This window comes from Arachis ipaensis, chromosome B5, assembly GCF_059453495.1.
Source record: "Arachis ipaensis isolate K30076 ecotype BB chromosome B5, ASM5945349v1, whole genome shotgun sequence".
NCBI lineage: Eukaryota > Viridiplantae > Streptophyta > Magnoliopsida > Fabales > Fabaceae > Arachis > Arachis ipaensis.
The window spans coordinates 116,581,871-116,653,959 of NC_142440.1; the positions used below are offsets into that span (position 1 = coordinate 116,581,871).

Genomic DNA, 72,089 nt, shown 5'->3' on the forward strand with positions numbered 1-72,089 from the left:
GTGACTTAGGAAGGGAAACCTCGCCACACTTAGACAATGCAAGGTCTACTCCCTTGTGCTCTTTCTTGACTACCTCCACCTCTTGGCAAGCTTCTTCAACTTCAACCTCTTCCTCTTGACAAAGTTCTTCATATTCAACCACCTCTTCACCAACTTCTTTTAGCTCTTCCCCACTCTTCATGTCACAACATAGAGGTAATGTGGAAGTTATCTCAACGTTTACCTCAATATCAATAGGGGAAGATTCCTCAAATACCAAAGGATCATGTGTTAGTGTGGGCTCATCTCCAAGAGGAAGATTTGTTATTTGCTCACCTTCTTCCAATTCTTCATCATTCATTATATGCTTAGGAGGTTGCGCATTATCCTCCTCAACACCAAATTCAAGCTCATTGGAAGAAGGTTCAACAACTTCCATAAAATCATCAACAATGTCACTTGGTGTGGAAGTGCTTTCAAGTTTGAAATCCACCTCTTGTTTAACTTTGCCTAGGCTTTCAACCACTTCTTCTTCATTAACAATCTCTTCACTCTCCACTTTTTGCAAGACATACCCCATCTCCTTGTCCTCATGTTGAGATTCTAAAATCTCCTTCATGCTCCTTTCTTCGGTTGATTTCTCACATTCATCCATGGAGATGCTTTGCTTGTTGCATGAGTCCCATGAGTCCAAGTTGGCTTTAATTTTGGCAAGATTGGCCTTGATAGCTTCATAATTCTTTTGGGCTCTCTCCTCTTGCTCCTTTTGATGGATTATTGCTTGAAGCCGATCCATTGCTTCCTTGAGACGATCCATTGGCTCTTGGATGGATGGGTATGGGTGTTCTTCCATAGAGGGTTGTGGTGGAGAGGGAAATTCATTATGTGGTTGAAAGTCATCATACATGGGAGGTGATTCATCTTGGTAATAGTATGGAGGTGGTGGTTCTTGAGGGTATTGGTGGTGGAATTGGGGTGGTTCTTCATATGGTTCATATGGTTCACAAGGTGGTTGGTATGGTGGATATGGGTTGGGGTCATATGGAGGTGTTTGGTGAAAAGGGGCTTGTGAGTAAGGTGGTTCAAAATTATGTTGAGGAGGTGGTTCATAGGCATATGGTGGTGGTTGTTGACAATCACAATAAGGATCACCACATCCATTAGATTGATATACATTAGGATTAGGATTATACCCATAAGAATCCGGAGGTTGTTGTTGCCAAGAAGGTTGATCAATCCCTTGAGGCTCCTTCCATCTTTGATTGTTCCATCCTTGATGCACATCCTCATTGTAGATTCCATTCTCTACAACATAATTTGAGCCAAACTCATAGCCAAAGGGGTGAGAATTCATAATAGCAAACAAAAATAAAAGCTACAAAAATAAGCAACAAGTCCTAAGCCTAACAAAATCTAACAAACAAGCAAAAGATAAACATATTCACATATTCACAATAGCCAATAATATAACACCATTGCAACTCCCCGGCAACGGCGCCATTTTGATGAACGGATTTTTGACGGTTTAGAATTCCACAAATGAAGTCTCGTTGCAATATAGTTTCTAAACCAACATTAATCCTTTCATACAAAAATTTGTTTATCATAAGTAACAAACCCCTAAAATCTATAAACCAAAGTGTTGAACCTCGGGTCATTCTCCCTTGGAATTGTAATGAAGTGTCTTGCTATTGGTCGTGAGGTATGTTTGGGGTTTTTTTTGAGATTTTAGACAAGAAAAGTAAATGGCAATGAAAGTAAACTAATAACTATGAAAGCTCTTGGTAAGGTTATGAGAATTAGAAGTCCTATCCTAGTTATCCTCCTCAATTGTGACCACAAATTGTTCATTGCTACCACTTAATTAACCTCTAACCAATAAGGAAAGTCAAGTGGGTGAATCAACTTGATTCCACAAGTCCTAGCCAACTCCCAAGGGAAAGACTAGCGTTAGTGGTATCCAAATTAATTAGCAACTTCTAATTATCGATCAACAAAGGAATTAGATAACTCAAGCATCACTAATTACTCCACCTAGGCCAAGAGGAATAAAAATCTATACTAAAATCCAACCAAGCATTTCATCAAACACTTGGGAGGCACAAAAGAAAAGCATAGTAAATTGATAACAAGAATAGAATCTAGCAACAATTGAATGTAGAAAATTAACAACAACAATCAAAGAAAACAAGATCTACATGAATTACCTCAAATTGCATTAAAAGAAAATAGAGTGAATAAGAGTAGATCTACAAACAAAGTAGAAGAAAGTAATAACAACAATGGAAGAATGATGAATGTAACAACAAGGAATTAAGAAGAAGAGGTAGAAGAGAGCATGAATTAAAACCTAGATCTAAGAACTAAACCTAATCCTAATCCTAATTCTAGAGAGAAGTGAGAGCTTCTCTCTCTAAAACTAAAACTAAAAACTATCCTAATGTGTGTTATGATAGATGATTTCCCTCAATTCAATCCTTGGTCCTTTTGAGTGTTTTGGCGCCAAAGTTGGCTTGAATTGGGCCCCATAGGCCTTGAGAATTCGCTGGCCACGTTTTTATTAAAAAATTATATATCAGCACCGACGCGTACATGCACAGCACGCGTACGCGTCCATGGGCGACTTCACAAGGTGCGCGTAAGCGCCTGGTGCGCGCGCGCGTCCATGGCTGAGTTCAACTCTTTGGCTTTTCATGATCTTCTCCACTTGCATGCTTCCTTCCTTGCTCCCTTGATTCATTCCTAGCCTTTTTCAACCTGAGATTACTAGCAAACACATCAAGGCATCTAATAGAATCAAGGTGAATTAAATTTAGCTATTCTAAGTCCTAAAAAGCATGTGTTCACTCGTAAGCACAATTAAAGGAGAATTTACAAAACCATGCTATTTCAGTGAATAAATGTGGGTAAAAGGTGATAAAATCCCTTAAATGAAGCATAAGATAAACCATACAAATGAGGTTTATCACGTATAGTGCGCGTCCGCGCGGGTAAGCTGGGCCAGAGGCATAAAAGGGGCCCAGAGTTGGCACAACTCTCGGGTCCTTTGGCCTGGGTGATGCTAAAACGCATCGACGCGCACGTGTACTGTGCGCGTTCGCGTGGATGGCTTGAGCTTATGAAATGGGCGCGGAGGCGCCAGGTGCGCCTACGCGTGGGTAAGGAAGCAGGAAGTGGCGCGGACGCGTACAGCTTGCATCCGCGTGGGTTGAGGCACAGAGTTGGCCCAAAATTGGCACAACTATCTGGTCCTTGGCCCAGAGAACTTAAATGCGCAGCTGACGCGCACGCGCACCATGCGCTTGCACGTGGCTTGGCTTTCTCCTTTTTTTTTATAAGAGCCTTATAACCTTCCCATCCTTCTCTAAGATTCGAAAACTAGCTAAGATGCAAAATTAAACACACTTTTGAAATATTGGGGATTTTTCAAACAAATTGAGAAAACTTGCAATCCAGGCAAAAACTCAAATTTAAAGAATCATCCCTAATTAAAGCATAGAATGTATAAACACCTTAGCAAGCAAAGCAAAATGTACTAAGAAGTAAAGAAATTATATACAATGGAACTCAATTCATTCATTCATTATATCTACAAGAGAATGGAAAGAGTTTACCATTGGTGGGGTGTCTCCCACCAAGCACTTTTAGTTTAAGTCCTTAAGTTGGATATTTGGGAGGCTTCTTGTCAAGGTGGCTTATGCTTGTATCCATCCTTGAACCTCCAAGAGTGCTTATCCTTCAATCGGTTTTCAGAAGTTCCAACCATCTTCGCCAAGCTTTGGTGAGGTTCTTTCCAAAATATGAGCTCCCAAAATCGATTGCTATGATGTGATCCAGGATCCCATATTTTGTCCTTGCACCCATCTTCTAATTAATCGCCTTGATTCCGGCTGGGTGACAAGAAAGCAAAATTCTCATGAAAGCACCAAACTACCCTCCTAGACCCATTTAATTGAGCATTACACCAATTCATGCTCTTCAATTTTGATCTTCCGACCATAATGAGTCTAGATTTAGAACGCCAACCACTAAATATCCTCCTCTTTCGCTTAATTCCACAAAGCACCCTAAGTTAGCCATCCGTCTCATGCAAACCATACTCAAGTGGGATAATAAAGCTGAGAGTTAGAAGTTTTATCCACTCAAGCGAAGGATTGGATGGCGAACTAGGTGGAGGAGTTCCCAAAGATCTTGATAAAGCATGCTCTACTCCCGTCCATCCTCTTCTAGAGGTTTCCACCACTTGGCGAGGTTTTTCAAGTTTCTCCTCTTGCCAAGCTTCCTCAAGTTCACATTCTCCTTCATCAATTTCTTCTATCTCCTCCCCATCATTCTCATCATAGATAGGAGGTCTAGTGAAGTCTACCTCATCATCAAGTTTAATCATTGTGGGAAAGGATTCTTCAAACTCGAAAGGATCATAAGTTGATGCAGAATCATCATAGATAGGAGGGCTTGTTGCTTGGAACACTTCTTCCAGTTCTTCACTCACAATAGGTCTTGAACGTTGCACATCTTCCTCAACCTTGCCTTCTAGTCCACTAGGAGAAGGTTCAACAAGATCGTCAAGGAAATTGATCAATATGGGCAAAAAATCACTAGTGATGGAATCCACGTCCTGATCAATTTCCTTCAACTCTCCGTTTACTTTCGTAACTTTACTCTCCTCTTTAACATCTCTTCCATACTCTGTGGAGGAGGGCTCTTCAACTTGAGGTTCCCTTATGTGCTCAACATATCCTAAACATCCGCCCACTACTTCCTTTTGTTTGCTAATCTCTACCTTCTCCTCTTGTTGTACTTCTTGCTTCAACCCTTCTTCTCCACCATGGAGCTTCAAGTTCACTCCCTCACTAGGCTCCTTGATTATTTCTCCACATTCATCAATGGGGGTACTTACGGTACATGAGCTTAGGTGGGATGTTAGGTGACTCACGGCTTCTACTATGCCGGCCATCCTTGCTTTTAGCTCCTTAAACTTAGTTTCATCCTCCTCTTGTCGCCTTAAGATACGAAATTCAAGGTCTCTCAATTCTAACATGAAGGCTTCATCGGGAGGTGGTGGTGGAAGATATGGTTCATTGTTTGAGGGAAGATTGTTGATGTTAGAAGGTGGTTCATATTGGTGGAATTCTTGAGGTGGTGTATGTGGAATTTGTGATTCTTGAAAGTATTGGCATTGGGATGGTAGTTGTTCTAGATGTGGTTCATATGGTGGTTGGTATGGTGTGTATGAGTTATGGTCATATGGAGTTGAATGGTGGTGTGAGGCATGTGAGTATGGTGTATGGCTATATTGAGGAATGGGATCATATGCATATGATGATTGTGGTTGACAACCACAATGAGGATCATCACACACATTGGATTGATACACATTAGGATCAGGATTATACCCATAAGAGTCCGGAGGAGGTTGTTGCCATGAAGGTTGTTCATAAGCTTGAGGTTCCTCCCATCCTTGATGTATATCCTCATTGGAGCTTTCATTTCCTACAACATAGTTTGAACTATATTCATAGCCAAAAGGATGAGAATTCATAGCGAAAGAGAAAATAAAAAACTAAGATTAATAAGAAACAAAGAAAATAAAATCCTAAACTAGCAAAAACTGGCAAAGAAACCAAAATTCAAGCTATTCACAATATATACAATAGCCAATAACATAGCACCATTGTGTCCCCGGAAACAGTGCCATTTTGATGTGTTAACTTTTGTTGATATAGAATTTCTCAATTGAATTCTCGTTGCAAGTATAGTTCTACACCAACAAAGAGTCCTCACATACAAAAATTTAGGTTGTCACAAGTACAAACCCTAAATAAAAATTTACCGAAGTATTTGGACTCCGGGTCGTCTCCCTAGGAAATAATAGAATGCTCAATTATTGGCTATAAAGGGGTAAGGGGGTTTTTTGGTTCATAAGAGGGCAAGAAAAGTAAAGTAGGCAAGTAATTAAAGAAAACAAGATAAAGAACTATTGGCTAAGACTTAGGTAATTAAGATCACCATCCTTGTCAACAAACCAAATATTGATAATCATGAGAGGCCAACCTATTAGGTCTACTTCCCAAAGCTTTAAGTACGTAACATCTACTCCTAAGCTTCGAAGTACGTCAAATAGGTTTGATCACATCAACCCGTAAGTCCCAACCTACCTACTAATTAACTTAGTAGTGGGTTAGCGTCAATGGGTATCAAATTGATCACCAAGGGTTCTCAAATCACCAAATCCATTATACCCAATAACTCAAATTTACCCAATTCTCTTAGCTTAGACCAAGAGTTGATAAAATTACTCAAAAACTAAAGAGAACATTTCATCAAACACATAGAGTGCAATAAAAGTAAGCATCATAAATTGCAAGAATAATAAAATCTACCAACTACTAATTACGAGAAAAGTAAGATCACAACTCAATTCATCAATAAAAGAAACATCAACATCAAATTGCATTAAATGTAAATCAAATCCAACATGAGTTCATCCTCACAAAAGAGAGCAAAATGAGAAATTAACATCACAAATAAGAGAATCAAGATGTAGAAATGAGAAGTTATAAAAGAAACAAGATAAGATCAAGTAATTAAACATGGATCTAAGATAATCTAACATAATCCTAACCTAATTCTAGATAAAAGAGGGAGCTTCTCTCTCTAGAAAACTAACTAAAGGCTCATGTTGGCTAAACTAATTGCTCCCACTTTGCTTGGATTTCAATTATGCATGAAATACACTCAGAAACAAGTTGAATTTGGGCCTGGGCAGCTCAGAAATTGCCCCAGCGTTTTGCCTTTAAGTGGGCCATGTTAGAGTATCGGTGCGTGCGCGCCATGTGCGCGTGCACGTCGATTGGCAAATTCTTCATCCGCGCGGACGCGTCATGTACGCGTGCGCGTCTCTATGTAAAACCACTTTTGTGCGTGCGCGCCTTGTACGAGTGCGCTTCCATTGGTGCATTTCCAATCTTTATTTCTTCATGCATTCTCCTCTTTGCATGCTTTTCTCCTCATTCCTTCCATCCAATACTTGCCTTATGGACCTGAAATCACTCAATAAACACATCAAGGCATCGAATGAAATTAAAGTGAATCAAAATCACCAATTTAAGGGCCTAAAAAGCATATTTTTATACTTAAGTATAATTCAAGGGAGAATTACAAAACCATGCTATTTCATTGAATAAATGTGGGAAAAGGTGGTAAAATCCCCTAAAATAAGCACAAGATAAATCACGAAATCGGGGTTTATCAGTGAGGTCTGCCAATTGCTTGTTAATCAACTTGTTTTGATCCAGCAATGCATCCATGGGATTCAACTCCATCACTCCTCTATTTAGGTTTCTATTAGAGGCATAGAAGTATTCATTGTTGGCCACAGTTTCCATGATGTCTATGGCCTCATCAATTATCTTCTTCTTGTTGAGAGAGCCTCCTGAAGAGTGATCTAAGGCCTTCTTTGATTCTTGTGACAATCCCTCATAGAAAATGTGCAGATGTACCTGATGACAAGTCATCTTAGCCTATTTTAACTAGCCTTTTTCTTTTGTTTTCAATAGGTTTTATGCACTTTCTTGATCCATAAGCAAGCCAATTGGGTAGATTTTCATGTTTCCTTTGATTTAATCAACCATGTATGAATTCATGCTATTTCATGAGGTTTTATGCTAAAATTGTCACATATTATGAAAGAATGAATATCTCATGATTTTGAGCATAGCTTTGATGTGTTTGGTTGATTAATGATAGGTGAAGAAGGCTTGGAGAAAGATTGAAGCAAAGAGGAATGGCTAGGAGTGAAGAGAGGACAATGGAACAAGTGAAATTGAACCAGGAAGCATGAAGTTAGCCCCAACGTTAGCCCCCTAACTTGGAGGCTAACGTTGGCACATGTATATTCAAGGAAGAGGAGCAAAAGTTAGCCCCAACATTAGCCCCCTAACTTGGAGGCTAACGTTGGAACTTGAGAAGATCTCCCCTTGGCACCAACGTTTGCGCCAACGTTAGCCCCCTAACTTGGAGGCTAACGTTGGCACATGAATTACAAAGGGAGACGGGCCAACGTTTGCGCCAACGTTAGCCCCCTAACTTGGAGGCTAACGTTGGCGCCACACACCACAAGGCATACAAGGGGTATACTTCCAACAAGAATAACTTGAGCTACAGAGCTCCAAATGAGGTGATTCAAGAAGCATTGGAAAGTAGGAATCAAGAGCTTTCCAAGCATATATGGCACTGCATGGTGGACACTAAAATTGAGGGAGAAAACTGCCCCGCAATGTGCATAAACGAACATGGTGGCAACCTGCAGTGAGGCCAACTGACCTCTGTACCTTCAAAGGAGTATAACTCGAGCTGTAGAGCTCCAAATAATGTGCTCCCAACGGCATTGGAAAGTAGACATCCAGGGCTTTCCAACAATGTATAATAGTATGGGGTGGACAATACATTTGAGCCTCCAGAACTGGCGTTTTCGCCAACGTTTGAGGGCTAACGTTACCTCAAACGCTGCACACCAAAGCCAGCGACCATGCTCTCTTCAAATGATCATAACTTGAGTTGTAGATGTCCAATTGAAGTAATTCCAAATGGGTTAGAAAGCTGACATTCAGAGCTTTCCAACCATATATGATAGTCTATATTGGGCATAAAATTGGCAACATGACAAGAGGACAAAGTTGGCGCCATAAATGTGCATAAGGGAGGCCAACGTTAGGGTCAAAGTTAGACCCCTAACGTTGGCACCAACGTGCATACCAGTAAATTTTGCTTGCTGCTATGAAAAGTTGGAGGCTCAAACTTTAGGTCCAACTTTGGCTAACCTCAAACCCGGTTCAATTGGTTCACTTTGGTTCTTCCTCAAACTTCAAGAGCAATCAACCAAGGCCTCTTTCAACCCAATTCCATCAAGAGCAAGGGCCCAAATGATCATCACTCAAAGGCACAAGAAATAGATAAAATAGGAATTTTATTTAATTGTAATTTGTTTTGAATTTCATTTTCATTTTGTAAAAATGCCTATAAATAGGCATCTGTTTCATATTTGTAAGGAGGCTGGCTCCACTAGGGAGCATTAGGATAAGAGAGCTCTTTCTTAGTTTTCAATTTCGTTTTAAATCTTGGGTTGAGAATTGAAGAAATTCTGTTTCAATCTCACCTTGAGAATTTTCTTGTTTACTTTCTCTGCACAATTGAATTTCCATTCCTATTTACTACTTCACCTTCTCTTGGCTTCTGCAATTTACTCTTCTCTATTTTCTTCGGCAATTATTCTCTGTTGGATCAAGGAAGGAATTGAGATCTAGACTTGGTCTCTAGTCTCATCCAACCCCTGAGATCTTCAACCTCTCATTTAGATTTTGCAATTGAGCCAAGTTGCTCTCTGTTTTGATTTTAAAGTGATTTTCCAAATCTGTTGAACCTGCTACATCTTTTACTTCTCTGTTTGATTGCTATTTACACTTCCTTGTTTGCTTTCTTTAATTTCTCTGCACCCAATTCCCTTTACATTTAATGAATTTTATCTTTCTTGCAATTTAAGTTTCTGCAATTTACTTTTCTTGCACTTTAAGTTTCTGTACATTTATTTTCTGCAACTTTAAATTCTCTGCATTTTACATTCTGCTCTCAAAATTTCACCCAACCACTCAATGTTAGCTTGACTAAACTAATCACCCACTAAAATTGCTTGATCCATCAATCCCTGTGGGATCGACCTCACCCCCGTGAGTTTTTATTACTTGATGCGACCCGGTGCACTTGCCGGTTAGATTTGTGTGTTTTGGGAGAAATTTATTTTTCCTCCAAAATAACTCATCAAGTTTTTGGCGTCGTTGCCGGGGATTGATTTAGATCAACAATGATTATGTGGGTGAGAAGTCTAGATCAAGCATTTTCTTTATTTTTGTTTTCTGTTTCAAAGTGAAACCAAGGTGTTTGAGTTTTTGCCTCACTAAGAAATTCTCATCTCTGATATGAGTAATTTCAATTTTCCTTGGTTGTGTGTTTTACAAAACTCAAATGGAGTTCAACTCATCTTATGATCAAACAAATTCTATGGGATATCACCCACCATCACCAATCTCTAATGATGGATGGGAATATCACCAAGAAACTTCAAATTCTGGGCTCTCCAATTCATGGAGCCATGCTTCAGAACCACAAGATGAGAAAGAAAATCATATGGGATACCAACCACCACCACAAAATGATTCATATCATTATCCTCATGGAAGATGGAAGCATCGCCAAAGAATGGAAAAGCATCCACCCTCACGTCCCAGTTTCTCATTTGAAAGTTCTTCATCACTTAATTATGCCTCAACACAAAGTTTCCTCCAAAGTCCATACCAGTCATCCCATCAATCACATAACTCATTCCACACCCCTCAACACAACTTCACCACAACACATTCACGTCACCAGAATTACTCTCAACCTTCATCCCTTGGATTTACAGATGAGGAATACCTTGAAGCCATTGAAATACAGAGAAAACTAGTGGAAATACACACAAAATCTCCATCTTGGGAAGAATTCGTATTCAAGAAGATGAATGAGTCCTCAGAGCAATCAAGGGGGGACTTAGAACCATCAAACAGTGAAGATGAAGACCAATTTGTGAGTGAGGAAGTGGAAGAGCAAAATAAGGAGGCCACTGCATCAAGTGAACTTTCAATGAAGAATGAGGTGGTTGAACCTGAAACTTCACTTGAGATGACAAGAGAATATGAAAACTCACAACTCTCACAAACCTCCCTGGACCAAAATTCCTCAACATCTGAATCCATGATTGAAAGGTATGACGAGGAGATGAAGAAATGTTGGGAAGATCGACAAACCTCCCCCATGATAGAGCGATTGAAACAAATGTTGGGTGTAAAAGAGGAAGTGGAGGAGCAAGAAAGTGAAGAAGTCATTCCACACTCAAGTGAAGCAGAAAATCACATGAAGGAAGGGCTCGTGGAACCACCAATACAAGAGGCCCTGAATGAAGAAATCACTCCAATAATCACACAGCAACCATGTCTTGACATCCAAGAAGTGAAGGAAATTAACAAAAGCACCAAGAAGAGGATTGTGACCAAGACACCAAGGACAACATTCATGAGAAGGTCAACTGCAAACAATCCTCCCCCTGATCCAGCAAGCAAGATCAATCAAGCCAATTTCACAAGGAAGCTTGCTGAGGAGAGACCAAGACAGGGGGCACTAGCTGAAACTTCTCCTCCTTTGAAGTCATTTCTCTTAACAAATTGGAAGAAAAGGAAGAAAGTAAAGAACAGGTAGACAGTAGGTACAATTCTTCTCCTTGCTTTGTTTAAATTTCAATAAATTGGCATATGATTACATTCTAAGTTTGGTGTTGCCCTGCAACAAACTGTTTTCCATTTTCATGGATGATTGCATCAATTTTACATGAAAGTGACACACCAAGATTCTAAGTTTGGTGTGCCACCTATTTTTCTATGCAATTCAATCCAGCAACATCACTTGTCTGCATAATCATATTGCCTTTTACAGTGTTATTTTTCTTCTTAGTTGGATAATTTTTGTTTTCTCTTTGTTTCATTTATTTACTTGTTTTTAATGCTTTCCTTCATTAACTGTTATTGTTAATACATCACCAAGACATCCTTATTCATAACAGACTCTTCATTTGGTGATTGTATTTAACATATAACAGTTTCTTTTGTTTAGTTTTAGTTCAAATAAATTGACATAGGATTGCATTCTAAGTTTGGTGTTGCTATGCAACAAAACTTGGTTCCAATTCTTACAAGATACTTGCATTAATTCCAAGTGAAAGTGTCACACTAAGTTTGGTGTGCCACTTATCTTCTATGCAAAGTATTATGCTCACCTTCTTAAGTATGCAATCACAATGTCTCTGTCTCTTGTGCCTTGATTATTATCTTTAATTTTGCTTGCTTGAAACACATGTACTACTAACATTCCTTGTGTAAGACATTCATGATCCATCTTAGCCCAATAGCCACGGTTCTAATAGTTGCTTGAGGATGAGCAAGCATTCTGAGTTTGGTATGGGAAGGAAGAGAATGGGAGGAAAATGACAACAATAGAGAAGATGAACTACAAGGTTGTAAAGTTCCTTTTCCTCTCATTTGCTTCAAGCACTATAAACTGCATGATTGTCTTTACCTTCTCTGTATGCATGTGTGTATGAAAAGGCATAGTTGATTTTTAATTTGCAACATGGTGCTATGTCATTATGATTACCAACTTGAGTTTTGTGAATTCAAAAGAAACAAAGTATCATGATCATAAACAAACAAGGCATTAAAGAAGATTTTAGCATGTGCATAAAAGTATTGGAAAGCTAATATGATTAATTGTTACTCAATTGCATTGGATTTTATTTAATTGAAGTTTTCATCTAGTACATTTTGTGAAATCTTTTGAAAATCATGAAAACTTTGAAAGAAAAAGCAAAATAGAGCAAGAAAAGAAAAAGGGAAAGAGTGAGAAAGCTGAAGGCTCTGAGTACCAATGGCAATTTATTTGCTAAGTACTTGTGGTGTTTATGTATCAAGCCAAATGCTTGAAAACAAAACACTTAGAAGTCAAGGCTAGGCTCAAAGTGCAAAAGCACTCCCTCAAAGCTCAAGGCTCTGAGCATCAATGATTAGAGAGTTAAGAAAAGAAAAGAAAAATGAGCTTAATGAAGTCCTCTAATCAAATGCTTGTGGTGCTTATGTATCAAGTGGTAATACTTGAAAACAAAGCATTTAGAAGTCGTAGCTTTGTTATCAACTCATGGGGCAAAGCACCCAAAAGGAGAAGCTAAATAAGAAAATCAAAAGCTTGTTTCAAGGAAGAAATATAAAAGAAAGATTTCATAAATTGAGCTAGATGGAAGCATCAATCATTTACATTTCTTTTGTGATTGTAGCATGCTTAGAAAACTAGCTTACCATGAACATTGAGTTGCTATTCTTCTTACCTTGGATTGTCAATCTTTATTGCATGATTCTTTTCTTGCTTGGGGACAAGCAAGCTTTAAGTTTGGTGTTGTGATGACAAGTCATCTTAGCCTATTTTAACTAGCCTTTTTCTTTTGTTTTCAATAGGTTTTATGCACTTTCTTGATCCATAAGCAAGCCAATTGGGTAGATTTTCATGTTTCCTTTGATTTAATCAACCATGTATGAATTCATGCTATTTCATGAGGTTTTATGCTAAAATTGTCACATATTATGAAAGAATGAATATCTCATGATTTTGAGCATAGCTTTGATGTGTTTGGTTGATTAATGATAGGTGAAGAAGGCTTGGAGAAAGGTTGAAGCAAAGAGGAATGGCTAGGAGTGAAGAGAGGACAATGGAACAAGTGAAATTGAACCAGGAAGCATGAAGTTAGCCCCAACGTTAGCCCCCTAACTTGGAGGCTAACGTTGGCACATGTATATTCAAGGAAGAGGAGCAAAAGTTAGCCCCAACGTTAGCCCCCTAACTTGGAGGCTAACGTTGGAACTTGAGAAGATCTCCCCTTGGCACCAACGTTTGCGCCAACGTTAGCCCCCTAACTTGGAGGCTAACGTTGGCACATGAATTACAAAGGGAGAAGGGCCAACGTTTGCGCCAACGTTAGCCCCCTAACTTGGAGGCTAACGTTGGCGCCACACACCACAAGGCATACAAGGGGTATACTTCCAACAAGAATAACTTGAGCTACAGAGCTCCAAATGAGGTGATTCAAGAAGCATTGGAAAGTAGGAATCAAGAGCTTTCCAAGCATATATGGCACTGCATGGTGGACACTAAAATTGAGGGAGAAAACTGCCCCGCAATGTGCATAAACGAACATGGTGGCAACCTGCAGTGAGGCCAACTGACCTCTGCACCTTCAAAGGAGTATAACTCGAGCTGTAGAGCTCCAAATAATGTGCTCCCAACGGCATTGGAAAATAGACATCCAGGGCTTTCCAACAATGTATAATAGTATGGGGTGGACAATACATTTGAGCCTCCAGAACTGGCGTTTTCGCCAACGTTTGAGGGCTAACGTTACCTCAAACGCTGCACACCAAAGCCAGCGACCATGCCCTCTTCAAATGATCATAACTTGAGTTGTAGATGTCCAATTGAAGTGATTCCAAATGGGTTAGAAAGCTGACATTCAGAGCTTTCCAACCATATATGATAGTTTATATTGGGCATAAAATTGGCAACATGACAAGAGGACAAAGTTGGCGCCATAAATGTGCATAAGGGAGGCCAACGTTAGGGTCAAAGTTAGACCCCTAACGTTGGCACCAACGTGCATACCAGTAAATTTTGCTTGCTGCTATGAAAAGTTGGAGCCAAAGTTAGACCCCTAACTTTGGCTCAAACTTTAGGTCCAACTTTGGCTAACCTCAAACCCGGTTCAATTGGTTCACTTTGGTTCTTCCTCAAACTTCAAGAGCAATCAACCAAGGCCTCTTTCAACCCAATTCCATCAAGAGCAAGGGCCCAAATGATCATCACTCAAAGGCACAAGAAATAGATAAAATAGGAATTTCATTTAATTGTAATTTGTTTTGAATTTTATTTTCATTTTGTAAAAATGCCTATAAATAGGCATCTGTTTCATATTTGTAAGGAGGCTGGCTCCACTAGGGAGCATTAGGATAAGAGAGCTCTTTCTTAGTTTTCAATTTCGTTTTAAATCTTGGGTTGAGAATTGAAGAAATTCTGTTTCAATCTCACCTTGAGAATTTTCTTGTTTACTTTCTCTGCACAATTGAATTTCCATTCCTGTTTACTACTTCACCTTCTCTTGGCTTCTGCAATTTACTCTTCTCTATTTTCTTCGGCAATTATTCTCTGTTGGATCAAGGAAGGAATTGAGATCTAGACTTGGTCTCTAGTCTCATCCAACCCCTGAGATCTTCAACCTCTCATTTAGATTTTGCAATTGAGCCAAGTTGCTCTCTGTTTTGATTTTAAAGTGATTTTCCAAATCTGTTGAACCTGCTACATCTTTTACTTCTCTGTTTGATTGCTATTTACACTTCCTTGTTTGCTTTCTTTAATTTCTCTACACCCAATTCCCTTTACATTTAATGAATTTTATCTTTCTTGCAATTTAAGTTTCTGCAATTTACTTTTCTTGCACTTTAAGTTTCTGTACATTTATTTTCTGCAACTTTAAATTCTCTGCATTTTACATTCTGCTCTCAAAATTTCACCCAACCACTCAATGTTAGCTTGACTAAACTAATCACCCACTAAAATTGCTTGATCCATCAATCCCTGTGGGATCGACCTCACCCCCGTGAGTTTTTATTACTTGATGCGACCCGGTGGACTTGCCGGTTAGATTTGTGTGTTTTGGGAGAAATTTATTTTTCCTCCAAAATAACTCATCAGTACCCATTCATTGAACATGTCCAGAGGGCACTTTCTTGTCAACTCCTTGTATCTCTCCCACGCTTCATAGAGAGTTTCTCCATCTTCTTGTCTAAACATTTGTACCTCAGTCCTCAACCTGTTAACTCCTTGTGGAGGGTAAAATCTTGCCAAGAACTTATTCATCACCTCTTCCTAAGTTGTCAAACTCTCCCTTGGAAAGGACTCTAACCACTTTGCTGCTTTATCCTTGAGAGAAAAGGGAAACAAAAGCAGTTTGTAGGTGTCAGGGTGAACACCATTAGCCTTCACTGTGTCACAAATTCTCAAGAATGTGGTTAGATGTTGGTTTGGATCTTCTTGATCATTTCCTCTAAATGAACAATTATTCTGAACAAGATTGATTAGCTGTGGTTTGATCTCAAAATTATTGGCATGTATGATAGGTTTCAAGATGCTGCTTCCACAATTCCCAGGATTGGGATTGATGTAAGAGCCTAGCACTCTTCTCTTCTGCCCAACATGATTATGTGCTTCTTCCTCCATAGAAATGTCTAGATCTTCTTCCAACTCTTCTTCACCAACTATACCTTTACCTCTTGCTTCCCTCCTTAGCCTAAGGAAGGTCCTTTCAGGTTCACTATCAAAAGAAGTTGAGACTCCTCTTCTTCTACCTGTCATACACTTAGCAGACAAACAAGCAAATGCAAGTGAAGGATTCACTCTTGTTGAGAATTATGGTTAGAGTGGTTAGGGCAATTGATCAAACAGTTAGTGGATTAGTGTGCTGGAAACTAAATAAACAATGGAAAAACCAATCAAATTGCTAAAAATGAAAGTGAATAAGCTGAAATGAAACAAATCAACAAGGAAAAGAAAATGTTCAATCTAGTTATCCTCCAATTTAATTATCGTCAATGCAAAATCAATCCCCGGCAAAGGCACCATAAACTTGATGCACGAAAATCTGTCTCTCAACAAATTTCCTTCGAAAAGTATGCCTAATGTCGTCAAGTAAAAACTCACAGTAGAGTGAGGTCGAATCCCACAGGGATTGATTAGTTGAGCAACTTTAATTAGAGGAGTGTTCTAGTTGAACTGAGTAGATTTGAATTGGGATTTGCAAAAATTAAAATGGAGGAAAACGTAAATTGCAAGAAAAGTAAATGACTGAAGGTAAAAGAGCTAAATGTAAATCGCATAAAGTAATTGCAGGAAATTAAACTTGCAGGGATTTAAATGGGACTGGGAGTGATGAGCATAAATGTAAATAGCAGAATATAAAGAATGGGAAGATCAGAAATGGGGAGTTCATTAGGCTTAGGAGATATTGTATTTACCCTGATCAAGTTCATTCTCATCTCTTCCTCAATCCATGCAACTCATTGATCCCTTGGCAATCTTAGGTGATTGAATCCCAATTTCTTGGCAATTCAATCTCTCTAAGCTTGAAAAATTGTCCAATTTCTTGATCTAATTGCTCATGGGAAGAGATGAAGTAAGGTCACTGATTATACCACATGTATTCCTAGATCAAAGTATTGGTAGGATTATATCTCACTATATCCATCCAACTCCCAATCCAGTCCAACATGAGAAAGCATTTCAAGCATGATTTCCTCATTCCTCTTCCAAGGTTCAGAGGAAATCCAAGTATGAATAACTTCTCTTCTGAGACAGTTACCCAATTGGATGAAGATCGAAATCTTTCAAGTAAATCAAAGAGAATGGAAAGAAGAAGAAGAATAAGAACTATAATCGATCCATTGAATTACAACAGAGCTCCCTAACCCAATGGAGAATTGAATTGAAAATTTCATTCTAAAATAAACCTCAATTGCAGTAAATACAAAGTGTTTGCAGTCCTGGATCCCCAGGTGCCAATTCCTTTCTAAATTAAATTCTATGCTATGTATACACTTCCGTCATTCAGTCTTGAAGTCTTGGATGTGGGCTTTGGCCCATGTTGAAGCTAGTTGAAAGTGGCTCTTAGTGATGCTGACGTGGGCTTAAGCTAACTAATGTTCATGACCTTGCATGGGTGCCACTGGAATTGAGCTTAGCATGGACGTTAGTAACTAACATTGGTGGCCACTAACGTTGGCCAATGTTCCCCTTAAGTCATTGAGGAACGTTTGAGGCAACGTTTGTGCACCAACGTTACTACCAATGTTGGCCTGGTCACACGTACACGTCACCCACGCGTACGCGTCAAACTGGTTTTTTGCCATTTTGCGCATACGCGTCGCCCATGCGTACACGAGACTTGCTGCTTTTCCATTTTCACGCGTATGCGTTATCGACGCGTATGCGTCATATCAAAATTTTCCAATCTCAAAACTGAAATTTGATCGCAGACGTTGGGGATAACGTTGGTTCACCAACGTTCCCTCTAACGTTGCACACTTGTGTGTACGCACACTGCCTTGTGCGTGCGCACACTTGCAATTTTTTTTCTTCTTGTGCGTACACACACAACACTGTGCGTACGCACACAAGGCAATTCTTCCAGCTCCAGTTTTGAGATTAGTCGAGGACGTTGGGGGTAACGTCGGTTCACCAACGTTTCCTCCAACATTGGCACCCAGTTTTGCATAACGTTAGTGAGCCAACTTTGGCCACCAACGTTGCCTTCTCTGCTTCTTTCTCACCCTTCCTCTGCTTCTCTTCACCTATCATCAAGCAAACAAATGCATCAAAGCTTTGCCATAATCACAAGATTTTTGCACCATTCATAGCATAAAGTAATTTCTTGCATAGATCTCGTGAAAATGCACATAATTAACTACTTTTTATTGAATCAAGGTATGCATGAAATTCTCATCTAAATACTTACTTATTTCTCAAGAATGTGCATGAAACCATATTAAGACAAATGAAAAAGGCTTGTGAAACTAGCCTAAGATGTCTAGGCATCAGGTGGTAAGCTATCAAATCACTTCATGAAACCATATTAAATCACTTCAAAAAAAGGAAATCATCAAGAACAACTTGAAGATCATGAAGAACATATGATGAATTTTCGAACATTAAAGAAAATTATAAAAGCATGCAATTGACACCAAACTTAAAAACTGACACAAGACTCAAACAAGAAACATCAAATTTTTGGGTTTTTTATGATTTTATTAATTTTTTTGGATTTTTCAAAAATTATTTTGAAAAAAAAATTAAGGATTTCAAAATTTTTAATAGGAATTCCAGGAATCTTGCAATGTTAGTCTAAAGCTCCGGTCCAGGAATTAGACATGGCTTACTAGCCAGCCAAGCTTTCAGTGAAAGCTTCGGTCCAAAACACTAGACATGGTCAATGGCCAGCCAAGCTTCAGCATACATAGTTCAAGCATGTGAAGAAGAAGCCTCAGTCCAAAAGAATTTAGACATGGCTTTACAGCCAGCCAGGCTTCAACATATCTCATGAAACTCTAGAATTCATTCTTAAAAATTCTGAAGCCATAGAATAATTTATTTATTTTATAGAAATGTTTTTTTTTTGAAAATTTTTTCAAAAATAGAAATAAAAATAAAAAAAGCTTAAAATTAAAATAAAATTACCTAATCTGAGCAACAAGATGAACTGTCAGTTGTCCAAACTCGAACAATCCCGGCAACGGCGCCAAAAACTTGGTGCACGAAATCGTGATCGTTCATTCCTTGGTAACGGCGCTGAAAACTTAATACGCACATTCATAATCTTAGTTCTTCTTCACAACTTCGCATAACTAACTAGCAAGTGCACTGGGTCGTCCAAGTAATAAACCTTACGTGAGAAAGGGTCGATCCCACGGAGATTGTCGGCTTGAAGCAAGCTATGGTCACCTTATAAATCTCAGTCAGGCGGATTCAAATGGTTATAGAGTTTTCATAATTAAAAGGTAAATAAAACGTAAAATAAAGATAGAGATACTTATGTAATTCATTGGTGAGAATTTCAGATAAGCGTATAGAGATGCTTAGTTCCTTCTGAATCTCCGCTTTCCTACTGCTTTCATCCAATCCTTCATACTCCTTTCCATGGCAAGTTGTATGTTGGGCATCACTGTTGTCAATGGCTACTTCCCGTCCTCTCAGTGAAAATGGTCCAAATACGCTGTCACCGCACGGCTAATCATCTGTCGTTTCTCGATCATATTGGAATAGGATTCAGTAATCCTTTTGCGTCTGTCACTACGCCCAGCACTCGCGAGTTTGAAGCTCATCACAGCCATCCCTTCCCAGATCCTACTCGGAATACCACAGACAAGGTTTAGACTTTCCGGATCTCAAGAATGGCCGCCAATAATTCTAGCATATACCACGAAGACTCTGATCGTAGATCAGGAGGCTAAGAGATATGCATTCAAGCTTGTTTGCATGTAGAATGGAAGTATTTGTCAAGCACGCGTTCATAAGTGAGAATGATGATGAGCGTCACATAATCATCACATTCATCATGTTCTTGTGTGCGAATGAATATCTTAGAGAAGAAATAGGCTTGAATTTAATAGAAAAACAATATTACTTTGCATTAATTCATGAGGAACAGCAGAGCTCCACACCTTAATCTATGGTGTGTAGAAACTCCACCGTTGAAAATACATAAGAACAAGGTCCAGGCATGGCCGAATGGCCAGCCCCCTAAACGTGATCAAGAGATCAAAAGTGATACAAGGATAGTCTCAAAAATGATCAAAAGATCCCAAGATGTCTAACACAATAGTAAAAAGTTCTATTTATACTAAACTAGTTACTAGGGTTGCAGAAATAAGTAAATGATACAGAAATCCACTTCCGGGCCCACTTGGTGTGTGCTTGGGCTGAGCATTGAAGCTTTCATGTGTAGAGGTCTTCCTTGGAGTTAAACGCCTGTTTGTAACCTGTTTCTGGCGTTTAACTCTGCTTTGCAACCTGTTTTTGGCGTTTAACTCCAGAATAGGGAAGAAAGCTGGCATTGAACGCCAGTTTGCATCGTCTAAACTCGAGCAAAATATGGACTATTATATATTACTGGAAAGCCCTGGATGTCTACTTTCCAACGCAATTAAGAGCGTGCCATTTGGACTTCTGTAGCTCCAGAAAATTCACTTTTAGTGCAGGGAGGTCAGAATCCAACAGCATCTGCAGTCCTTCTTCAGCCTCTGAATCTGATTTTTGCTCAAGAACCTCAATTTCAGCCAGAAATTACCTGAAATCATAGAAAAACACATAAACTCATAGTAAAGTCCAGAAATGTTATTTTTATTTAAAAACTAATAAAAATATACTAAAAACTAATTAAATCATACTAAAAACTATGTAAAAACAATGCCAAAAAGCGTATAAATTATCAACTCATCACAACACTAAACTTAAATTGTTGCTTGTCCACAAGCAACTGAAAATCAAATAGGATAAAAAGAAGAGAATATACTATAAATCCCAAAGTATCAATGAAACTTAGCTCTAATTAGATGACCGGGACTAGTAGCTTTTTGCCTCTGAACAGTTTTGGCATCTCACTTTATCCTTTGAAGTTCAGAATGATTGGCATCTATAGGAACTCAGAATTCAGATAGTGTTATTAATTCTCCTAGTTCAGTATGTTGATTCTTGAACACAGCTACTTTATGAGTCTTGGCCGTGACCCTAAGCACTTTGTTTTCCAGTATTACCACCGGATACATAAATGCCACAGACACATAACTGGCTGAACATTTTCAAATTGTGACTCAGCTTTGCTAGAGTCCCCAGTTAGAGGTGTCCAGGGTTCTTAAGCACACTCTTATTTTTTTTGCTTTGGACCTTGACTTTAACCGCTCAGTCTCAAGTTTTCACTTGACACCTTCACGCCACAAGCACATGGTTAGGGACAGCTTGGTTTAGCCGCTTAGGCCCGGATTTTATTCCTTTGGGCCCTCCTATCCATTGATGCTCAAAGCCTTGGATCCCTTTTACCCTTGTCTTTTAATTTTAAGGGCTATTGGCTTTTTGCTCTTGCCTTTTGGTTTAAAGAGCTCTTGGCTTTTTCTGCTTGCTTTTTCTTTTTCTTTCTTTTTCTTTTGCCAATTTTCTTTTCTTCTTCTTTTTTTCTTTTTTTTTTCACAAGCTTTTGTATTCACTGCTTTTTCTTGCTTCAAGAATCAATTTTATGATTTTTCAGATTATCAAATAACATTTCTCCTTTTTCATCATTCTTCAAGAGCCAACAATTCTAACATTCATAAACAACAAATTCAAAAGATATATGCACTGTTCAAGCATTCATTCAGAAAGCAAAAAGTATTGTCGCCACATCAAAATAATTAAACTAATTTCAAGGATGAATTCGAAATCATGTACTTCTTGTTCTTATGTAATTAAAACATTTTTCATTTAAGAGAGGTGATGGATTCATAGGACATTCATAGCCATAGGACATAGACACTTAAATACTAATGATCATGTAATAAGACACAAACATAGACATGAAGCACAGTAAACGAAAATCAGAGAAAAATAAATAGACAAAGAGATTAAGGAATGGGTCCACCTTAGTGAGGGTGGCGTCTTCCTCTTCTTGAAGAACCAATGGTGCTCTTGAGCTCCTCTATGTCTCTTCCTTGTCTTTGTTGCTCCTCCCTCATAGCTCTTTAATCTTCTCTAATCTCATGAAGAATGATGGAGTGCTCTTGGTGTTCCATCCTTAGTTGTCCCATGTTGGAACTTAATTCTCCTAGGGAGGTGTTGATTTGCTCCCAATAGTTTTGTGGAGGGAAGTGCATCCCTTGAGGCATCTCAGGGATCTCATGGTGAGGAATTTTCTCATGCTCTTGTTGAGGTCCATGATCTCTTGTTTGCTCCATCCTTTTCTTAGTGATGGGCTTGTCCTCATCAATGAGGACATCTCCCTCTATGTCAATTCCATCCGAATTGCAGAGGTGGCAAATGAGGTGAGGAAAGGCTAACCTTGCCAAAGTCGAGGACTTGTCAGCCACCTTATAGAGTTCTTGAGGTATAATCTCATGAACTTCCACTTCCTCCCCAATCATGATACTATGGATCATGATGGCTCGGTCTACAGTAACTTCAGACCGGTTGCTAGTAGGAATAATTGAGCGTTGAATGAACTCCAACCATCCTCTAGCTACAGGCTTAAGGTCCAGTCTTCTCAATTGAACCGGCTTGCCTCTTGAGTCAACTTTCCATTGAGCTCCTTCCACACATATGTCCATGAGGACTTGGTCCAACCTTTGATCAAAGTTGACCCTTTTAGTGTAGGGGCATGCGTTTTCTTACATCATTGGCAAGTTGAACACCAACCTTACATTTTCCAGACTAAAATCTAAGTATTTCCCCCGAACCATTGTAAGCCAATTCTTTGGATTCAGGTTCCTACTTTGATCATGGTTCCTAGTGATCCATGCATTTGCAAAGAACTCTTGAACCATTAAGATCCCGACTTGTTGAATAGGATTAGAGAGAACTTCCCATCCTCTTCTTCTAATCTCTTGTCGGATCTCTGGATATTCACTCTTTTTGAGCTTAAAAGGGACCTCAGAGATCACCTTTTTCTTGGCCACAACTTCATAGAAGTGGTCTTGATGGACCTTTGAGATGAATCTCTCCATCTCCCATGACTCAGAGGTGGAAGCAATTGCCTTCCCTTTCCTCTTTCTTGATGTTTATCTGGCCTTAGGTGCCATTAGTGGTTATGGAAAAACAAAAAGTAATGCTTTTACCACACCAAACTTAAAAGGTTTGCTCATCTCCGAGCAAAAGAAGAGAGAAAATAGTAGAAGAAGAAGAAAATGGAGGAGATGGAGGGAGAGAGTGTATTCGGCCAATGGGGAGAAGTGGTGGTTGTAATGTGTGAAAATGGAGTAGTGTTGAGGGGTTTATATAGGGTGGGGAGAAGGGTAGGTTTCGGCCATTAGGGTTGGGTTTGGGAGGGAAAAGAATTTGAAATTTTGGAGGTAGGAGGGGTTTATGGGGAAGAGTGGATGGATGTGAGTGGTTAAGGGTATTTGGGGAAGAGGTATGGAGGTGATTGGTGAAGGGTATTTGGGGAAGAGAGTTAAGAAAAGGTGTGAAGAGGAGAGAAGAAGAGGTGGGGTAGGTGGGGATCCTGTGGGGTCCACAGATCCAGTGGGGTCAAGGACTTAGCATCCCTGCTCCAATTAGGCGTGCAAAATGCCCTTAGAGTGCATGTCTGGCATTAAACATCAGTCTGCTGCTTGTTTCTGGCGTTTAACGCCACTTCCATGCTCTGTTCTGGCGTTAAACGCCAGTCTGGTGCATGTTTCTGGCGTTTAACGCCAGCTTGATGCTTCTTTCTGGCGTTAAACGCCATTTTGATGCTTCTTACTGGCGTTTAAACGCCAATAAGTTCTTCCTCCAGGGTGAGCTGTTTTTAATGCTGTTTTTTATTCTGTTTTTGATTTTTCAGTAGTTTTTGTGACTTCACATGATCATCAACCTAAAGAAAACATAAAATAGCAATGGAAAATAAATAGATATAATTAAATAACATTGGGTTGCCTCCCAACAAGCGCTTCTTTAATGTCAATAGCTTGACAGTGAGCTCTCATGGAGCCTCACAGATGTTCAGAGCATTGTTGGAACCTTCCAACACCAAACTTAGAGTTTGAATGTGGGGGTTCAACACCAAACTAAGAGTTTGGTTGTGGCCTCCCAACACCAAACTTAGAGTTTGACTATGGGGGCTTTGGTTGACTCTGTAGTGAGAGAAGCTTTTCATGCTTCCTCTCCATGGTTCCAGAAGGAGAACCTTGAGTCTTAAATAAAAGGTAGTCCTCATTCAGTTGAAGGACCAACTCTCCTCTGTCCACATCAATCACAGCTTTTGCTGTGGCTAGGAAGGGTCTTCCAAGGATGATGGATTCATCCTCATCCTTCCCAGTGTCTAGGATTATGAAATCAGCAAGGATGTAAAGGCCTTCAACCTTTACTAATACGTCCTATACTAGTCCATAAGCCTGTTTCATTGATTTGTCTGTCATCTCTAGTGAGATTCTTGCAGCTTGTACCTCATAGATTCCCAATTTCTCTATTACAGAGAGTGGCATGAGGTTTATCCCAGACCCAAGGTCACACAGAGCCTTCTCAATGGTCATGGTGCCTATGGTACAAGGTTTGAAAAACTTTCTGGGATCCGGTTTCTTCTGAGGCAATGTCTGCCTTATCAATGCACTGAGTTCATTGGAGAACAAGGGGGGTTCATCCTCCCTAGTATCATTACCAAATAAACTGGCATTCAACTTCATGATGGCTCCTAGATATTTATCAACCTACTCTTCACTGATGTCTTCATCCTCTTCAGAGGAAGAATAGTCATCAGAGCTCATGAATGGTAAAAGGAGGTTCAATGGAATCTCTATGGTCTCTAGTTGAGCCTCAGATTCCTTTGGTTCCTCAAAGGAAAACTCCTTATTGGTCCGTGAACGTCCTAGGAGGTCTTCCTCACAAGGATTCACGTCCTTCTCCTCCTCTCTGGGTTCGGCCACACCAAGTAAGGTAATGGCCTTGCACTCTCTTTTTGGATTCTCTTCTGTATTGCTTGGGAGAGTACTAGGAGGAGTTTCAGTGACTCTTTTACTCAGCTAGCCCACTTGTGCCTCCAAATTTCTAATGGAGGACCTTGTTTCATTCATCAAACTTAGAGTGGCCTTAGATAGATCAGAGACTATATTTGCTAAGCTAGATGGATTCTGCTCAGATTTCTCTGTCTGTTGCTGAGTGGATGATGGAAAAGGCTTGCTATTGCTAAACCTGTTTCTTCCACCATTATTAAAGCCTGGTTGAGGCTTTTGTTGATCCTTCCATGAGAAATTTGGATGATTTCTCCATGAGGTATTATAGGTGTTTCCATAGGGTTCACCCATGTAATTCACCTCTGCTATTGCAGGGTTCTCAGGATCATAAGCTTCTTCTTCAGAAGATGCCTCTTTAGTACTGTTGGATGCAGCTTGCAATCCATTCAGACTCTGAGAAATCATATTGACTTGCTGAGTCAATATTTTGTTCTGAGCCAATATGGCATTCAGAGTATCAATTTCAAGAACTCCCTTCCTCGGAGGCGTTCCATTACTCACAGGATTCCTTTCAGAAGTGTACATGAACTGGTTATTTGCAACCATGTCAATGAGTTCCTGAGTTTCTGCAGGAATTTTCTTTAGGTGAATGGATCCACCTACAGAATGGTCCAATGATATCTTTGATAATTCAGACAGACCATCATAGAATATATCCAGGATGGTCCATTCTGAAAGCATGTCAGAATGACACTTTTTGGTCAGTTGATTGTATCTCTCCCAAGCTTCATAGAGGGATTCACCTTCTTTCTGTTTGAAGGTTTGAACATCCACTCTAAGCTTGCTAAGCTTTTGAGGAGGAAAGAACTTGGCTAAGAAAGTCGTGACCAGCTTATCCCAAGAGTTCAGGCTATCTTTAGGTTGAGAGTCCAACCATATTCTAGCTCTGTCTCTTACAGCAAACGGGAAAAGCATAAGCCTGTAGACCTCGGGATCAACCCCATTAGTCTTAACAGTATCACAGATCTGCAAGAATTCAGTTAAGAACTGAAAAAGATCTTCTGATGGAAGTCCATAAGACTTGCAATTCTGTTGCATCAGAGAAACTAATTGAGGCTTTAGCTCAAAATTATTTGCTCCAATGGCAGGGATTGAGATGCTTCTTCCATGTAAGTTGCAATTTGGTGCAGTAAAGTCACCAAGCATCTTCCTTGCATCTCCACCATTGTCATTATTTTCAGCCATGTTTCCTTCTTTTTCGAAAATTTTTGTTAGATTTTCTCCAGAGAGTTGTGCTTTAGCTTCCCTTAGCTTCCTCTTCAAAGTCTTTTCAGGTTTAGGATCAGCTTCAACAAGAATGTTCTTATCCTTGTTCCTGCTCATATGAAAAAGAAGAGAACAGAAAAAAAAGTATGGAATCCTCTATGTCACAGTATAGAGATTCCTTATATGAGTAGAAGAGAAGAATGAAAGAAAGAAAAGATAAGAATTCGAAATTTAAGATGGGAAATAAAATTAAATTAAAATTTAAGACAATTAGTTAATTAAAACAAGTTTTGAAAAAGGGGTTAGTATTTTTCGAAAATAAGAGAGAGAAAAGTAGTTAGGTGGTTTTGAAAAAGATATGATTGAAATAGTAAACTTTTAAAATCAAACAAAAAGTTAAGTGGTTAATTGAAAAAGATTTGAAAATCAAATTTTGAAAAGATTTTGAAATTAAATTTTGAAAAAGATATGATTGAAAGATATGATTGAAAATTTAATTTGAAAAAGATTTGAAAATGAAATTAAAAAGATTTGATTTTGAAAATTAAAGTTGATTACTTGACTAACAAGAAACAAAAAGATATGATTTTAAAATTTAAAGATTGAACCTTTCTTAATAGGCAAGAAACAAACTTTAAAATTTTTGAATTTAAATGCTAGTAATGAATTCGAAAATAAGAAACAAAAATAAGAAAAATATTTTGAAAATCAATTTGAAATTTTTGAAAATATAAAAGAAAAAATGAAAAAGATTTTATTTTTTGAAAAAGATTTGAAAAAGATAGAATTTTTAAATTGAAAATTTGACTTGACTCATAAGAAACAATTAACTTTAAAAACTTTTGACTAAATCAAATCAAATTTTCGAAAATTATGAGTGAAATAAGGGAAAGATATTTTTTTATTTTTGAATTTTTAATGAGGAGAGATAAAAAGACTAAAAAAAGACACAAGACATAAAAATTATGAATCAAAACAAGAAAAAAATGCAAGAACACTTTGAATATGAAGATGAACACTAAGAACACTTTGAATGTCAAGATGGACATCAAGAACATGTTTTTGAAAATTTTTTTAAGAAAAGAAAAGCATGCAATACACCAAACTTAAAAAATTTTTAATGTTGAGACACTAACAACTCAAAAATGCATATGAAAAACAAGAAAAGACACCAAACATGAAAATGCAAAGATCAAACAAAGGAAATCATCAAGAACAACTTGAAGATCATGAAGAACATATGATGAATTTTCGAAAATTAAAGAAAATTATAAAAGCATGCAATTGACACCAAACTTAAAAACTAACACAAGATTCAAACAAGAAACATCAAAATTTTGGGTTTTTTATGATTTTATTAATTTTTTTTGAATTTTTTTAAAATTATTTTGAAAAAGAAAATTAAGGATTTTAAAATTTTTAAAAGGAATTCCAGGAATCTTGCAATGTTAGTCTAAAACTCCGATCCAAGAATTAGACATGGCTTACTAGCCAGCCAAGCTTTCAGTGAAAGCTTCGGTCCAAAACACTAGACATGGTCAATGGTCAGCCAAGCTTCAGCATACATAGCTCAAGCATGTGAAGAAGAAGCCTCAGTCCAAAAGAATTTAGACATGGCTTTACAGCCAGCCAGGCTTCAACATATCTCATAAAACTCTAGAATTCATTCTTAAAAATTCTGAAGCCATAGAATAATTTATTTATTTTATAGAAATAATTTTTTTTTTTGAAAATTTTTTCAAAAATAGAAATAAAAATAATAAAAATAAAAAAATCTTAAGATTAAAATAAAGTTACCTAATCTGAGCAAAAAGATGAACTGTCAGTTGTCCAAACTCGAACAATCCCCGGCAACGGCGCCAAAAACTTGGTGCACGAAATCGTGATCGTTCATTCCTTAGTAACGGCGCTGAAAACTTAAAACGCACGTTTATAATCTTAGTTCTTCTTCACAACTTTGCACAACTAACCAGCAAGTGCACTGGGTCGTCCAAGTAATAAACCTTACCTGAGTAGGGGTCGATCTCACGGAGATTGTCAGCTTGAAGCAAGCTATGGTCACCTTATAAATCTCAGTCAGGCAGATTCAAATGGTTATAGAGTTTTCATAATTAAAAGGTAAATAAAACGTAAAATAAAGATAGAGATACTTATGTAATTCATTGGTGAGAATTTCAGATAAGCGTATAGAGATGCTTAGTTCCTTCTGAATCTCCGCTTTCCTACTGCTTTCATCCAATCCTTCATACTCCTTTCCATGGCAAGCTGTATGTTGGGCATCACTGTTGTCAATGGCTACTTCCCGTCCTCTCAGTAAAAATGGTCCAAATGCGCTGTCACCGCACGGCTAATCATCTGTCGGTTCTCGATCATAATGGAATAGGATTCAGTAATCCTTTTGCGTCTGTCACTACGCCCAGCACTCGCGAGTTTGAAGCTCGTCACAGCTATCCCTTCCCAGATCCTACTCGGAATACCACAAACAAGGTTTAGACTTTCCAGATCTCAAGAATGGCCACCAATGATTCTAGCCTATACCACGAAGACTCTGATCGTAGATCAGAAGGCTAAGAGATATGCATTCAAGCTTGTTTCCATGTAGAACGGAAGTGTTTGTCAGGCACGCGTTCATAATTGAGAATGATGATGAGCGTCACATAATCATCACATTCATCATGTTCTTGTGTGCGAATGAATATCTTAGAAAAGAAATAGGCTTGAATTGAATAGAAAAACAATAGTACTTTGCATTAATTCATGAGGAACAGCAGAGCTCCACACCTTAATCTATGGTGTGTAGAAACTCTACCGTTGAAAATACATAAGAACAAGGTCCAAGCATGGCCGAATGGCCAGCCCCCTAAACGTGATCAAGAGATCAAAAGTGATACAAGGATAGTCTCAAAAATGATCAAAAGATCTCAAGATGTCTAACACAATAGTAAAAAGTTCTATTTATACTAAACTAGTTACTAGGGTTGCAGAAATAAGTAAATGATGCAAAAATTCACTTCCGGGCCCACTTGGTGTGTGCTTGGGCTGAGCATTGAAGCTTTCACATGTAGACGTCTTCCTTGGAGTTAAACGCCAGTTTGTAACCTATTTCTGGTATTTAACTCTGCTTTGCAATCTATTTCTGGCGTTTAACTCCAGAATAGGGCAGAAAGCTGGCGTTGAATGCCAGTTTGTGTCATTTAAACTCGAGCAAAGTATGGACTATTATATATTGCTGGAAAGCCCTGAGTGTCTAGTTTCCAACGCAATTGAGAGCGTGCCATTTGGACTCCTGAAGCTCCAGAAATTCCACTTTGAGTGCAGGGAGGTCAGAATCCAACAGCATCTGTAGTCCTTCTTCAGCCTCTGAATCTGATTTTTGCTCAAGTCCCTCAATTTCAGCCAGAAATTTCCTGAAATCACAAAAAAACATACAAACTCATAGTAAAGTCTAGAAATGTGATTTTTATTTAAAAACTAATAAAAATATACTAAAAATAAATTAAATCATACTAAAAACTATGTAAAAATAATGCCAAAAAGCGTATAAATTATCCGCTCATCAGAAGGTCTGCTCTAGTTTCGAGAGTTTTTCTTCTAGCACTCTTCGTCGGCATACCTCCTTTCGCAAATTTCTTTCAGCTTCTCTTTGTCGCTCGATCTCCTGTTCAAGTTACTCTAATCAAATATTGTGCCCTATCGTCCGATGATCTCGGTTGGATACGGTGGCTCTTCATTCTCTAGTGGATGTATTTCTGAATGGCTTCTCCTAGGTGGAGGGTTTCCCGATGTTCCCTCCCCGTTAGGACCACTTGTTCTATCATGCCGTGGTGGTATCATGAGTGCTCAGTCAACGTTATGAGGTTCTAACTCAGACGTCGTGTGTCCGTCTTCCAACTGATTGTCTGCCATGATTGGGTGTAGATTTTCTGGTTCCCGGCAACGGCGCCAATGTTCTGAAGGTTACCTGAAACTGGGTTATTTTTGGATCTGAACATGAGGTCCAAGCTACTTTGGGGCAGCGTACGATGTCTCCCGGTACTGAGATGCCGTTGTCCAAGTTCATCATGAGGAGGTGGGGGGTGGTACCTACAAGGGACTCTGATGCTTAAGTTAGCAAGGGTTTTAGGCAGGTTTTTAGTAGATTGTGTTCTGAATGTACCTGAAGGAGTCAGTGTATTTATAGTAGAATAGATAACTACCTTTTAGAGTAGTTCCACCTTTGTTGATGGATGATCATTTTCTTTTTCAAGGAATGTTGTTGAGATCTCTCTTCTAGGTGAGTGAAAAATACCTTAGGAGTTGGTTACTTATTTAGATAAGTATGGTTGTACTGTTGTTGCCGTATCCGACCTCTATGAGGTCGGGTAGGAGTAAATGAGGTCTAACCTCTTAAGTGGGTTGTTATTTATTTTGGTCCTTGCTATGTTTCTGGGCCAGCGTATGAACAGGTACTATATAAAATTTTTAAAATTTTATTATGTTTCTTATTCCTTTTTAGTACTGATTTAAATGTGTTGGTTTCTAGGAAAATAATGTTCTAATTTTAAATGGGCAGTTTCAAATTACGTAATACGCCCAATCGCCCACTAATCAATGAGTTAAAAATCGCTCATCTCCCCTATTATTTTGAAACTGCCAATCTTCTTTATTATTTGAAACCGCCCATCTTTTCTATTATTTGAAACATTCTATTTTTAAGAGTTCAGTAGAAACAAGGTTATTAATTTAAAATTTAAAATATAGATGAGATATAAATTAATTAAAGTCGATCTAAATAGTAACAAAATATATCGATTTTTATTTTTTACATTGGTCCAAATTAAATTATTAATATTTTTTAATATTTTCAAAAATATATTTTTATATTTACAAATATACATATCTCGTTTACAGTGCAAACGAGATATGTGTATCTTTCAAATTCCATATATCTCGTTTGTAAATGATATAAAGTCAATAAAATCATGTATTATCTCGTTTACACTGTAAACGAAATATGTAAAAAGATAGAAGTTGGTAAATATGCTACGAATTACCTATACCTATAAATAAAATATTTAAATTATTTATTTAAAATATCCCAACAATCTCTTCTATGTACAGTATGAAATTAGAATCACATGCCAAAAATATTCAGACCCTTCATCGACCTAATCTCAATGGGAACAATATCTAAATGAATCTCGAAAGCTTACATCCACACCATGATTTTTTTCAAGGTTCTGAAAACCAGTTCGAACCATCCAGTTGAACCATGAATCGGTGAGGATTCCAATTCAGACAGAAGCCATAACCGCTCTTTTTGAAAACTATTATCAGACTGCCGAATCGGCCGGGAACCGTCCGGTCGAATCGAATTGGAACCCGGCCGATTTTCAGATTTTGCATCAAAAGTCCAAAACCCTAATCCCCTTCCCAGTTTCCCCTTTCTTGAGCCCTCACTCCCTCTCTCCCTCTTCCCTCTCTAAAAAAGAAAAGAAGCCCTAGCTTCCACCGTCGCCACCATTTTTCTCTCCACCATTGTCCCTCCTGCTCCGGTCGTCACTCCACTGTCCAACAGATCGCCTCCAACCCCTCTTATATTCATGAATCGTAAGCTGTTCTGCATCGTTCATCGCATGTCGTAGGATGTCCTGTTTGTCGCCTGGTCGCCCGTCATCTATCGCACGTCGTGGGTCGTCGTGCTCCTTGTCTAGTTGCCCGTCGTCCATCGCGTTCTCATCGCCGGCATTCTTGCTCCCTCTACCTGATACCCTACTCATTGCTCACTACTCAAAGTCTCATACTCTGCTTAGAGTCTCATTTGTTATTCAGATTCAAAGACGTCCCTTCCCTCCTTTACTTGGTTAGATCAGTATGATTCAGTTTATTCATTCAAGATATTGCTTAATTTTTTTATGCATAATCACTTAGTTGGGAATTTGGTTAAATTGAGGATAATTGTGCAAAGCAATGATTGGATGGAGGTTGCAGATATTGCTTTAGTTGGTGATTGTTTTATTTAGTAGGTTGCAGTTCTAGTTCTTATTTCGTTGTTGGATTGTTGTATTAACTTGTTTTCTTAACTTATTTGTTATGTTCTTGATCTTTTTAACCTGTTACTTGGATAAATTGTTGTTCCGAGACTGTTCTTGATCTTGTAAATTGTGATTATTAGGTTGTTGTGTTATTTTTGACATTTTAATAACTTGTTACTTTGATCAATTATATTTATTGTGGTTTGTTGTTTTTATCTTGATCTTATTATTGTTATTTTGATCTTAGTTTATGTTGTTGTTCTTAATTCAGTTTTTGTGATTGGGCTACTGTTAACTAAATTTTGTTATTGGCTAGATGATAGTATCAATTTGGTTAAATTAGGGATAATTGTGCAAAAAAATTACTGGACAGAGATTGCATATCTTGTTTTAGTTGGTGGTTATTTTAATTAGTATGTTGCAGTTCTAGTTCTTATTTCATTGTTGTATTGCTGTATTAACTTATTTTGTTAACTTGTTTTGTTTTATTCTTGATCTTTCTAACTTGTTACTTTGATAAGTTAATGTTCTGGGACTGTTCTTGATCTTGTAAATTGTTATTGTTAGGTTGTTGTGTTGTTTTTGACATTTTAAAAGCTTGTTAATTTGATAAATTGTACTTGTTATGGTTTGTTTTTTATCTTGATCTTTTCATTGTTATTTTAATCTTAGTTTATGTTGTTGATCTTAATTCATTGTTTTTGTCATTGGGTTGCTGTTAACTAAATTTTGTTATTGGCTAGATGATAGTATCAATCAATTTAATTCGTTGTTCTTTTTATTGGGTTATATTTGATCTTAGTTTATGTTTTTGTGGATTTTGATTACTAATGACAAAATTTGATATTGGCATTTCATGTTTAATTGTTTATTTTGTTATTTGACTTCTAAGTTTGTATTTGGATGATATTATAACATTGTGATTGATGTGACACTTTTGATTTAGATGACATTTTAAAGTTTAAATTAGATTATAATTATGTTTTAGTGTGTTCATTTATGTTTTATGTATTATTTTATTATAAACTGGTTATTCTAGTTGAACTACAGTTGAACCAGTTAAATTTGTAAACCAATAAACTAATAGCTAGAACAGTTTGATGATCGGTTCGATTTTCAAAACTTTGATTTTTTTTTCTTTTTCCAATTAAACCGTCATCACATCCTATCTCAAAAAAACACAACTAACTTGACAAAAAATGATGAGTCCCATTATGGAAGTACGAATCTCCGAATAAAATTTTTTTTTCTATATTCGGACTCAAACCCAAGATCTCTGTTTAAGAGATTAAAAAAACTCAAGCTTGACCCAACCCACATTGACATTAGTAGCACATGAATAGAAATCCAAAAAGAAAAGAAAAATAAAAAATGAAAAAAGAAACTGCAAAATTATACAAGATTATACTTATTTGGCGTAGAAGTTCTTAGGAAAGCTGTGGTCTTTTGCTTGCATATTATTGACCGGCCACCCTTCTGATGAGAGGAGGCTTCACGAGAGGAGGGGCCTCGCGATCCCATGAGCCAAGAGAAGGAAAAAATAGAAAAGGAAAGAAAGTGAAGCAGACTAGGGAAGGTGGAGAGTTCTCTGGAGACTTAGCCATTCCGCTGAGGGTTGAGGAATGGATGATTGAAGATGAAGTAGTGATGGATACAGGAGTTGAAGGAGTCAACATAGAAGCAGTGGTAAGTATGGGAACAGACAGCCAAGAGAAAGAATGCGGAAGGAGAACTTTTGCAAGCATTGTAAAAACTGGCAGAAATGATCAAGCTAACCCTGCTCCAAAAAGAAGGGATGTTGAGGTGGAATACGCTCCAGACCAAGAAGAAAGTGAAGATGATGAGGAAATAGTCATAAAAAGCTACCAAATGGTATCTGCAGCTTGGTTATTGGTGAAAGCATTAAAAGAGAAATTAGTAAGGAATTGTAGGATTTCCTCATTGTCAAGCTTATGGGAAGAAGAATCTCTTTGCAAGCCATGAAGAGAAGGCTTGAAACAATGGGGGGGAAAAGAGGAAGTTTATAAATTATTGATCCGGGCTCTGATTTTTTTCTGGTAAGGTTTTTTAACTCTGAAGACCTGGAATTCGCACTCACAGAAGGTCCTTGGAAAATTTTTTATCACTATCTTACAATAAGACTATGGAAACCAGATTCTGATCCAACGAATGCTATGATAAATAGAATAGCAGCCTGGGTTCGTCTTTCAGGATTCGCTATTGAATATTAGTATGCGAAATTGTTGTTCGTTCATTCGTTCAATCCCCGGCAACGGCGCCAAAAACTTGGTACGCACAATTGTAATCTCAACTCTTTATCACAACTTCGCACAACTAACCAGCAAGTGCACTAGGTCATCCAAGTAATAAACCTTACGTGAGTAAGGGTCGATCCCACGGAGATTGTTGGTATGAAGCAAGCTATGGTCATCTTGTAAATCTCAGTCAAGCGGATTCAAATGGTTATGGAGGATGAATGATTAAAAGATAAATAAAACATAAAATAAAGATAGATACTTATGTAATTCATTGGTGAGAATTTCAGATAAGCGTATGAAGATGCTTTGTCCCTTCCGTCTCTCTGCCTTCCTACTGTCTTTATCCAATCCTTCTTACTCCTTTCCATGGCAAGCTGTATGTTGGGCATCACCGTTGTCAGTGGCTACAATCCCGTCCTCTCAGTGAAAATGTTCAACGCACTCTGTCACAGCACGGCTATTCATCTGTCGGTTCTCGATCATGTCGGAATAGAATCCAGTGATTCTTTTGCGTCTGTCACTAACGCCCCACAATCACGAGTTTGAAGCTCGTCACAGTCATTCAATCCTTGAATCCTACTCAGAATACCACAGACAAGGTTTAGACCTTCCAGATTCTCAAGAATGCCGCCATCAATTCTAGCTTATACCACGAAGATTCTGATTAAGGAATCCAAGAGATAAACACTCAATCGAAGGTAGAACGGAGGTGGTTGTCAAGCACACGTTCATAGGTGAGAATGATGATGAGTGTCACGGATCATCTCATTCATCAAGTTGAAGAACAAGTGATATCTTAGAACAAGAATAAGCTGAATTGAATAGAAGAACAATAGTAATTGCATTAATACTCGAGGTACAGCAGAGCTCCACACCTTAATCTATGGTGTGTAGAAAATCTACCGTTGAAAATACATAAGAACAAGGTCTAGGCATGGCCGTGAGGCCAGCCCCCAAAACGTGATCTAAGATAGCATAAGACTACTCAAAGATTCAAAGTATGAAAACACAATAGCAAAAGGTCCTATTTATAGAAAACTAGTAGCCTAGGGTTACAGAAATCAGTAATTAATGCAGAACTCTTCTTCCGGGCCCACTTGGTGTGTGCTTGGGCTGAGCATTGAAGCATTTTCGTGTAGAGACTTTTTTTGGAGTTAAACGCCAGCTTTTGTGCCAGTTTTGGAGTTAAACGCCAGAATTCTTGAGCTGTCTTTGAACGCCTGTTTGGGCCATCAAATCTCGGACAAAGTATGGACTATTATATATTGCTGAAAAGCCCAGGATGTCTACTTTCCAACTCAATTAAGAGCGCGCCAATTGGGCTTCTGTAGCTCTGGAGAATCCACTTTGAGTGCAGGGAGGTCAGAATCCAACAGCATCTGCAGTCCTTTTTCAGCCTCTGAATCAGATTTTTGCTCAGGTCCCTCAATTTCAGCCAGAAAATACCTGAAATCACAGAAAAACACACAAACTCATAGTAAAGTCCAGAAAAGTGATTTTTATTTAAAAACTAATAAAAACATAATAAAAACTAACTAAAACATGCTAAAAACATACTAAAAACAATGCCAAAAAGCGTATAAATTATCCGCTCATCACAACACCAAAATTAAATTGTTGCTTGTCCCCAAGCAAATGAAAATAAAATAGGATAAAAAGAAGAGAATATACAATGAATTCCAAAGACATCTATGAAGATCAGTATTAATTAGATGAGCGGGGCTTTTAGCTTTTTGCTTCTGAACAGTTTTGGCATCTCACTTTATCCCTTGAAGTTCAGAATGATTGGCATCTATAGGAACTCAGAATCCAAATAGTGTTACTGACTCTCCTAGTTAAGTATGTTGATTCTTGAACACAGCTACTTTATGAGTCTTGGCCGTGACCCTAAGCACTTTGTTTTTCAGTATTACCACCGGATACATAAATGCCATAGACACATAACTGGGTAAACCTTTTTAGATTGTGACTCAGCTTTGCTAGAGTCCCCAATTAGAGGTGTCGAGGGTTCTTAAGCACACTCTTCTTTTTGCTTTGGACCTCGACTTTAACCACTCAGTCTCAAGTTTTCACTTGACACCTTCACGCCACAAGCACATGGTTAGGGACAGCTTGTTTTAGCTGCTTAGGCCAGGATTTTATTCCTGTGGGCCCTCCTATCCACTGATGCTCAAAGCCTTGGATCCTTTTTATCACCCTTGCCTTTTGGTTTAAAGGGGTATTGGCTTTTTCTACTTGCTTTTTCTTTTTTTTTTCCGCATATATCTTTTTTTTCTGCAAGCTTTTCACTACTTTTTCTTGCTTCAAGAATCAATTTTATGATTTTTCAGATCATCAGATAACATTTCTCCTTTTTCTTTCATTCTTTCAAGAGCCAACAATTTTAACATTCATAAACAATCAAATTCAAAAATATGCACTGTTCAAGCATTCATTCAGAAAAACAATAGCATTGCCACCACATCAAGATAATTAAACTGTTTTAAAATTTGAAATTCATGCACTTCTTTTTCTTTTTCAATTAAAAACATTTTTCATTTAAGAAAGGTGATGGATTCATAGGACACTCATAGCTTTAAGGCATAGACACTAAGACACTAATGATCATAAGACACAAACATAGATAAACATAAGCATAAAAAATTTCGAAAAACAGGAAAGTAAAGAACAAGGAGATTAAAGAACGGGTCCACCTTAGTGATGGCGGCTTGTTCTTCCTCTTGAAGATCTTATGTAGTTCTTGAGCTCCTCAATGTCTCTTCCTTGCCTTTGTTGCTCCTCTCTCATGATTCTTTGATCTTCTCTAATTTCATAGAGGAGGATGGAATGTTCTTGGTGCTCCACCCTTAGTTGTCCCATGTTGGAACTCAATTCTCCTAGGGAGGTGTTGATTTGCTCCCAATAGTTTTGTGGGAGAAAGTGCATCCCTTGAGGCATCTCAGGGATTTCATGATGAGGAATTTCCTCATGCTCATGTCCATGAGTGGGATCTCTTGTTTGCTCCATCCTTTTCTTAGTGATGGGCTTGTCCTCATCAATGAGGATGTCTCCCTCTATGTTAATTCCAACTGAATTACAGAGGTGACAAATGAGATGAGGGAAGGCTAATCTTGCCGAGGTAGAGGACTTGTCCGCCACCTTATAGAGTTCTTGGGATATAACCTCATGAACTTCTACTTCCTCTCCAATCATGATGCTATGAATCATGATGGCCCGGTCTATAGTAGCTTCGGACCGGTTGCTAGTGGGAATGATTGAACGTTGGATAAACTCCAACCATCCCCTAGCCACGGGCTTGAGGTCATGCCTTCTTAAATGAACCGGCTTTCCTCTTGAATCTCTCTTCCATTGAGCGCCCTCTTCACAAATGTCTATGAGGACTTGGTCCAACCTTTGATCAAAGTTGACCCTTCTAGTGTAGGGGTGTTCATCTTCTTGCATCATGGGCAAGTTGAATGCCAACCTTACATTTTCCGGACTAAAGTCTAAGCATTTCCCCCGAACCATTGTAAGCCAATTCTTTGGGTCCGGGTTCATACTTTGATCATGGTTCTTGGTGATCCATGCATTGGCATAGAACTCTTGAACCATTAAGATCCTGACTTGTTGAATGGGGTTGGTAAGAACTTCCCAACCTCTTCTTCGGATCTCATGTCGGATTTTCGGATATTCACACTTTTTGAGTTTGAAGGGGACCTCGAGGGATCACCTTCTTCATGGCCACAACTTCATAGAAGTGGTCTTGATGCACCCTTGAGATGAATCTCTCCATCTCCCATGACTCGGAGGTGGAAGCTTTTGCCTTTCCTTTCCTCTTTCTAGAGGTTTCTCCGGCCTTAGGTGCCATAAATGGTTATGGAAAAGCAAAAAAGCAATGCTTTTACCGCACCAAACTTAGAAGGTTTGCTCGTCCTCGAGCAAAAGAAGAAAGAGAAGAGTAGGAGAATAAGAAAAATAGAGGAGATGGAGGAGGCTTTGTGGTTCGGCCAAGGGGGATGGGTAGTATGTATGTTGTGTGAAAAGGAAGGAGTGAAGATGGGTTTATATAGGAGTTGAGAGGGGTGTAGGGTTCGGCTATAGAGGGTGGGTTTGGGAGGAAAAGTGGTTTGAATTTGAATGGTGACGTAGGTGGGGTTTTATGAAGGATGGATGTGAGTGGTGAAGAGAATGGTGGGATTTAATAGGTGAGGGGTTTTTTTTTTGGGAAGAGGTATTTGAGGTGATTGGTGAATGGGTGAAGGAGAGAGAGTGGTAGGGTAGGTGGGGATTCTGTGGGGTCCACAGATCCTGAGGTGTCAAGGATATCTCATCCCTGCACCAATTGGCGTGCAAAACGCCCCTTGTTGCCAAACCTGGCGTTAAACGCCGGGCTGGTGCCCTTTTCTGGTGTTTAACGCCAGCTCCTTGCCCATTCCTGGCGTTAAACGCCAGTCTGGTGCCCATTTCTGGCGTTAAATGCCCAGAATGGTGCCAGACTGGGAGTTAAACGCCCATTTGCTGGCCTTACTGGCATTTAAACGCCAGCAAGCTTTTCCTCCAGGGTGTGCTGTTTTTTTCTCTGTTTTTCATTCTGTTTTTGCTTTTTCAATTATTTTTGTGACTTCACATGATCATCAACCTACAGAAAACATAAAATAACAATGGAAAATAGATAGATATAACATTGGGTTGCCTCCCAACAAGCGCTTCTTTAATGTCAGTAGCTTGACAGTGGGCTCTCATGGAGCCTCACAGATGTTCAGAGCAATGTTGGAACCTCCCAACACCAAACTTAGAGTTTGACTGTGGGGGCTCTGTTTGACTCTGTATTGAGAGAAGCTCTTCATGCTTCCTCTCCATGGTGACAGAGGGATATCCTTGAGCTTTAAACACAAGGGAGTCTTCATTCACTTGAATGATCAATTCTCCTCTGTCAACATCTATCACAACTTTTGCTGTGGCTAGGAAGGGTCTGCCAAGGATGATAGATTCATCCATGCACTTCCCAGTCTCTAGGACTATGAAATCAGCAGGGATGTAGTGATCTCCAACCTTTACCAAGACATCCTCTACAAGTCCATAAGCTTGTTTCTTTGAATTGTCTGCCATCACTAGTGAGATTCTTGCAGCTTGTACCTCAATGATTCCTAGCTTCTCCATCACAGAGAGAGGCATGAGGTTTATGCTTGATCCTAGGTCACACAGAGCCTTCTCAAAGGTCATGGTGCCTATGGTACAAGGGATTGAGAACTTTCCATGGTCCTGTCTCTTTTGAGGTAATCTCTGCCTAGTCAAGTTATCCAGTTCTTTGATGAGAAATGGAGGTTCATTCTCCCAAGTCTCATTACCAAATAACTTGTCATTTTGCTTCATGATTGCTCCAAGGTACTTAGCAACTTGCTCTTCAGTAACATTTTCATCCTCTTCAGAGGAAGAATACTCTTCAGAGCTCATGAATGGCAGAAGTAAATTCAATGGAATCTCTATGGTCTCAGAATGAGCCTTAGATTCCCATGGTTCCTCATTAGGTAACTCCATCGAGGTCAGTGGGCGTCCATTGAGGTCTTCCTCAGTGGGAATCACTGCCTCTTCCTCCTCTCCAAATTCGGCCATGTTGATGGCTTTGCACTCTCCTTTTGGATTCTCTTCTGTATTGCTTGGTAGAGTACTAGGAGGGAGTTCAGTAACTTTCTTACTCAGCTGACCCACTTGTGCCTCTAAATTTCTAATGGAGGACCTTGTTTCAGTCATGAAACTTTGAGTGGTTTTAATTAGATCAGAGACCATGGTTGCTAAGTCAGAGTGGCTCTGCTTAAAATTCTCTGTCTGTTGCTGAGAAGATGATGAAAAAGGCTTGCCGTTGCTAAACCTGTTTCTTCCACTATTATTGTTGTTAAAACCTTGTTGAGGTCTCTGTTGATCCTTCCATAAGAGATTTGGATGATTTCTCCATGAAGGATTGTAGGTGTTTCCATAGGGTTCTCCCATGTAATTCACCTCTTCCATAGATGGGTTCTCAGGATCATAAGCTTCTTCTTCAGATGAAGCGTCCTTAGTACTGCCTGGTACAACTTGCATTCCAGACAGGCTTTGAGAAATCATATTGACTTGCTGAGTCAATATTTTGTTCTGAGCCAATATGGCATTCAGAGTATCAATCTCAAGAATTCCTTTCTTCTGATTTGTCCCATTATTCACAGGATTCCTTTCAGAAGTGTACATGAATTGGTTATTTGCAACCATTTCAATGAGTTCTTGAGCTTCTGTATGCGTCTTCTTTAGATGAAGAGATCCTCCAGCAGAGCTATCCAATGACATCTTGGATAGTTCAGACAGACCATCATAGAAAATACCTATGATGCTACATTCTGAAAGCATGTCAGAAGGGCACCTTCTGATCAATTGCTTGTATCTTTCCCAAGCTTCATAGAGGGATTCACCTTCCTTCTATCTGAAGGTTTGGACTTCCACTCTAAGCTTCCTCAATTTTTGAGGTGGAAGGAATTTTGCCAAGAAGGCATTGACTAGCTTTTCCCAAGAGTTCAGGCTTTCCTTAGGTTGTGAGTCCAACCATATCCTAGCTCTGTCTCTTACAGCAAAAGGGAATAGCATAAGTCTATAGACTTCAGGGTAAACCCCATTGGTCTTGGCAGTGTCATAGATTTGCAAGAATTCAGCTAAAAACTGATGAGGATCTTCCAATGGAAGTCCATGAAACTTGCAGTTCTGTTGCATTAGAGAAACTAATTGAGGCTTCAGCTCAAAGTTGTTTGCTCCAATGGCAGGGATTGAGATGCTTCTCCCATAGAAGTCGGGAGTAGGTGCAGTAAAGTCACCAAGCACCTTCCTTGCATTGTTGGCATTGTTGTTGTTCTCGGCTGCCATATCTTCTTCTAGTTTGAAGATTTCTGTTAGGTCCTCTTCAGAGGGTTGTGCCTTAGCTTCTCTTAGCTTTCGCTTCAAGGACCTTTCAGGTTTAGGGTCAGCGTCAACAAGAATGCCTTTGTCTTTGCTCCTGCTCATATGAAAGAGAAGAGAACAAGAAAGTATGGAATCCTCTATGTCACAGTATAGAGATTCCTTGAGGTGTCAGAGGAAAAGAAGAATAGAAGGAGGAGGTAGAAAGAGAAGAATTCGAACTTATCAAGAGGGATAGAGTTCGAATTATTGATAGTGGAGGAGTGTTAGTCCTTAAATAGAAGGATGTGAGAAGAGGGAAAGAATTTTCGAAAATAAATTAAAAAGATTTTGAAATTAGAAATAAAAAAGATATGATTGAAAACTATTTTGAAAAAGATGTGATTAAGAAGATATGATTGAAAAGGTGTGGTTTTAAACAGATATGATTGAAAAATAGTTAAAAAAAGATTTGATTTTTAAAATTAATGACTTGGCTAACAAGAAATTTAAAAGATATGATTCAGACATTAAACCTTTCTTAACAGAAAAGGCAACACACTTGAAAGTTTTGAATCAAATCATTAATTGTTAGCAAGTATTTTTGAAAATGGAAAGAAATTGATTTTGAAAATATATGATTGAAAAGATATGATTTGAAAAAGATTTGATTTTGAAAAATTATGAAAACTTGAAAAAAATGTGCATTAAAACCAAAATCTTCCCTCTTGTGTCATCCTGGCATTAGACGCCCAGAATGGTATCCATTCTGGCGTTTAACGCCCAAAATGCTACCCTTTTAGGCGTTAAACGCCCAGCCAGGTACTATGGCTAGCGTTTAAACGCCAGTTTTCCTTCTTCACTGGGCGTTTTGAACGCCCAACTTTTTCTGTGTGATTCATCTGCTGTATGTTCTGAATCTTCAATTCTCTGTATTATTGACTTGAAAAGACACAATTTTTGAAAAAAATTTTGAATTTTAATGATGAGAAATGATCAAAATGCAACTAAACATGAAAACTAAATTCAAATAAACAATGCATGCAAGACACCAAACTTAGAAGTTTGTATACTAAGGACTATAACAATATGAAAATGCATGTGAAAAACAACAAAACACACAAGACAAGAGAATTTAAAGATCAGAGCAAGGAAATCATCAAGAACTTCTTGAAGATTAATGAAGAACACAATGCATGTAACTTTCGAAAATTAGAAGAATAAAGACATGCAATTGACACCAAACTTAAAATGAGACACTAGACTCAAACAAGAAACATAAAATATTTTTGATTTTATGATTTTACAAATTTTTTTTGTCCTTTTTTTTTCGAAAATTGAGTGGAAAAGAAAAAATAAGGGTTCAAAATTCTTAATGAGAATTCCAGGAATCATTGCAATGCTAGTCTAAGACTCCGGTCCAGGAATTAGACATGGCTTCACAGCCAGCCAAGCTTTCAGTGAAAGCTCCGGTCCAAAACATTAGACATGGCCAATGGCCAGCCAAGCTTTAGCAGATCAATGCTAACAACAGCAAAATTGATAGGAATCAACAAGCTCTTGTGATGATAAATTGAAACCTCGGTCCAATAAGATTAGACATGGCTTCACAGCCAGCCAGACTTCAACAAATCATCATGAAACTCTAGAATTCATTCTTAAAAACTCTGAAGAACAAAATAGAAAATCTTTTTTGTATTTTTTGAAAATTTTTTCGAAAAATAAAAAGGAAAAGTACCTAATCTAAGCAACAAGATGAACCGTCAGTTGTCCAAACTCGAACAATCCCCGGCAACGGCGCCAAAAACTTGGTATGCGAAATTGATGTTCGTTCATTCGTTCAATCCCCGGCAACGGCGCCAAAAACTTGGTACGCACAATTGTAATCTCAACTCTTTATCACAACTAACCAGCAAGTGCACTGGGTCGTCCAAGTAATAAACCTTACGTGAGTAAGGGTCGATCCCACGGAGATTGTTGGTATGAAGCAAGCTATGGTCATCTTGTAAATCTCAGTCAGGCGGATTCAAATGGTTATGGAGGATGAATGATTAAAAGATAAATAAAACATAAAATAAAGATAGAGATACTTATGTAATTCATTGGTGAGAATTTCAGATAAGCGTATGAAGATGCTTTGTCCCTTCCGTCTCTCTGCTTTCCTACTGTCTTTATCCAATCCTTCTTACTCCTTTCCATGGCAAGCTGTATGTTGGGCATCACTGTTGTCAGTGGCTACAATCCTGTCCTCTCAGTGAAAATGTTCAACGCACTCTGTCACAGCACGGCTATTCATCTGTCGGTTCTCGATCATGTCGGAATAGAATCCAGTGATTCTTTTGCGCCTGTCACTAACACCCCACAATCACGAGTTTGAAGCTCGTCACAGTCATTCAATCCTTGAATCCTACTCAGAATACCACAGACAAGGTTTAGACCTTCCGCATTCTCAAGAATGCCGCCATCAATTCTAGCTTATACCACGAAGATTCTGATTAAGGAATCCAAGAGATAAACACTCAATCGAAGGTAGAACGGAGGTGGTTGTCAGGCACACGTTCATAGGTGAGAATGATGATGAGTGTCACGGATCATCTCATTCATCAAGTTGAAGAACAAGTGATATCTTAGAACAAGAATAAGCTGAATTGAATAGAAGAACAATAGTAATTGCATTAATACTCGAGGTACAGCAGAGCTCCACACCTTAATCTATGGTGTGTAAAAACTCTACCGTTGAAAATACATAAGAACAAGGTCTAGGCATGGCCGTGAGGCCAGCCCCCAAAACGTGATCTAAGATAGCATAAGACTACTCAAAGATTCAAAGTATGAAAACACAATAGCAAAAGGTCCTATTTATAGAAAACTAGTAGCCTAGGGTTACAGAAATCAGTAATTAATGCAGAAATCTTCTTCCGGGCCCACTTGGTGTGTGCTTGGGCTGAGCATTGAAGCATTTTTATGTAGAGACTTTTCTTGGAGTTAAACGCCAGCTTTTGTGCCAGTTTGGGCATTTAACTTCAGCTTTTATGCCAGTTTTGGAGTTAAACGCCAGAATTCTTGAGCTGTCTTTGAACGCCTGTTTGGGCCATCAAATCTCAGGAAAAGTATGGACTATTATATATTGCTGGAAAGCCCAAGATGTCTACTTTCCAACGCAATTGAGAGCGCGCCAATTGGGCTTCTGTAGCTCCGGAGAATCCACTTTGAGTGCAGGGAGGTCAGAATCCAACAGCATCTGCAGTCCTTTTTCAGCCTCTGAATCAGATTTTTGCTCAGGTCCCTCAATTTCAGCCAGAAAATACCTGAAATCATAGAAAAACATACAAACTCATAGTAAAGTCCAGAAGAGTGATTTTTATTTAAAAACTAATAAAAACATAATAAAAACTTACTAAAACATGCTAAAAATATACTAAAAATAATGCGAAAAAGCGTATAAATTATCCGCTCATCAAATATTACAACAGAACTATTTTGGGAAAAATTGGCAACATAATTGGAAAAATGTTGAAAATTGACTCTAATACAGCAGAAGTCTCAAGAGAAAAGTTTGCGAGAATCTGTGTGGAAGTTGATTTAGACAAGCCCTTAGTGTCACAATACCAAATCAATGGAATTAATCATACTATTGAGTATGAGGGGCTGCACCAAGTCTGCTTCAAGTGTGGAAGAGTGGGACATGAAAAGGAGGACTGTTTGAAGAAGAAAAAAACTCAGGTAGCCATGAATCAGGGTAATGCAGTAGCTATTGAACCAATGCAAGAGGTAGAAGAAAGGGGCAATGTGGTCCAACAAAAAAATAACAAGGACAAAGAGGTAATTTCTGAAACAACAGTAGGCTTTGGGCCATGGATGTTGGTTCAACATCCTACACGTGGCAGAAGAAATACGAAAGCAGGGGAGGGTACAAGTAGTGGGGGAATGGTGGAGGAAAAAGACAGGTTAGTGGAGGGAATACCAGATTTGATGTACTGCAAAATGAAGAGGTAGAGAATGAGAATGTTCCAACGGAAGGAGAGAAGCTAATCCAGAAGGAATATGACCTAGGCAAAAAGGAGCGTGCTACTTAAAGAATTTCTAACCTGACCCACTATGCTGATACCCGCAATACAACCAAACCCATTTTAAGCCCAAAAACCCAGAACAACAACTCTGCAACCCAAAAAGTCCAACTTATATAGAAAAAAACACAACCAACAACAGTTAATCAAAATATACCTGCTCCTAGCCCATTTTTAATTTCATCCCCTTCCTCTAACCTGAATCTTCACTTAGATCCAAGACCATATCCACAACAATCAATACTACTAGCTTATCCCAACGAAAAACCCACTTCCAAAGGAATTGGAAGGACCAGACCCCAGATAGCCCACTCCTAACAAAGGTTATTAATGAAACACCATTGTCAACCTCTCAAATGGAGGAACCTCCTGATCCGAAGCAAACAGAAATTGAATCTTTAGATCCAGATGCTCTCTCGGAGGCTATGGGAAAAGTGGAGAGAATAGAAGAGAAGCAGGCTGAAAGGCAAAATGCTAACATGCAGATGGAAGAAACTCTCTAATAAGGAGAGGAGATGCAATGTAATTAGTTTGTCTCTGTCTTTTGTAGCAGGATTCATGTATAGATGTCACTTTTCTTTCTGCTCCTCTAGTGTTATTATGATCATTTTAGCCTGGAATATTAGAGGGATTGCGAATCAAGCTTTAATTCGCACCCTTAAAGAAATTGTCAGACAGAAAAAACCTCTTATAGTGTTGCTGTATGAAACTCGATGTAGTGGAAGCAAAGCTAAGGAGGTAGTTAGAGACCTGGGTTTTATATATTCTTATCGGGAAGAAGCTGCAGGTTTCAGTGGAGGAATTGGGTGCTTTGGAATAATGATTCCCTTATGATTAATATAAATGAGTCTTATTATCAATTTGTTCATATGGAGTTAACTGAGCTTGGTCACAGGCCATGGCGTTAACTGCAGTCTATGCTAGTCCACAAGAAACTCTAAGAAGAGACCTGTGGGAGAAGTTATTTGATTTGGCTCAAAACATGGGAAGACCTTGGATGTTGGTGGGCGATTTTAATGACATAGCTTATGAGTATGAAAAGAAAGGGGGAGCTTGGGTTGATACAAATGCTTGTCGAAGATTTCAGAATTGGGTGAATAAATATAATTTGGTGGACTTAGAATATGTGGGGTCCAAATTCACGTGGAAAGGTGCTCAGCGTGAGGGTATGGAGAGAGTCTTTAAAAGACTAGATAGAGCACTTGCGAATATAGATTGGAGGAGGGATTTTGGGGATGCTAGAGTTGAAGTCTTACCCAGGGTGAATTCTGACCATCACCCTATCTTGGTCAGACTAAAGCCGGAGAGATTGGATTTGGGAGATAAGCCTTTTAGATTTGAAATTATATGGAGAACTCACCATTCTTTCAAAGATTTCCTTAATTCAGCTTGGAAGTGGGACTTTCCTCTTTCCATGGCTATAAAGGACATCATCGAAAAACTCCAAAAATGGAACAAAGACGTGTTTGGAAACCTCTTCAGAAGAAAAAGAAGAATTCTTAACAGAATTGCAGGAATACAAAATGCTCATTCCTATGGCTGCAACCCCTTTTTAGATGATCTGGAAAAGGAACTGTCAAGAGAGTTGGCGACTATTTTAGACCAAGAGAAGCTGTTATTGTTGCAAAATTCAAGACAACAATGGATAGTAGACGGCGATATAAACACTCATTTCTACCATACCAAGACAACCATGAGACGGAGGAAAAATAGAATAGTTAAGTTAAGAAAGGGAGATGGAACTTGGAACGAAGATGCTGAAGAAGTCAAATCTGCAGCTACGGAATTCTTCCATAATCTATATAAAAAAGAGTGCCCAGACCACGCCTCTTTAGAAACAGATCTAACCTACCCCCCTACGGAAGAACATCACAGATTAGCGCTTTCACATCCCCCTACCAGCATTAAAATCTATAAGGCACTTAACAGCATAGGTTCTTTGAAGGCACCGGGGGAAGATGGATTCCCAGCTTATTTTTTTAAAGATAACTGGGATCTTATCAAAGTCTCATTCACATCTTGCATCCGTTTTTTGTGGAACCAACCCAGTGATATAAAAAGTATCAATCAAACTCTCATCTCTCTCATACCTAAGGTCCAATGTCCTGAATTTATAACCAAGCAAGTTTTGTACCTGGACGTGTCATCCATGGCAATGTCATCATTGCTAAAGAGATTAACCATCATATGAGAAGGCTGAAAGGAAAGAAAAAGTTCATAGCGATCAAAATTGATTTCAAAAAAGCTTATGACAGGCTTAGGTGGAGTTTTATTGAAGATTGTTTGGAAGAATTTGGGTTAACAAGCCACTTTAAACAATTAATAATGAAATGCATAACTTCAGTAGAATACAAGCTATTATAGAATGGCTGCCAAACTGAAGCTTTCCTCCCTACAAGAGGAATCAGGCAGGGAGACCCTATGTCACCCTACCTGTTCATAATAACTATGAAAAAATTTTCTCACATGATAGAGGAAGAAGTGACAAAAGAAAATTGGATCCCTGTCAAAGCAGGGAGGGAAGGGCCCCTTATATCTCACCTTCTATTTGCAGACGACCTTATCTTGTTTGCAGATGCTTCCAAAAACCAATTGAAGAAACTCCTGGACACATTGAATAGATTCTGCCAGGCATCTGGACTGAAAGTTAATACAACAAAATCATCAATAATCTTCTCAAGAAATATTGAACATGATCTAAAAGAAGATATCACTAGATGCAGTGGGTACAACCAGCTAGAAAACATAGGGAAATATCTTGGAGCCATGATAACAAATGACAAAGTTAAAAAGGAGAATTACAGAGGAGCTATAGAAAGAATAAAGAATAAATTGAGTCGCTGGAAAGCTAATTGCCTCACCTTTGTAGGGAGAATAACTCTTGCACAGTCGATTATTTTACCTTCCCTAAATTATGAGATGATGCATAGTCAACTGCCAAAAGGAATATGTCAAGAAGTGGAGAAATTAGAGAAACAATTTATATGGGGTAATAAACAAGGAGAGAGAAAATTTCATAGTGTGGGATAGAATATAATTTGCAAACCAAAAAGAAATGGTGGATTGGGTTTTTGAAAACTAACCTGGATGAACGAAGCACTTCTGACAAAATAGTGTTGGAGGCTTCTAACAGAAAAGCATGCGAGATGGGCTCAAGTGATCTATGGTAAATATGGCAGAGGTAATAATCTTCTGCAAAAGATTGAGTGCAAAGCAGCAGACTCTGGGCTGTGGAAGAGCATAGTGAAGATTCGGGAAAGGTTCAAGCAGAATATCTCATATGCTGTTGGAGATGGAACTTCTATAAAAAATCTGGCATGATAGCTGGGTTAAAGGAGAACAAGCATTAATCAATAAAGTTATCAATCCAATCCCACCAAACCTCCAAAATCTCACAGTAGCGGAAGCTATTAATCAAGAACAAGAATGGGATCTACCTTTTTTAAGAAGATTCTTGCCTAAAAATATTGTTCATCAAATCCACGCCATTCACCCGCCTGTGGATGAATTAGGGGAAGATAGGATCCTATGGAACCTATCACAAAGTAGAGAATTCTCTGCGGCATCCATGTATCACAAAATTGCTAACCAACCTGAGACTTGGGATCAAATTTGAATGATGATATGGAGATGGAAAGGACCCCAAAAACTAAAGTGTCTTGCTTGGATGTTAACCCATAAAAAATTAATGACAGCAGAAAGAAGGAGTAGGATTTTTGGAACATCCCCTTTTTGTCATAGATGCTATGGTACAGTTGAGGATTACACACATATTTTGAGAGACTACCCGGCAGCTTCGATGGTTTGGACCCAGATAATCCCTCTCACCTCCATAACTTCTTTAGAGCTTCCTTCGAGGTTTGGCTCAGATGGGATCTCTCTTCTGAAATCGGGCGCCATAACCAAATTCCTTGGATAACACAATTCCTAACCACTTGTTGGTGGTTATGGAAATAGAGAAATAAGGAAATTTTTTAACCCCATTTTTAGAGACCTCTAAATCAGCTTCTTGTGATTAAGTCATATGGGAAAGCTATTTTAGAAGCTTTCAGAAAGGAAGAGATAATAAAGCCTGTGGAAAGAAGAATAGAACTCAATGTCGCTTGGGTTTTCCCTCCCAATAGCACCTGGATGAAATTAAATACTAATGGGGCTTCAAATAGGAATCTAGAAAATGCAACTTGTGGAGGATTAATTAGAAACGAACTGGGAAGTGAAAGAGCCTAGCAGCGGAAATGACACAAATGTCCAACCCAAGAACAATATGGAAACACTCACAACACAATATGGCAGCAACTATAACAAGCAAATATAGCAAGTAAAGCAATAATAAGAACACCGAGATTTTAACGTTGAAAACCCCCTCAATGTGAGAGGTAAAAACCACGAGTCGTCCAGAATAATGAAATAGCTCTACTATAATCAAATGAGGTATAAGAGAGTCTCAAACAAAGCACAAAAAAGTACATATAACCAGCCAAAACATCAAAGCACTAAAGCTTACAAATCAGAAGCAAGAAGATGAAATATACCCAAAAAAACAGAGCTGATGTCGAAGCCAATTTCTCCCTCTTCAGACCTCCAATTAAAATCTCCACCGCCCAGAATGAATAACAATATGTGAAGAATCTACAGTTTAAATATCACGTCGATCCAACAGTAAAAAAATGAGAAACTGCCGTTCCAAGATTTCTGCTCTGTGTAAAAATGGAAAACCTAATTTCTATCTTGCGAAGCCAATTTCTCTCACTGCAAATCCTTAATCATCATCTTCACCAACCAGAATGAAGAACAAGATGATAAAAACACGTAGTTTAAATTTCAAGCTGATCCAACGGTGAACAACTGAGAAACTGCCATTTGAAATTTACTGCTTTGGGCAAAAACGGGAATTCTGTTTTTCCCCTTCTCTCTCACTTGGTGGCTACTCTCTTTTTCTCAAAATGACCTCCAAAATCTGAATTAGGGTTGTGACACTAGGGTGCAAGAATACACCTCCAAAATGTTGGGCTTGGGCCTCACAAAGGAGAGAAAAAAACCCAACAAATCTCCCCTTTCTCGACTAGGTGGAGGCTCTCGCCATTCCGGCGATCAAACAACACGTTTCAAACTTTTCTCTTGACAATGCTTTTGTCATCATATCAGCACCATTGTCATCAGTGTGAACTTTCTCAAGTTTCAACAACTTGAAATCTAACACATCCCGTATCCAGTGATACCTAACATCAATATGTTTAGATCTTGGATGAAAAGTAGAATTCTTGGCAAGATGAATAGCACTTTGGCTATCACACAACAACACATAATGGTCTTGCTTGAAACCAAGTGCTGCAAAAAACTTCTTCATCCACAACAACTCTTTACATGCTTCAGTTGCTGCAATAAACTCTGCCTCTGTGGTAGAAAGTGCAACACACTTTTGTAGCCTTGACTGCCATGAAATAGCTCCCCTGCAAACTTGACCAAATAACCTGAAGTAGAATTTCGAGAATCAATATCTCCTGCCATGTCTGCATCAGTAAAGCCAACTAGCAAAGGTTTCTCACCACCAAAACTCAAACTCAAGTTAGTTATACCTTTGAGATATCTCATAATCCATTTAACAGCATTCCAATGTTCTTTACCTGGATTAGAGAGAAAACGACTCACAGTACCAACCGCATGAGCAATGTCTGGTCTAGTACATATCATAGCATACATCAAGCTTCCAACAGCTGAGGCATAAGGAATTTCATCCATTGCTTGTTTCTCCTCATCAGTGGTTGGACACTGCTTGGTACTCAACTTAAAATGAGGAGCAAAAGAACTAGCAACACATTTGGCATCATTCATGCCAAACCTTTGAAGCACCTTCTTTATGTACTTCTCCTGTGACAAATAAAGCTTCTTGGAATCTCTATAACGAGTAATAGTCATGCCCAAAATTTGTTTGGCAGGACCCAAGTCCTTCATAGCAAAGAACTTGCTCAATTGTTTCTTCAACTCATTAATCCTCAAAGCATTCTTGCCCACAATCAAAATATCATCCACATAAAGCAAAAGAATGATAAAATCATCATCAGAAAATTTTTGCACAAATACACAATGATCTGAAGTTGTCTTATGCTAACCATGCTTCCCCATAACAGATTCAAACTTCTTGTACCACTGTCTTGGAGCTTGCTTCAACCCATAAAGACTCTTCTTAAGCTTGCACACAAAATCTTCCTTTCCTTTAACAACAAAGTCCTCCGGTTGCTCCATGTAGATCTCCTTGTCTAAATCACCATGAAGAAAAGCTGTCTTCACATCCATTTGCCCAATCTCCAAATCAAGAGACGCTGTTAATCCAAGCACAGCACGAATGGATGACATCCTCACAACAGGAGAAAAGATTTCCTCATAATCAACACCTTTTCTCTGTCTAAAACCTCTAACAACCAATCTAGCCTTATACCGAGGATTAAAATTGTGTTCTTCATTCTTGATTCTGAATATCCATTTGTTCTTCAAAACTCGCATACCCTTCGGTAGCTTCACCAACTCATAGGTATCATTCTCAAGTAAGGACTTCATTTCTTCTTGCATAGCTTCAAGCCATTGAGCTTTGCTTTCATCTTCAACAGCCTCTCCAAAGCATTCAGGTTCTCCCCCATCAGTCAACAAAACAAACTCATGTGGAGAATACCTTGACGAAGGCTTCCTCTCTCTTGTAGACCTTCTAAGTGCATTTGCAGGAATTTCTAAAGCTGGTTGTTCATTGATGAGCGGATAATTTATACGCTTTTTGGCATTATTTTTAGTATGTTTTTAGTAGAATCTAGTTACTTTTAGGGATGTTTTCATTAGTTTTTATGTTAAATTCACATTTTTGGATTTTACTATGAGTTTGTGTGTTTTTCTATGATTTCAGGTATTTTCTGGCTGAAATTGAGGGACTTGAGCAAAAATCAGATTCAGAGGTTGAAGAAGGACTGCTGATGCTGTTGGATTCTGACCTCTCTGCACTCAAAATGGATTTTCTGGAGCTACAGAACTCAAAATGGCTCGCTTCCAATTGCGTTGGAAAGTAGACATCCAGGGCTTTCCATCAATATATAATAGTCTATACTTTGAATAAGGATTGACGACGTAAAAGGGCGTTGAACGCCAGTTCTACGCTGTTGTCAGGAGTTAAATGCCAGAAACAAGTCACAAACCAGAGTTGAACGCCAGAAATACGTTACAACCTGGCGTTCAACTCCAGAAAGAGCCTCTGCACGTGCAACATTCAAGCTCAGCGCAAGCACACACCAAGTGGGCCCCGGAAGTGGATTTATGCATCAATTACTTACTCCTATAAACCCTAGTAACTAGTTTAGTATAAATAGGACTTTTTACTATTGAGACTTGGGAAGATGAACCTCCCTTGTTCACCAATGAACTAAGTGATCTGGATCAACTGACATTGCCTCAGAAGAAAATGGATCCTGGAAAGTTCGTAATACCTTGTACCATAGGCAACATGATCTTTGAAAAGGCTCTGTGTGACCTTGGTTCAGGGATAAATCTCATGCCCCTCTCTGTAATAGAGAAACTGGGAATCTTTGGGGTACAAGCCACTAAAATCTCATTAGAGATGGCAGACAATTCAAGAAAACAGGCTTATGGACAAGTAGAGGACGTGTTAGTAAAGGTTGAAGGCCTTTACATCCCTGCTGATTTCATAGTCCTAGATACTGGGAAGGATGAGGATGAATTCATCATCCTTGGAAGACCCTTCCTAGCCACAGCAAGAGCTGTGATTGATGTGGACAGAGGAGAATTGATCCTTCAATTAAATGAGGACAACCTTGTGTTTAAAACTCAAGGATCTCTCTCTGTACCCATGGTTCTGGCGCTGAACGCCCAAAATGGGCAGCATCTGGGCGTTTAAACGCCAGAATTGCACCCTAGAGAAGAGCTGGCGCTGAACGCTCAGAACAAGCATGGTTCTGGCGTTCAACGCCAGAAATGGGCAACATATGGGCGTTCAACGCCCAGAACAAGCACCAATCTGGCGCTGAACGCCCAGAGTTGTGTGCAAGGGCATTTTGCATGCCTAATTTGGTGCAAGGTTGTAAATCCTTGATCACCTCAGGATCTGTGGACCCCACAGGATCCCCACCTACCTCCACTCACTTCTTCTCACCGCTCTTTCACAAAATCCCATAAACACTCTTCCCCAAAACTCTTCACCAATCACCTCAATCTCTCTTCCCTATCACCACTTCACCACTCACATCCATCCACTCTTCCCCATAAACCTACCTCATAAACTCCACCTACCTTCAAAATTCAAAATCACTTTCCCACCCAAAACCCACCCTTATGGCCGAACCTTACCCCCCTCCCTTCCCTATATATAGCCCTCCATTCTTCCTCATTTTCACACAACACAACCCTCTCTTCCCCTTCTTGGCCGAATACACTCCCTCTTCTCCTCCATATTTTCTTCTTCTTCTTCATCTATTCTTTCTTCTCTTGCTCGAGGGCGAGCAATATTCTAAGTTTGGTGTGGTAAAAGCATAAGCTTTTTGTTTTTCCATTACCATTGATGGCACCCAAGACCGGAGAATCCTCTAGAAAAGGGAAAGGGAAGACAAAAGCTTCCACCTCCGAGTCATGGGAGATGGAAAGGTTCATCTCCAAAGCCCATCAAGACCACTTCTATGATGTTGTGGTCAAGAAGAAGGTGATCCCCGAGGTCCCTTTCAAGCTCAAGAAGAATGAGTATCCGGAGATCCAACATGAAATCCAAAGAAGATGTTGGGAAGTTCTAACAAACCCCATCCAACAAGTCGGCATCTTAATGGTTCAAGAGTTCTATGCCAATGCATGGATCACTAGGAACCATGATCAAAGTAAGAACCCAAACCCAAAGAATTATATTACAATGGATCAGGGAAAATACTTAGATTTTAGTCCGGAGAATGAGAGATTGGCGTTTAACTTGCCTATGATGCAAGGAGATGCACGCCCCTACACTAGAAGGGTCAACTTTAATCAAAGGTTGGACCAAGTCCTCATGGACATATGTGTGGAAGGAGCTCAATGGAAGATTGACTCCAAAGGCAAGCCGGTTCAACTAAGAAGACTGGACCTCAAGCCTGTAGCTAGAGGATGGTTGGAATTCATCCAACACTCCATCATCCCCACTAGCAACCGATCTGAAGTTATTGTGGATCGGGCCATCATGATCCATAGCATCATGATTGGAGAAGAAGTAGAAGTTCATGAAGTCATCTCCCTTGAACTCTACAAAATAGCCGAAAAGCCCTCTCCTGGGGCAAGGCTAGCTTTTCCTCATCTTATTTGCCATCTATGTTACTCAGCTGGAGCTTCTATAGAAGGAGACATTCCCATTGAGGAAGAGAAGCCCATCACTAAGAAAAGAATGGAGCAAGCAAGAGAGCCCATTCATGGATCTCAAGAGACGCATGAAGCTCATCACCATGAGATCCCGGAGATGCCTCAAATGCATCTTCCTCCATAAAACTATTGGGAGCAAATCAACACCTCCCTAGGAGAATTAAGTTCCAACATGGGACAACTAAGGGTGGAACATCAAGAGCACTCCATCATCCTTCATGAAATTAGAGAAGATCAAAAAGCAATAAGGGAGGAGCAACAAAGACAAGGAAGAGACATAGAAGAGCTCAAGGACATCATTGGTTCCTCAAGAAGGAAACGCCACCATCACTAAGGTGGACTCATTCCTTGTTCTTACTTTCTCTATTTTTCGTTTTCTATGTTAAGTGCTTGTCTATGTTTGTGTCTTCATTACATGATCATTAGTATTTAGTAACTATGCCTTAAAGTTATGAATGTCCTATGAATCCATCACCCCTCTTAAATGAAAAATGTTTTAATTCAAAAGAACAAGAAGTACATGAGTTTCGAATTTATCCTTGAACTTAGTTTAATTATGTTGATGTGGTGACAATGCTTCTTGTTTTCTGAATGAATGCTTGAACAGTGCATATGTCTTTTGAAGTTGTTGTTTAAGAATGTTAAATATGTTGGCTCTTGAAAGAATGATGACAAGGAGACATGTTATTTGATAATCTGAAAAATCATAAAAATGATTCTTGAAGCAAGAAAAAGCAACAAAGAACAAAGCTTGCAGAAAAAAAATAGCGAAAAAAATAGAAAGAAAAAGAAAAAGCAAGTAGAAAAAGCCAAAAGCTCTTAAAACCAAAAGGCAAGAGCAAAAAGCCAGTAACCCTTGAAACCAAAAGGCAAGGGTAATAAAAAGGATCCCAAGCCTTTGAGCATCAGTGGATAGGAGGGCCTAAAGGAATAAAATCCTGGCCTAAGCGGCTAAACCAAGCTGTCCCTAACCATGTGCTTGTGGCGTGAAGGTGTCAAGTGAAAACTTGAGACTGAGCGGTTAAAGTCAAGGTCCAAAGCAAAAGAAGAGTGTGCTTAAGAACCCTAGACACCTCTAATTGGGGACTTTAGCAAAGCTAAGTCACAATCTGAAAAGGTTCACCCAGTTATGTGTCTGTGGCATTTATGTATCCGGTGGTAATACTGGAAAACAAAGTGCTTAGGGCCACGGCCAAGACTCATAAAATAGCTGTGTTCAAGAATCATCATACTGAACTAGGAGAATCAATAACACTATCTGAACTCTGAGTTCCTATAGATGCCAATCATTCTTAACTTCAATGGATAAAGTGAGATGCCAAAACTATTCGAGAGGCAAAAAGCTACAAGTCCCGCTCATTTAATTGGAGCTATGTTTCATTGATAGTTTGGAATTTATAGTATATTCTCTTCTTTTTATCCTATTTGATTTTCAGTTGCTTGGGGACAAGCAACAATTTAAGTTTGGTGTTGTGATGAGCGGATAATTTATACGCTTTTTGGCATTGTTTTTAGTATGTTTTTAGTAGAATCTAGTTACTTTTAGGGATGTTTTCATTAGTTTTTATGTTAAATTCACATTTCTGGACTTTACTATGAGTTTGTGTGTTTTTCTGTGATTTCAGGTATTTTCTGGCTGAAATTAAGGGACTTGAGCAAAAATCAGATTCAGAGGTTGAAGAAGGACTGCTGATGCTGTTGGATTCTGACCTCTCTGCACTCAAAGTGGATTTTCTGGAGCTACAAAACTCAAAATGGCACGCTTCCAATTGCGTTGGAAAGTAGATATCCAGGGCTTTCCAGCAATGTTTAATAGTCCATACTTTGAATAAGGATTGATGACGTAAAAGGGCGTTGAACGCCAGTTCTACGCTGCTGTCTGGAGTTAAACGCCAGAAACAAGTCACAAACCAGAGTTGAACGCCAGAAATACGTTACAACCTAGCGTTCAACTCCAGAAAGAGCCTCTGCACGTGAAACATTCAAGTTCAGCCCAAGCACACACCAAGTGGGCCCCGGAAGTGGATTTATGCATCAATTACTTACTCCTGTAAACCCTAGTAACTAGTTTAGTATAAATAGGACTTTTTACTATTGTATTTGACATCCTGGATTGTATTTTGATCCTGTGATCACGTTTTGGGGGCTGGCCATTCGACCATGCCTGGACCTCTCACTTATGTATTTTCAAACGGTAGAGTTTCTACACTCCATAGATTAAGGTGTGGAGCTCTGCTGTTCCTCAAAGATTAATGCAAAGTATTACTGTTTTTCTATTCAATTCAACTTATTCCGCTTCTAAGATATTCATTCGCACTCCAACCTGAATGTGATGAACGTGACAATCATCATCATTCCCTATGAACGCGTGCCTGACAACCACTTCCATTCTACCTTCGATTGAATGATTATCTCTTGGATCTCTTAATCAGAATCTTCGTGGTATAAGCTAGATTGATGGCGGCATTCATGAGAGTCCGGAAAGTCTAAACCTTGTCTGTGGTATTCCGAGTAGGACTCTGGGATTGAATGACTGTGACGAACTTCAAACTCGCGAGTGCTGGGCGTAGTGACAGACGCAAAAGGAGGGTGAATCCTATTCCAGTATGATCGAGAACCTCAGATGATTAGCCGTGCTGTGACAGAGCATTTGGACCATTTTCACAAGAGGATAGGATGCAGCCATTGACAGGGGTGATGCCTCCAGACGATTAGCCATGTAGTGACAGTACATCGGACCATTTTCCAGAGAGGATTCAAAGTAGCCATTGACAACGGTGATGTCCTTACATAAAGCCAGCCATAGAAAGGAGTAAGATTGATTGGATGAAGACAGTAGGAAAGCAGAGGTTCAGAGGAACGAAAGCATCTCTATGCGTTTATCTGAAATTCTCACCAATGATTTACATAAGTATTTCTATCCTTATTATTTATTTTCGAAAACTCCATAACTATTTTATATCCGCCTGACTGAGATTTACAAGGTGACCATAGCTTGCTTCATACCAATAATCTCCGTGGGATCGACCCTTACTCACGTAAGGTTTATTACTTGGACGACCCAGTGCACTTGCTGGTTAGTTGTATCGAAGTTGTGAATGAAAAACAATTTATTAAGACGTGCGTACAGAGTTTTTGGCGCCGTTGCCTGAGATTACAATTTCGTGCACCATTCATCTTGATCATCATCACCAACTTCATCAAGTGTCGGATCAATTGTTCCATCTTCACCTGCACTTGTATTATGCTCATTATTTTGAGCTTCAACTCTACCATCTTCTACCATAGGCATAGAGGAAGTAATATCCAAGTCAGAAAAATCATCACTAGGCTGAACCATTGGCTTCTCCGCATTATCAACATCCTTCAATGTTTGGTCTTCAACAAAGACAACATCTCTACTCCGAATCACCTTTTTGTTAACAGGATCATAAAACATGTAACCAAACTCATCCATGCCATAGCCAATAAAAATACATTGCCTAATCTTTACATCAAGCTTAGATCTCTCATCTTTAGGAATATGAACAAAAGTTTTACATCCAAAGACTCTTAAATGATCATAAGAAACATCTTTACCTGACCATACCTTCTCTGGCACTTCAAATTGCAAGGGAACACATGGTGTCCAGTTCAAGACATAAACAACAGTGCTCAAAGCTTCACCCCAAAAGGATTTTGCCAATCCAGACTGTGACAATAAGCACCTAACTTTTTCAACCAATGTTCTGTTCATCCTTTCAGCCAAGCCATTCAACTGAGGAGTCTTCGGAGGAGTTTTTTGATGTCTTATACCATGCTCTTTACAATAAGCATCAAATGGACCTGAGTACTCACCACCATTGTCAGTACGAATGCATTTCAACTTCTTCCCAGTTTCTCTTTCAACAGAAGCTTGAAATTGCTTGAACACATTCAAAACTTGATCTTTGGTCTTCAAAGTGTAAACCCATAATTTCCTAGAATGATCATCAATAAAGGTTACAAAATAGATAGACCCTCCAAGTGTTCTTGTCTTCATCAGCCCACATACATCAGAATGCACCAAGTTAAGTATCTCCGGCTTCCTTGAAGGTGGATGGCTCTTAAAAGAAACCCTGTTTTATTTTCCAGCAAAGCAATGGTTGCACTTTTGCAAAGCAACCTTGCAACCAGACAAAATATTCCTCTTGGATAACATATTCATGCCCTTCTCACTCATATGACATAATCTCTTATGCCATAAATCAGTTTCATCAACAAACTCAGCAGCATTAACAACATCTTTCACAATCTTTGCTTGAGTTAAATAAAGAGTAGAGTGTCGAGTACCTCTAGCAACAACCATGGAACCCTTGGTGAGCTTCCAACTATCACGAGAGAATGAGCTATCCAAGTCTTCATCACACAACTTACCGACAGAAAGTAAGTTCAACCGAATATCTGGAACATGCTTCACACGCTTCAAAGTCAACTTGGTACCGTTGGAGGTTTCCAAGCAAACCTGTCCAACACCGGTACATTTTGCAACACCTTGATGAGCCATTTTCACATCACCAAAATCACCAGGAGTATAAGACGTAAACAAATCCCTCCTAGATGTAACATGAATAGAAGCACCGCTATCAATCACCCAACTAGTGCTATTATCAACAAGGTTAACAGATTCAAACTCCTCAACAAGAAGAAAATCATCATGAGTTACATTAACCTTGTCTTCCTTACTACCATCATCTTTATTTGTGCTCTTGTCTTTACTTGCCTTGGCTTTCTCCTTCTTTAGCTGCCAACAAAATTTCTTCACATGTCCCTTTTGACCACAATAATGACACTCAATATTCTTATACTTTCCTCGAGACTTGCTTCTGCTTTGATCTCTACCTTTAGGACCTCGACTTTTGCTTCTCCCCCTAGACTCAGAAACAAGAACATCTGAATGTGTAGTCGATGTACCTTGTGACTTTTTTCTCATCTCTTCATTCAAAACACTGCTCTTGACAAGATCCATAGAGATTACACCATCAGGAGCAGAATTGGACAATGACATTCTGAGAATTTTCCACGAGTCTGGTAATGAGCCAAGAAGTAACAATCCTTGAATCTCTTCATCAAACTTGATACCCATGGAAGATAACTGATTCATAATTCCTTGGAAATTATTCAAGTGATCTGTCATTGATGTCCCATCTGTATACTTCAAAGCCAACAACTGCTTGATCAAAAACATCTTGTTATTCCCAGTTTTTCGAGCATACAACTGTTCAAGCTTAATCCAAAGAGTCCGAGCATGTGTCTCTCCAATAATATGGTTCAACACATTATCGTCAACCCACTACCTAATATATCCACAGACTTGTCTATGCAACAAAGTCCAATCATTATCAGATTTATCATTAGGCTTCTCTGTACCAAAAACTGGTTGATGAAAATTCTTGACATAAAGCAAATCTTCCATTTTTGACTTTCACAAATCATAATTAGGACCATTAAGAGTGATCATCCTACTAGTATTAGTATTAGCTTCCATTGTTCACAAAATCACAAGCCCAGAAAAATACCAACAAGCTCTGATGCCAGTATGAAAGAGCCTAGCAGCGGAAATGACACAAATTTCCAACCCAAGAACAATATGAAAATACTCACAACACAATATGGCAGCAACTATAACAAGCAAATATAGCAAGTAAAGCAATAATAAGAACACACCGAGATTTTAACGTGGAAAACCCCCTCAATGTGAGAGGTAAAAACCACGAGTCGTCCAGACCAATGAAATAGCTCCACTATAATCAAATGAGGTATAAGAAAGTCTCAAACAAAGCACAAAAAAGTGCATATAACCATCCAAAACATCAAAGCACCAAAGCTTATAAATTAGAAGCAAGAAGATGAAATATACCCAAAAAAATAGAGCTGCTGTCGAAGCCAATTTCTCCCTCTTCAGACCTCCAATTAAAATCTTCACCGTCCAGAATGAAGAACAAGATATGAAGAATCTACAGTTCAAATTTCACGTCGATCCAACGGTGAAAGAATGAGAAACTGCCGTTCCAAGATTGCTGCTCTGTGTAAAAACGGGAAACCTAATTTCTCTCTTGCGAAGCCAATTTCTCTCACTCCAAATCTCCAATCAACATCTCCACCGACCAGAATGAAGAACAAGATGATAGGAATACGCAGTTTAAATTTCAAGCTGATCCAACTGTGAACAACTGAGAAACTGCCATTTGAAATTTACTGCTTTGGACAAAAACGGAAATTATGTTTTTCCCTTTCTCTCTCACTTGGTGGCTACTCTCTTTTTCTCAAAATGACCTCCAAAATCTGAATTAGGGTTGTGACACTAGGGTGCAAGAATACACCCCCAAAATATTGGGCTTGGACCTCACAAAGGAGAGAAAAAAATCCAACAGAAAGATGGGTGGCGGGATTTTGTGCTAATATAGGGAGATGTTCAGCTTATCAAGCTGAATTTTGGGGAGTTTTGTTGGGACTCTGAATAGCGTGGGACTTAGATTTTAGGAGAATAATTCTAGAACTTGATTCAAAAGCTGTTCTTGAGACTATAGAAATGGAAAGAAGAGGAAGCAAGCTCCCAAATGGTCTCATTCAAAATATAAGGAGATGGTTGAATAAAGATTGGGTAGTGAAAATAGAGCACACCTTCATAGAAGGAAACAAGGCAGCAGATTTTTTGGCAAAAAAAGGACTAGATCAAGAGTTAGGATACCATTTTGTAGATATGTCATGTCCTGAGTTAAGTCTCATACTTGAGGATGACTACAGAGGGATTTCAATGCCCCGTGCAATTAGAGTTATGTAAGAGTTATGTTTTTTTCTTTTGGGCTCTTAGAGCCCCATCTTTTACCAAAAAAAAAATGATTATACTTATTTGATCAATTATGAGGTGGTAACGTGTTATGCCTCTTTGAAGGACCTGAAGGTGGCACCGTTCTTTTAGGTGGCATAGTTGGTTTTGCTTTCCCATGAGGAATTCTTCTGTTTCACTCAGCCTTAGAGTTGGTTTTGTTCTTGTTGCATTACTAGAAACAATAACAACTAGCAAGTAAACCAAAAAGAGTAGAAAAAAAATTCTTGAATTGAAGATTCAAAGATCTAGAATTATGAGAACCTCCCATTGAATGGAAAGAGCTTTAGGGATGTCAGATACTTGGATTACCAAACAAGATATAGTCTAATTATGTGTTACAAGGAGAGTTAGGCAACTAAGATTGTGAATAGTTGGAGATATTAACAACAGAAAGTAATGAAAGGACTTGGCATTTCTGAATGTTAAAGGCTGATGGTACTCAGTTCGTCTAGATATTAGGCGAACTGCAAAAAATTAATGATTCTAGCTCATCCCTCCTGGTCATTGCATGTGAGGTCAACCCAATCGACGATTCACATTTCTTCATTACTACTATATTGTCTTCCACCCCCAAGAAGCTCACATTATTGTCCTTGACGAAGCATCCGTTCCGCTGCAATGCGCCACCGCATGCGTCCAGGCAGCCCGGTTGACCGACGGCAATGAGTCAGTGTCACCAAAGCAGCCTCCCATGGCGGAGAGCATGATCATCATCACCACCAGAAACATAACATGGTACTGATGAGTGATATGTAGTTCGCCGAATCACTAGGCAAACTGCATACGAACTTCTAGTTCATCGAATAACTGGGCGAACTGTGATGAATCTCCAATAAAATAATGGATATTAGTAATTAAAGTCAGAATTATTTTTTTTTTAGAAAATAATGAATTTTTTTAATTTATTCCATAAAAAATTCGGTTTTTAAGAGTACAAGGCAGCTACAAAATTACAAATTTTGAATATTTTCAAAACTATTTTGGGTTCAAAAACATTTTAAATGGTATTCCAACCATCAAATTGTCCTTGGCTCTTCCCGCAGTGAATAGTGTCAAATCCGAATATACTAGTCCAATCCAAACTACAAACACTACCATAGTAACATAGTTCGGATTGAATTGATTTTTCCTGCAAGAAACTCAAATCCTATTGTTGTTAATGATGAAATGGGTGCAAATCCCCCAACTGCCTGAAGCATCAGACAGTCCATCCAGCTTCACATCTAAACTGCCAGCAAAAATTCACCTTGCAATTATCATGTTCTCCAGATACACAACATACCACAATGTACCTTTCAAGACACAAATAAATGTCACTGTAATTAATTTAAAAGGACAAATTTAAACAGGAACGTATCTTTTTGTTGATAACCTTATCCAAAACTGAGCTACAATATGTTTCACATTTTGGCAAAAAAAAATAAATAAATAACTTCCTACACAACCTGCATACTCTATTTGGCAAGAGGATAGTCATTGGGAACAAAGTACTCTAAATGGAAAAAAGAAAAGTAGAAAACTCCTATAAGACAAGAGAACACGGAGGTTAACCTTAACCCCAAGTAAGATTATATAGTTGCTTCATAGCTGCTTGCCTATTTAAACAGAGTTCCCTAATTGGAAGGAATGAGGACACAAGCATTTCTATTGTAATATCCATGACAAATAGGAACTAGTTCAATCATGTTGTGAAAAATTTAAAGATCATCTTTATTGCGGACTCCTCCTCCTCCTCCTCTTCCTCCACCTGCCTCCGCCTCCCTCCGCCTCCGCCTCTGCCTCCGCTGCCTCCTCCCCTATTTCTCCCTCCCTGATATCATTTTCAACCCCAAGGATTGTGCTTCCACCTTCATCTTCATATTCTGTGGCACCATTTTCTTCCACACGATCCACAGAGTTGGTTACAGCACCATTGTCATCCACAATGTCTCTTGGTACTTCAAACTGTAAAAATGTGTTTAATGAATAAATAGAATATACATAAAAAAAACACAAATTCTGAATTGAAAAAGAAACCTTGATGACAATGCCAAAGGGTTTAGCAGTGAAATAATTAACTATTGGACGTTTTGATTATTCTGTGATGGATGGGTGGACATATGTCATGCAACTGCTGAGGATCAGGGACTACAAGGTGATTTATCGTGATGATACACAAGGTGGAAAGCAAGTTTGGTTTGAGTATATTGCAGCAGATGATTGTCTCTATTTCATTTCTCACTTTTTTTTCTTTTATACATTGTTGTGGTTTTCCTCCTTCACTACCCTTTCTGGGTAACAGCGAAGCATCTGAACTATCAAGGGGGGAAAGAAATAACAGTAGGAATGTTATACCCTAACAACCCTTTCTTCCAAGGTTCTTGTCGTCGAGACCTGTACGTGAACTGTGCTTTGGATGTTGCCGGCTGCTTCTACTAATGAGGCACCAGGGTCAACTTCAGGGACTTTATTCAGCTCTGGTTTACTAGAAGCAACTTCTTTCTGCACGCCTTGTGTTCTATTGGAAAAGTCTACTGTAGAACCTACACTGCATACCAAGATATGAATGATATTAGAACCACCAAAAAAAATTCTGACCACAAATCTCAGGAAAATGAATGAATCACAATTTGTACCAACTATACTTTTGGCCCTCTACACAGCCATATGCAAGACACTTGCAATAACACACTTAAAAGCATCCCAAATTAATTAAAAGAACATGAAGTAGACAATCACTCAATTCATCATTTCAATTTCCTAATATTATCATACACAAGGAAAATGATATTTACAATACCGAAAGAATACCCTATACAGAATAAATAAATAAAGGAAATGTATAACAAGAACCTTCTGTCAAATAAGTAATGTACAATCTGAGAACCCAAAATAACAAAAAATTAGTTGACATAGATTGTGTTGCTTCAATTATTAACTCTCCTTTCACCAAAAAATCCCAAATTACAAAACTAATCAACAAATAATTATTTTCTCTTACAGATGGAAACTGTCATCAATTTTAATTACTATATGAATCTTAGTGTGGTTCTGTCTATACACAAACATAATAATCGTCTAGCTAAGAGACTACCTCAACAATTCATTAATCACCAGGATGTGATATTATGTCATTCTCAATATCAAATACGTATGCAGTAGTAAAGATTGGTTGAGATGGGGTATGTTATGATATAACATTACAAGATAATACAATCTTGCAAACAACGGTCAAAATCATGCAATCCAGTGAAATAAAACTGGCACTACAATCATTTATATTCCTTCCTGGGTATGGACCAGGGGGGCAACGATAGAGGACTGGTCTTTCAGTGTGGAAGTCAACAAAAAACGTTTCCATAATGTCATTAAGAAAATTACAATTCTCAAACGTATCTAGTTCACATTTACATTCAAGAGTATTATACTCAATTCATGGACCCAACCAGCATAAACTATAACTATAGTGTCCGACAAAATCACCAAGACTGAACTTACATCTTTGGATGCCTGAGATTGTATCGCTTCTCTCCAGTAACTTGTGCAGGTGAAGCAGCCATTTGCCTCTTCTTCCTGTGTCCACCAGCTGTAATGCTTTCTGATTGTCCATCACTATCATCTGCATTCTGCTCACTTTCCGTAATTCTTGAAGTTTGTGAGCGTTGTCGCTTCCTTCCATTCCTACCAACAGCTTTATCAATTTGACTAGAGTCTCCTTGACTGTCTTCTTTGAAATGATCGGCATTGAGAGATAGCAAACTCGCATCTTCTATTTCCTCAGAGGCTTGCCCTAGGAACTCATTGGCCTCTCTAACTACAGCCTTCACTGAGCGTGTTCTAGCAATTCCAGATTTGCTTTTCTTCCCAGGTCTTCCCCGACTGCGGTTTGGAACTGACTGCTGAGAATCATCTGGATATTCATCTACAAAGCTATCTCTGTAGCTATGATCATCCATGGACTCTGTGTTTTGAACATCCACCTGTCGAAAAATTCTCTCAAATTGGGGTTGTGGAGTTTCCGAAGAGTGATGAGCTCCATCTGCTAGCTGTTGTTCTTCAAGAGTGACCTCAGCTCCTTCTATAATGGGCAGAGATTCCAGTTCAGGTACTTTTTCTGTAGCAACATTCACATATGAAAGTGGCATTGTCCCATCCTCATTAGAAGAACCAATGCCATCAGTTCTTTTATTTGAAGATAAACCGAGGATTGGTCTACATTTACGGAGGAACCAATTTCCAGTCCATGTAGATCCAGAAGAGTCCAAATTGGAAGCAGTTACCTTGTCCTGGGAGTTCTTAATCAGCATACCATTCAGAGTAGGAGAGGTGGCTGAGGGAACAATGGCTCTTTGTTTAAAGTCAGGCAACTGAAGATCAGATACTACAAAGCCCCCAACAACCTCACCACACTCCTTGCAACACTTTAGCTTCTCAACAAATGCAAGAAATTGATTTCTTTCAGCCACAAGTAGTTCACGTTCATTTTTAACCTTCCGGCTTAGATTCATAAGCATTTCAGAGTCCTCATGCATCTCACGTTGGCCTGACTTCAACTGCTGCTTGTTTGACTCAAGCTCCTTCCTCTCATTCTCTAACCTAAGGCCCTGAGACTTCACTTCTTCCCATTCCTTCTCAGTAACATCCTTCAAGACATTAATATTATTAAGCTCCCTTTCCATCTTCTCCTGAAATTTTCTCTCTCTTTCCTGCAGATCTTTCTCCATTTCATCCTGCCTTTTCTGGATTTCAATCTCAAGAGAACTTGTCTTCCATTCAAAATCCTGAAGCATTTGCAATTTCTCATTCTTCAACTTTTCAGACAAAAGAAGTTTCTCTTGCTTCATTGATTCTCTAAATGATTCCTTCTCTAGTTCAAGCTTATCTAGTTGATTCCTTATATGATCTTGCATGTCGTGTCTCTCCCTTTTCAACCGTTCATCTTCACTGTGATGTAGTTTTCTTAATCTTTCTTTCTCCACATCATTTTCATGTTTCTCTCTATTAATTTCAGCTCTTTTCTCATCCAATACTTCCCACTCTTTCTCAAACCTCAGTCTATCCTCCCTTAAGCTTTCAACTTCATTCATAAGAGAATCCTTCTGCAATCTGGTATGTTCTATCTCCTGCTTTAGTTCCAATTGCAACCGAGAATGCTCAGCTCTCTCTTCTTCAGTAAGTTTCAAATCTTCAATTTCTTTGCATATTTTCTGCTTCTGCTGAGAAATCTCATCTTTAAGCTTATCAAGTTCATCTTTTAAATTCTGCAGATTTTCCACATCAGCAAGCAATTGCTGTTTTTCCTTCTCCAACACTTTTTCGTTGACCTTAATACCCCTTTCTTTCTCCTTTAAAGATTTTGATTTTGTTTCAAGTTCCTTACTTTGTTCCTTTATTCTCTCAGCCTTCTTATTCAAACCATGTTCTTCTTTTTCGACAACCTTCTGCCTGTGGTTGATTTCAGCTTCCCTCTGCTCCAAGTCTTCCTCCTTGCTCCTAAACTCCTGAAGGAGAGATTTCCGTCTTTCCTCTGTTTCCAGCTCAAACTGCTGCAACTTCAAATCCAGCATAACCTTCTGCTCTTGAAGGAGCTTCTCAATCCCCTCCTGTGAGAACCACAATAAGAACAGTCAGTAAGTAGCATTATCAAGCAAATAAATCAGTTATTGGAGCTATGTAAACAGTAATAACATACTCCCTATGATACATCTTATGAGCTTATATAGTAACCTTCTAACATCCAATTTCTTTCCGCATTTTCAAACAACTATTCCTAGGTATGTAATAAAAAATACCAGTTAAGAGTGAATAAAACAATGCATTATATACGCTATCCTATGCCAATATATAAATTCAAGATTAGGCCTTCTTTAATGATCTCTAACAATGACAGCGATTTAACTCTTGAAAGTGATCTCTACTTAGTGGAAAAACTACTATGATATTTCATTTGGCTTTAAAATTATAGTCATTCATAGCAGCTAATTTTTCAAAAAATTTAGGATAAATTTAGCAATAATTTCACAAGAACAACTTTCAACACAAGCAAATCAGACTTAGGTGTCGTGCATTATTGCTTGATTGGTTCTAAACTTTTTGAAAATTTAGCTGTCAGGATACTAGAATTAATGCAACTAGCATTTCTGGCATTACACCCGTTTTAAAATGCAGACTACTAATGGTAATGCCACATGGGTGCAGTATACAATGATACAAAAACTAATATATAACAACCATAGAGCAACCATAACAAAATTTATCTTATATGAGGAAAATTCCAAAGAACCTGTCATCCTACTTCACATTAAAAGACCATAATAAAGTTTTCAAAACCTAAATATTTCGCTATCTCTTGCCAAGAGTACTTGAGGATTTGTATATACTTGTGCCTCACTATCTAATTAGAATCAAAATGGCTTAGGCAATCATATATATCCCAGTATTTTCATGGGCAAAACATTGCAGAAACTTCCATTTTATTGTAAAGCTACCAGGTACCTAGACTTACTTTTTCTCTAGCACTAAGCTTCAGTTCCAGTGCAAGTAATTCTTTCTCTTTAACATCCAGCAAGCTCTTTACAGAATCAACTTTCTGAAATCATAGGCACAACACTGAATAATGGAAAAGACCACATAAAATCACATAAAAAGTTACCTGAAGCAAAAAAGTGCAAAAAATCATCAAGCTCATAATAAGTATGAAATGCACCTCTTCTTTAGCATCTAGATCTGCTAGTCTTGTACTTATCTCAGCTTTCTTTTCTTCCAACAAAGACATAGAGGAATTAATATTCTTTTCCAACGCTTCTAAATGTCTCTCTCTCTTCGACAATTTCTTTTCAGTCTCAATCATCTTCTCCTCTCTCTCGCCAAGATTTTGCCTACCACCACATAATATATCTTCTCTTTGCTGAAGTTTCTTCTCCCACTCCTTCAAATCTTCCCTCTGTTTGTGGGACGTTGCTTCAAATGATTCTCGACTGTATGGGGCAGTAGAATACCAACTTTAGATGAATTAAAGCACATAACAAACTAGATAACATATTATGATGACTGGATATTCATAAACTGTAAAGCATGGTACATACTCGGTAGCCACCGACAACTGTTCCTTGCAAAGCAAACTTTCACGAACCTCCAGTTCTCGCAATTTCATATCCAGCTCTGCACTTTTTCTGTTCACCTCAGCAAGTTTATATTCTGCATCATGCAGTTTCTTGTTGACCAGTGAAGACTTCTCTTCAATACCATCAACCAATGCATTTGCTTCAGATAACTTCGTCTTGGAGGACGAATGAACTAGGGCATGCTCTTGTTGCATCGCACGCAGGGCTCTCTCAAGCTGGCAAGTGATACGGTCACATCAACATCAAATAACAGAACATAAGAGCATGCTTATTAGATGTAGTCAACCTTAACCACACATGAGGCCAGTTGAAAATAGCCCGTCACAAAATTGGATTAGAAACAACCTAGTAAAGTAACTGAACAATATTGTTTGAGAACATGTATTAGGTGATTTACTGATAATGGACTGGGCATATACTAATCTCAAACATTTTTCTGTTTTTTAATAAATTCCATATCATACTTGAGAGACCTAAAAATGATGAATTTTGAACATTATCAACATACATAACATATGTACTACATTGTGTTAGCCACGTTAGCAAAAATAAAGAGAAAATTTAGGGTCAAAACTAAAAAAAAAAAAAAAATTAGGGTAGAGACTAAAACAAAAATTCAGGACACATATAGAGAAAAAACTGGTTTTAACTAAAACTAGCAGAGAAAATAAAGAAAAATATATCTCACATGCCTAATCATGGATATATGTTGCATATTGAAGTTCTAGGAATAAAAGGAAGTGAGCAAAAAAGGCAAAAGTTAAAATCTCTGTTCAATATGATCTAAACAATTGACCACATGAGAAGAAAGAAAATCAACAAAAAAGAGCATACATCAGCCCCACACTTCTTTTCTGTGATTAATGCTTTCCTCAAATTTTCCTCTCTCTTTTGTACTTCGGATAATGCAATCAAGTGTGATGATTGTTCTCGTTTAAGAATCTCCTTAGTCGCAGATAGTTCTTGCCTTAATTGATCAAACTTCAGATTCCATTCTTTTCTTTCAATCAACAGGATGCCCATGTTGTCCTGGTAGTCCAAAAGCTGAAAAAGAAAAATGAAAGGAAACCAAGGTTCCATTAGCGGTCAATTATTACAAATTTTCAATGATAAATAGATAGATAGATAGATAGATAAACTAAAACCACAAAGACATGAATCATAGTAATCTTGTTGCAGATTGCATATGCATCAAAGTAAATTAACCTTAAATTTATCATTCTATCTTTCAAATTAAATTTTTGATGTTAGGATTTGATTTTAAGGTGTCATTCCAAAAAATCTATTAAAAGGGACCATAATGGAAATAATGGAGGTATTTTGTAATTCAATATTGATATTGATGACAAGACGACAAATTTGGAAGGAAAAAAAATGTAAAACCAAACAGACCTGAATGTTACTTTTTTTTTATGAGCTTCCTCTCCTGACTGGATAATCAAGATGATATCAAAACTCTCAAAAATTTAAAGAAATTACAAGTATAACAACCTAGGCATTCAACCCTTAAATCTCTTTTTCATCAGGCTTCATTAGTTTTTGCTCGTGCATTTATTTCATGCCTGCAGAATCCCTTTCCCACTTCCTAAGTACTGAATGATCACTGAAGAAAGGCTTTAATTTGAAATGATTAGCATAAACCAAAACATAAACGGATCTTTCTCCCTGAACTCTGTCCAAGAGAATATAAATATATCATTTCGCCTGAAGGAACAATTTAGATTCGATGGCAGAAAGTCAATTTGTCTTTAGTACTCAATCAACTGGAATGCTTCTTTTCACTAAACCTAATGAGCAACTGAAGGTATTTTTCCTGCTACTAAAATCAAGCAAAACCTTCCCTTATTCTAAACAGAAGTTGCATAACAGTCACTACATTATGAGCAACAGTAACTGCAAGTTGAGATTTAGAACTAACAATCAATCAAAATTTTCCTACAGCCAGTCACCCACCATCAAGTGACCATGATCAGAAACTGAGAAGGAAAGCAAATTAAGAAAAATTAAAAAAAAAAGATAAATAAATAACTAAATTATCATATATTACCGTTAAAACATAAACCTAATTAAACCCAGCAATCAAATGAATAATAGCAATCTTGGCAAGCATAATCCAATTGAATCCAGAACCCTAAAGAACAATGAAAATTAAAGGTATCAACAAGGAAAAAATTGGCAAAATGTTTGCGAAAACCAACCTCTTTTTCGAGCCTAGACACCCTCTGCAAGAGTGCTTCATGGTCTTTCCGCTGCATAACCGCCTCATCGAGCAAACCTACCTCTCTGAACTTCTTCCAATCATCGACGCTCCCCCCATCGAACGCTACCGTCACATCCGTCTCCCGGGTTGCTTCGCTCAGAGAACCCAACGGCGGCGGCGGCGCAGGATCGTCGAAGACGACGACGGCCTTGCCCTTCAAGAGAGCAGAATTCGCCGCCCCGCCGCCTCGGTGAGGCGTAAATGAAGATGCCGCGGGCCACGCCTTCCTCTGTGGCGTGAACATTGCGCTTTGTGTAGAAATTAAAACTTGCCGGAAAGAACCCGTTAAAGGTTTTGCCGGAGAAAGAAAATTGGAGATTGTTCGTCTTTGGGTGCTTGTGGAGTGTGGAGTGAGGAAGATGGGAACGGATTAAAGGAAGGGTTTTGGATTGAGTTAAATTTTTTTGCGAACGCTCTCCCCACCGTATGTATAACAGTCGTTGGAGAGAGATTCGACCCAAGTGAATGGTTAATTGCAGATTTTCGAAATTGGTCATCCGTAATTAATAGGACTAACTTTATTACTATACTGATATATTTATCGTTCGATGTACGTAACATATTTATTTTTTTATATTTTTGTTTAAAATATATTTTTTTTTAATTTTAATATGAATAATTTATAAAATAATTTTATATTTTTTGTTATTTATATAAATATCAAATAATGGTATAAAAAAATTATAATTATAGTAATATATTAATTATATTTTTAATGTCTTATATGTATTATCAAAATTTATTTGATTATAATAATTTAATTGATATATATTTTATTTGATAATTATTTTATCTTATTTTCTTTTACTATTTATAGTCATAATGAAAAGTCATTTTATTTGTGATTTTATATAAAATAAATTTTAAAAATATTTAATCTTATTAAAAAAAAATTTTTTAATAGTTGTATACTTCCAAAACATCTATACGTAACTAGAGGTAAAATAAAAAGTATCAAAATAAAATTATACTGAATAAGTTAAGAAATAAAATCTCAAAATAACTACCTAAAATTAAACAATCATACTATCATAGTATTTTTATTTTTCAAAAAAAGAAAAATAAAAAATATTATTTAATTTTAAATTTTATTTTGATTTCTCGTAACTAAAATATAATGTGTCATGAAAATTTAGGCTAGTTGACCGTAGATTAGGTTGAACCAGGATGACTTGTTAAAGTTTAATAAATTGGTAAAGCTATGG

General features: G+C 38.4%; 2 protein-coding genes and 2 non-coding genes across 5 annotated transcripts; 3 read left to right on the forward strand and 1 right to left on the reverse strand.

The window, feature by feature from the left end:
- The first annotated feature begins 15,370 nt into the window (after positions 1 to 15,370).
- LOC148565491 (small nucleolar RNA R71) lies at positions 15,371 to 15,474 on the forward strand. Its single transcript, XR_015885433.1, has one exon. It is a non-coding gene; the product is annotated as a small nucleolar RNA R71 (small nucleolar RNA).
- Positions 15,475 to 40,710: 25,236 nt separating this feature from the next.
- Positions 40,711 to 40,818, forward strand: LOC148565492 (small nucleolar RNA R71). The gene has a single exon (XR_015885164.1). It is a non-coding gene; the product is annotated as a small nucleolar RNA R71 (small nucleolar RNA).
- Positions 40,819 to 46,200: 5,382 nt separating this feature from the next.
- On the forward strand, positions 46,201 to 47,493 carry LOC148565493 (uncharacterized). The gene has a single exon (XM_088487171.1). It carries the CDS (start codon positions 46,201 to 46,203, stop codon positions 47,491 to 47,493), a length of 1,293 nt encoding a protein of 430 aa, XP_088343297.1.
- Positions 47,494 to 62,861: 15,368 nt separating this feature from the next.
- On the reverse strand, positions 62,862 to 71,397 carry LOC107643793 (protein CROWDED NUCLEI 3). Of its 2 annotated transcripts, none has more exons than XR_002363335.2 (8): positions 70,823 to 71,397; positions 69,459 to 69,668; positions 68,586 to 68,839; positions 68,207 to 68,477; positions 68,006 to 68,089; positions 64,999 to 67,103; positions 63,538 to 64,048; positions 62,862 to 63,465 (listed from the first exon to the last, which is right to left on the reverse strand). XR_002363335.2 is itself a non-coding variant. In XM_021124222.2 (8 exons), the coding sequence occupies exons 1-8, from the start codon at positions 71,126 to 71,128 to the stop codon at positions 63,232 to 63,234; spliced, it is 3,657 nt and encodes a 1,218-aa protein (XP_020979881.2). In that variant the 5' UTR covers positions 71,129 to 71,397; the 3' UTR covers positions 62,862 to 63,231. The 2 variants fall into 2 exon arrangements, 1 of the variants encoding a protein (XP_020979881.2); XM_021124222.2 differs by having other exon boundaries at positions 63,856 to 64,048.
- Between the last annotated feature and the right edge of the window lie 692 nt (positions 71,398 to 72,089).

Excerpts from the sequence above, each read along its gene's own strand:
- LOC148565493 (XM_088487171.1), top strand. The coding sequence starts at position 46,201 with ATGGCGTTAACTGCAGTCTATGCTAGTCCACAAGAAACTCTAAGAAGA.
- LOC107643793 (XM_021124222.2), bottom strand. The coding sequence starts at position 71,128 with ATGTTCACGCCACAGAGGAAGGCGTGGCCCGCGGCATCTTCATTTACG. Across the intron at positions 68,840-69,458 it reads AAAAGAAGTGTGGGGCTGAT|CTTGAGAGAGCCCTGCGTGC; the intron begins GTATGCTCTTTT and ends ATCACTTGCCAG. Across the intron at positions 67,104-68,005 it reads AGCTTAGTGCTAGAGAAAAA|GAGGGGATTGAGAAGCTCCT; the intron begins GTAAGTCTAGGT and ends TGGTTCTCACAG.